General features: G+C 48.0%; 2 protein-coding genes across 2 annotated transcripts; both read right to left on the bottom strand.

Annotated features, from left to right (window-relative positions):
* Window positions 1-51,183: 51,183 nt before the first annotated feature.
* RBM43 (RNA binding motif protein 43) lies at window positions 51,184-55,865 on the bottom strand. Its single transcript, XM_086465412.1, has 4 exons — window positions 55,857-55,865; window positions 53,593-53,791; window positions 52,991-53,085; window positions 51,184-52,909 (listed from the first exon to the last, which is right to left on the bottom strand). The coding sequence occupies exons 1-4, from the start codon at window positions 55,863-55,865 to the stop codon at window positions 52,169-52,171; spliced, it is 1,044 nt and encodes a 347-aa protein (XP_086321538.1). The 3' UTR covers window positions 51,184-52,168.
* A 1,225-nt stretch (window positions 55,866-57,090) lies between these two features.
* On the bottom strand, window positions 57,091-67,605 carry NMI (N-myc and STAT interactor). The gene is made up of 10 exons (XM_086465492.1): window positions 67,595-67,605; window positions 66,205-66,255; window positions 64,643-64,720; window positions 64,202-64,360; window positions 62,944-63,051; window positions 61,199-61,361; window positions 60,144-60,250; window positions 59,834-60,026; window positions 59,079-59,185; window positions 57,091-58,227 (listed from the first exon to the last, which is right to left on the bottom strand). Exons 2-10 carry the CDS (start codon window positions 66,247-66,249, stop codon window positions 58,039-58,041), a joined length of 1,149 nt encoding a protein of 382 aa, XP_086321618.1. The 5' UTR covers window positions 66,250-66,255; window positions 67,595-67,605; the 3' UTR covers window positions 57,091-58,038.
* Window positions 67,606-71,072: the final 3,467 nt, after the last annotated feature.

The raw sequence follows: 71,072 nt of genomic DNA, 5'->3' as shown, positions 1-71,072 counted from the left end.
TCCTGGGGTGACCCAGGGTCCCGCTTCGTGGAAGATTTCTCTCCTTTTTCTCCCACAAATGCAGTCGGTCAGTGAGAATTCTTCCCAGGAAAACGTGTCGTTCTTCCCTGGGTGGGCTTGGGCTTTGTTGAGGCCCCCCCATGCCTGCAGGCAGCCCCTGCTTTGCATCTAACTAGCCACCCAACCCTCTCACCTTAAATAAGCCCACGACTGGACGGCCTTCTCCTTTGTTACTTCGAGCTTGCCTACCTGGGGATGCTCGGAGAACTTAATCTGAATTAATTTCTAAAGTGGATTAGTAAAACTTCATTAAATCCCTGTGTAGACAGCCTTTTTCAGAATTAAGGTGGCCTTAATTTAATTGACTCGGGAGCTTAATTCCCGTCAATCAGCTCCTCGTGCCTCATGCAGGGACAGCCCCACGCAGCGTTGGTGAGAAAGGCAGCGCCAAGCCATCGGCACAGCCCAGCCACCCGGCTCCTCCCCGTGGCACCGCCGCCATCCCATCCCAAAAAAAAAGGACAAAAAGGCACGACAGAAAGCGTTGGAGCACTACGTACTTATTAGGCTCGAAGGTTTTCTGTGAAGGGCTTTGACTCCCTTCAGCCTGCAGCCCCCGACCGAGCCCAGGCGATGAGCAGAAGAACCACAAACCCCATTTCTACCAGGCTGCTAGCAAGCGGCATGAATAACCCAACGACCGCTTTTTAATAACTTTACAGCTTCCTTCATAAAAAATACCAATAAATCCTGCTGAAGAAGCAGCTTCAAGTTGTGGAGTGCAGCCTTTCCTCCTCTGTTTTGGTGACTGTCTACGATCTCACATCACATTGCCTCCGACCCTGGCTGGTTTGGTGAAAGAGAGCCTTAAATCTCAGCTCCTGTGTTTCCAGCGTGCCTATGAACCTGTATGGCAGCATCTGACCATGACAGCACTTCTCTCGCATGGAGCGATGTGACAGTTGCGGTAAATAACGTACAGGCTGGGTCTGACAGGACCCCAGCAGTGATCTCCATTTTCAGGTGTTTCAGGAAGCAGGAGAAACCTCCTTCCAAGCTGCGAGCGGGAGGAGATGTCACGTCAAAGGATTTAGAGAAATTTGGCTCCTAGAATAAACCTGGCTTCTACATTTGGGAGGAATTTGCCCATCTCAGACGTCTACCAGGAAAGGCGCTGAGGTCACACACAAAAATTAAATTCTACCTCATTTACTGCGTTGGGCTACGTGTCGCCGGCAGCAGCTGCTGGAGGAGAGCTGCCCGTGTCCAGGTCCAGCGGATCAATGACGTTTCTGAAGCCAGGGCAGCACCGAGACATCTCGCAGCAGCAGCAGCTCTGCACAGTTTCCCCGGGACTGGCACCCTCTGTAGCAAAAAGCTCAGTTTTGGAGTCGCTGCTTTGCTGGCCCCAGTTAAATGCGATCCAAACCTTGGATGGGCAGTCAGCTGGCGCATCGGATCTGGCCGTCCCTTTGGGAAGAGATATGATCCTCCTCGAGCTGACAGACATCCCCAGTGAGGTGCCAACCCATGGCAAGGAAAATAAGGGCCCAAGCATTAAAGAAATCCTACCTGAATATGCTTCCTAGAAAGCAGTAAAACACGTCGCACCGCTCTCCTCAAGGCCGTAATTTAATTCAGCAGCAAAAGCAGGAAGAAAGACAGCTGCTTCTCACAAATCCTGACCATCAACAACTCCTTCTCTCCTGATACAATATTTGTATGAAGTCGTAAAGCCCCTGATTAAGGGATCCAGGAGCTATGACACCAGCAGAGACGCTGTGCTGAACAGCTCGTACAGAAACACCGTGGAAAAGCAATTACAGGGAAAAGCCCGAGCAGCAGAGATTAGCAGCAGCATTCTGAGCAGCTTTACCTCGTTGTCACTGGGTTCGTTTTTAATGAAAGCTGGAGCCGCACAGATTAAAGAATAATGTCACAGAAGGGGCTGATAAAATTGAAAAGATCCATCAGATTAATTACCAGGCTTAAAGGAGCTTGTCCATTTATTAGAAACAAAAGCCTTGGGCCACTTGCTATTGGAATTATGATATCTTCCCTTCTCCAATTTTTCCACTTGATCTTGTAAAACCAATTCACGGGGCTGGTGTAAAGTCAAACAGAAGTTCGCGTGGAGCCCCTCCCCGCTGCCTGCTGGGGATGCTCGTCGGGTGCGCGCCAGCCTGCGCTGGCGGAGCCCCGGCAAGCTCGTTAGTCAGCGTTCGTCTTCACCCCTTGTAGTGCTCTCGTTGCTTTTTATTGAAGCCTTGCAAGCCAGTCCTGGCTGCTCTCCAGTCCTCGCAGAGACCTGCCTGTGCACGTACTATTTGAAATACTGCATCAATATTTATCATAACTTTTGAGGATAAGGAATATTTTAATCTTAAAACACCTACCTTGGTGGGGCGAGATTAAATAAATGCATAAATAAAAGATCTAGGCAGTGAACCATTTAACCCCACAGCACCATTGATTCAGTAGAGGTAAAGGAAGGCAATATCTTGGCTTCAGACCCTAAACCAGTGATTCTGAATTAAAATCATCTGTCGGCTCACCCGAAGCTTTTGAATTCACACATTGCCATTTCCTTTTTGACCCTAATAACAAGCATGATGTTAACAACACAGGCTAAGCTTTGTCATCCAATCGCTTAAGCTTCCCAACGAACCAAAGGGGTTCAGCTCTCAGTGTCCCCAGAGCATTTTCCACGTCCCAGCTGACTCCTGCGGGAAGCAGGATGGGGTGGCCCCGTGGGCACCTTGCACCAGGTCCCTGGCAACAAGGCCCACCTTAGAGCAGCCTCCGGGTTGCTCTAAGTTATCCCTGACCCAGAGAAGGCCCTGAAAGGCCTTGAAGCAAGGGGAGTCAAAGCCCCCTCCCACCCTGCTGCCTAAACCCAGCAGAGAGGGGCTGAGACTCGGCGGGAGAGGTGGCATGAGCGATGCACCGCGGCCAACGTTTTTGAAACATGAAGGTAGAAACCAGCTGCAAGGAACAGCAAACACACCCCTCCCCCCCAAAAATATATAAATTTTGAATAAAAATACACAGATATTATTTCTGCAGAAGGATGGCATTAGTTGGGGGTGGTATATAAACACCTACAGCAATGGTAACATCCATGGGCGATGAAGAAGAGCACCTTTGCAATCACCTTTTCTAGCCAAGCTCCCCCAGAGCATCACCCCAGCTGATGCTGCCCTGTGACTCCAGCCAGTTATAAATCACAGAAGCAATCAATGACCCTCAAGCTCTTCCCTCAACCTGCAGCCACGGCGGATTATAGAGATCCATAGGTGCTCCTTGCTGTACGGGGCATTTCTAGCTTTATATTTAGTGCTTATGGCGGGCAGAACTGGTTGGCTGTGTATTACTACTCCAGGGGCACCGGGGGAGCAGAGGACTCAGCCTTCACCATTCCCCAGCCCAGCCCGCGTGCAGGCTTGGACATTTCTCCTCAGTAGGAGGGAATTCGCCGTCGGCACTTGGGGTTCACGTAGGTGAGGGAATGAAAACAGACTCTGGGTGTCCTGCGGCTCTTGTGGCTGAGCACAAAGCCATCGCTGTGATACCGGGCTTGCCAATGCTCAAACTCGGGCAGCTCCAGCTTTTTATTGGAGTCCTCCCAAGAAATTCATAGCTTCGTTCTTATTACTTATAGGTTTTTGCAGCTCCCAGAGTCTGAAGATGAATTTGGCCAGGAGCGTGAGCCGCAGGAGGGAGGAGATTGATAAAGCCATCGACACGATGCAGCGACTTGTTTGCAGGAGCAACAATTCACCTGCCTCCGCATGGCTTTTGTTCAGCTTCATCCCTGGCTTTTAACTCCCGCCGACACTGAACCAACCCAATCTGGACGCTGCCAGTGGGGACACCATCCCCGTCCCCCGTGCCCGGCATCCATGGACCAGCCCAGGCAGCCTCAGGACGGCGTGCCGGGCGAAGGGACGCCGCTTTTCCCACGTCCTCCCAGCTCTGGCTCTTCTACAGTTGTTTCAGCAGGACTGATAAAATGGCATTTTTGAAGTTTAAAAAATTGAGTAACGAGAAACTGATAGAGCTCATGTGACCACAGGAGTAAGTTTTCTTAAATTTCCCATGAAACTACCATTCCTCTCTCTGCAGCCGATACCCGGGGACCCGTGTCTGCGCCGCTCTCTTCCTAACGAGTTCATCATCCAGAGCAGTCCTTAGAACAAATTACTGCCTTGTACACAGGAGGTGCTCTGAAACTCTACCCTTTTCTCCATTACATGTCCTTCAGGTTAATTATTTCTCCTTGTAGATCATGGGTCAGGGAAAACAACACTATTTTATTGGGGAGAAAGTGTTTCCCCTTGTAGACAGCATAAATGTGTTTTAAAACATCAGTAAGTTTTCAGCACACTCTGCCTGTGCAAGGTTTCAGTGTAGGCCAGTTACGGGGTTTGTAATTGTGCCGCGTTTCGTGCCTCATTGAAATGGTCTGCAAGACGTAGTGCGCTGGTGAGCCTGGGTGGGTGCTGTACCTGCTGCTTGCTTGAATTCAGCAGCCCCAAACTCAGCTTCTCCGCATTTTCTGCTTCCCAGCAGCTTCCAGACCCGGAGCCGGTAGCCTCTCCAACATGCAGAGGTGCAAAGGAGAGGTACTGAGCTCCTGCAGCCGAATTATTTCCCTAAAGCTGAGGGTGGCTGGGGCTCCTGGCTGCAATAAATAACATAGATGTGTTTCTCGGGACTCTTCATGCTTACATCGATGCAAGTAGTAATCACATTTTTAAGCTCCCACTAAGCAAACCTTCCATATAATTTGCTAAATTTATATCAAATACAATAGCATGTGTATAAAGGGGGATCTAAGTATGGAAGTCACTGTTTTAATATAATTGGCCTTTTAGATTAAAAGGCTCTTGTAATAACCTTTTTCGAAGAAGCAGAAAAAGTCATAATTACAGAGCAGTCGCACATGACAGATAACGTTCCAAATGTAGAAAATTAACTCTTCCCTGCGTTTCCAGGGGAGCAATCCTTGCCCGGCTGCAAAGCCAGGATGAGGCCACTGAGATTGCAAAAAAAAAAAAGCTGTATGAAGAACAAAACAGACGGGGTGACCCGGGGCTCCTTTTTGCCGTGGGGTCCTGTGCATCTCCTACGCCCAACTGCCACTCCAAGCGGGCACAGCAGCCTGTCCGTGACGGCATCCCAGCAAAGCCAGTCCCTCCCAAAGTGGGCTTACTGGTCTCTGGCATCATTGTTAGGCTGCCTGTTGCTAATTCAAATTCCCCCAAGGAAATGAGTGAGAAAATATGGCACAACTTCAAAGACAACGTTTTCACGAATACCTTTTAAATCATTAAGGACGTACTCCTGGGTGTAAAGGGAAGATTTTTCGTAGCTCCGAGGCAGGGATGTATCACCTAGCAAAGCCAAGCTCATAATTAGCTGTAGCACAAGCAAACTCAAGAACCTTAGTGCTCCAGTGCCAGTGAAGTCTATTTACCTTTAAAATACATTGAGTGACCCTTGGGTGGTGGTTTCCCCTTGAATACTGAGGTGCTACCCAGTGACCCTGGAACTCATGCAGTCCTAAACTTAAGGGACTAATTTCAGTGGAAGGCAAAGGACAAAACCCCTCGCTATCCCACAGCTCTTTTTTAGTAACGTAGCTTTTTTTCCCCCTTTTGCCTTGGAAATCAATCCTCTTTTTTTTTTTTTTCTGTTGGATTAAGTAGACTATCAACCTGGCCTGGCTGTGTAAGCATTTATTTTTAATATCCTGCCTCTTGCAATACATATATTATACGTGACAGTAACCACCGTGCTCTAAAGGTGAAACCAGCTCCGTGAAGCCCCAAGGGGCGGTCGGGGCTCCCAGCAGAGCCGGGACAGGGCAGACCGGGGTTGCTGCTTCCCATGCTTCATGCACGGCCCCACACCACGTCCCATGGCAGCCAACCATGGTGGGAAGAAGTGCAGCACGGGCTAGCACGGAGGGAACGCTGCACAGAGAGGTATTGCTCGCTGCTCCCCCCGCCGTGGCTTTTGTTGTAAAACCAATACCGTGAGAGTTCATCGTAATGACTTCAGGCACTGCACGGAGGCACAAACAGGCGCAAGTGCTTTAAAATCGGGGTGAAAAGCTGGCAATGCAGAGAGGTTCTGGGTTTAATCATCCCCGTGTGACAGTGGGTGTCACACCAGCCGGGCGGCCAGCGCGGGGCAGGTGCCGGCCGTGAATTTGCACCTCAGGAGCCCCGGGCAACACCAGCCAAGCAGCACCCATCTCCCACCCGCATGTCCTCAGCTCAGGTTGTCTGCAAGGACCCACAGCCACAAGCCAGCATGTTTCTGCCATGACTGCTGTTTGGCCACTCAAATAAATACCGCGAAGGCGCATCCTTTGCCCTCGGTCTTTTGTCCGTCATTGAAACGCCCGGGATGACTTTCCTGCCTTACCGGTCACCGATGCTGTGCCAGATGCTGTCGCTCCACTGTGGGTTTAGAGTTGTTTTTTCACCATGGCCTCAAACCATTTCTGGCTGCTTAGAGAGAGAATTCTAACGCAAGCTGACTGGCTCACGTCGGTGAATTGCATCCCTCAAAAATTTAGCACCGAGCTGTGTCCACATCAGACAGACACCGCTCACGCTTCCGTTCATTGCCGCGCACAAATGAATCAGAACGTTAGTATTTAAAATTTTTCCATCACAATATCATTTTTTTCTGCTTAGCAATATGATGAAGGCGTTCGAGATAACCATTTCCTCTGCACTCCCTTTAATTTTTTTATATCGCTTTCAGCATTAAAAAAAAATGGAACCAGTAAATCAGACAATTAATCATTTTAGTCTAGGAAAGGTCCAGTAAATCACCCAAGTTTTATAGCTCTATTTTTTTGAACTTATGCCCAAGAGCCTAGAAATCGAGTCCATGTGCTATTAATTCGAAAATAGGCAGTTCGCATATTTGTGCGATGACCTCGGCAGCAATCCCAGCCACGCAGACCCAGGTGCGCCGTGTAAGGAGCGACAGACACGACCGCGCCGCTCAGACACACGAGGAGACGATGCGTCAAAACAAATGTCAAGATTTGGGATGCGTCTTGCCCGGCCCCAGCGATGCCAGGATTTGATTTATCAGCAGCCCGCCGCAGCGCACACTGTTGTGCTGGAGCCTAAACCAAGGGCAGCGCTTCCACGTGATTATTTTATACTAATTAAAGTGGGAAAACACCTCGTCGCACATCCATAGCACCGGCGTTACTGGTGTCTCTGGTTTTCTGCGTACAGCGCTGCCGGGTGCTGACCACCCGCCTCGGGGTGATGTTTTAGGGGCAGGAGCCAGCGTGGCACAGGTGACATTAAAGCAGGACAAGACAGAGCCGTGTCTGCCATCGGCAGCGTAACCATTGACTCCAGCTGAGCCCTGTCTTGCCCTTTTCTCCCCTCCTGCCTAACGATCCACGCGGAGAAAATCTAATGAGGGAGGGGATGAAGACAAGCGATTGCCAGGGAACCGGCTCCAGCCTCTCCCCCCCGCGCTGACCTCCGGAGGCCCTGGAATAATCAAGTGCCCATTTCCAGCTCTCACCGCTCCTCGCCCCGGCACGCCATCGATCGCAGCCTGCTGCCGGTGCTGCCCGCACCGGAGCATCGGCTGGCAGGAGCCAGAAGATGCTCGTTTGAGCCCACGTGGCTTTTTCACGTCCCCAAGCTGTGGCTAGCTGCCGGGAACGGCCGCGGGCCTGGGGGTGCCAGGCCACCATGTAAAATCCACGTGGTTTTGGCTTCACCTGAAATCCCCAAATAGCGTTTGAAGGACCAAAACTAATTAACGGGTAGGGCTTTGCCCTCCTCCTAGCCCCCTTGTTTGTGCATCCCAGTTCTCCAGCGCAGCCAACTGTGCATCTGCATTCGGGCTTCTGTATTTAAAAAGCCTCTCCTGTATTAAAGCACCGCTTTTACTCTATTTTGTCCTCAGATAAAGAATACAGTGTACCATTAGGGCTGGGCTTTGGCTCCTGTGTTTTAAACACAACCCCTGCTCCCCCCTTCAGGGTTTGGGCGAGTCCTGGGGGACGTGCTGGGGCTTTGCTGCTTGCTCTTGCTGGCCGGTCCGTGGCACATGCAATGCAAACCTCCAGCCGCTGTCAGACCAGCCGCGGCCTCAGGAGATGTCAGGCAGATTCCTGCCTGGAAAATCGCGTCTGGCAGCAGAGCTAAAATTGGAGATGCTGGCAGCATCTCGCGGCTGGGACACCGGTGCCATCTGCAGCACAGCTGGCTGGTCAAGGATGTCCCTACCCAAATCAGCACTGCTGCTGCACCGCAGTGCCCTGAAAGGATTAAATCTCCTCGTTTAGGACCTCAAAGCGAAATTTAATGAGTCTGAAGACCTCATTAGTGGTAGGCAGACGGATGCCGGGACCTCGAAAGGAGACTTGTCCAAGCATTTGGAGGGTTTCCATCCCCATCACCCCTGTCAGCCTCCACCCCCAGCACCCGCTCCCCTACCAGCATTCTGGGTTCCTGCCGGGCTGAAGCAGGGAAAACTGGGGGGAGAGGCAGCGCTGGTGGGTTTGGGCAGGGCAAAGCAGCAGCGCTGTGGGCAGATGCACGCCCAGCACCCTTGGCGGGGATTTTTGGAGCTCCTTTTCAAAGCCCCCCCAACCCACAGGCTCAGGGACCAGCTGGCACCACAGGCAGGTATCTCAGAAGATCATTACATTTTATTCTCCATTATAGATTTTCATCGTTTCCCCAGCGTGAATTTGGTGTAAAACAAGAACTGAGGACGAAAGAGATATAAATTGTCTGGGTTTACTTTAAAAATACTCTTTTTCATATTATCCCACCGTGTCCCTGTGCAAGCACAAAGTGGTTTTCAAAGGTGCGTCTTGGGGAGATTTTCTAAAGAGAAAAGAACAAATTATTTATCACACACGCGCACGTTGCACATTGCCATGCCAGCTGGGTCAGGCTTGGGTCAGCAGATAAAGGCTCGTGTCTTGACTCACGAACAAGATGGCACCACCACGAGGCATAAACCCCATTCGCTCTTGCACAGCTACAAAACAAAAGACTCTCAGCCCTTTCCTCCCCCTGAGACGAGCATCTTCAGTACGGGACGAATGATAAATGGAGGCTGAAGCTCAGGAGGAATGCTCTGGCAAATAGTCTGCACGTTCAGCAGAGACACCCTCGCTGGTGAATAGCACCAAAGCATACCAACAGCAACAACAAAACAACAACAAAAAAGGCACCTGGGCCCTCAGCTGCGAGCGACAGCTTCATTTTGGCAGCGGGAAGTAGGTTACCCAGGGATTACACCCAATTATGCGGCAGGGATGGGAACGATTGGGTTTGAAAAGGAATGCCTTAAAAACGAAGCAACGGTCACAGCTTTCCAGGTCGGGTAATTGAAACTAATGGGCTGGAAAGCGGCGTGGTGCGGGTTGGTGGGGATGGAGATGGTGGGGCAAGGCAGGGGGCACCGGCAGGCAGGGCTGCCCGCAGCAAGGCGGCTGGTGAGCCCCGCTGTAATTCTCTTCTGGCTTAAAAAATAAAAAAAAAAAAAACGCCTTTTGCTGGCTGGATTTTAAGCTGCATTCAGGGAGGGAGACGGGTTGCTTTGCAGTCACGGGCAGGCGAGCGCTGCTCCCAAAGCCTGGCAGCGAGCAGGAGCAATTAAGTCAGGCAGCCCCCGGGAAACGGCGTGATGAGCAAAACATTGAGAAATACATTCTTCCCACCCCAGCCCAAGGCTGAAGCAGTGGTTTACAGCCAAGGCAGCAACCAGCAAAGCGTTGGGTGGTTGCCTGATCCCCCGTGCCATGGTGCCCTGCGCGCTGGATGAAGGTTTCTCCCCTAAGGGCATGGGCTGACACCAGGACCCGGGTGCTGTGCACCCCCTTTTCTGGCTGAGACACTGCAGCGGGCACCTCGGCACCCTGGGGCAGTCCCAGGGGTGCCCCAGCCCTCGCAGAGGGGTCCTTACCGCATCTCCCTGGGGGACACCAAGGCTCTGGCAGCAGGAGGAGAAACAGCAACATGAAAACCTGCGCGGCAATTACAGCACACGGCGAGGACCTGCACCGCGCTGTGCTTCTCCCTTCATCTGCTCGATGTCATCTTTGACAAGACGCTCTTGATCACCCGCTCACGCCGAGTTTCCCAGACACGGCTCGGGAATGTGAAACGGCATGTAAAATCCAGGCTGTGTTTTGAACTCCCTTGCAAAGCTCCGGGGATGTAATATAGGAAAAAAAGCATCCAAAGCTGTAAAAAGGGAACAGGCACTTGTGCTGGGGAGCTAACAGTTATTATGAGTAGGAGCTGGGGTTGAAAAAGCCAAGATGACAGTAATTCCGCTCTGCCTATACACTCCTGTCCATGGCAGAGGTAACTGTCATTAAAACCCCTGACATTTACTTGCCAGGCTTTTGCAGCAGGAGGAGCTGGAGGGCAATTTGTCAGGGGAGAGGCTGAGCATCGTGTCTGGCGTGTCTAGGGCTGGCATGGCACACAGGATCCGGCCGTGGTCAGGGTGGGCACCCGCCACCTCCAGAGCTGCTGGTTGAATATTGCTGTAATACCTCACCAAGGCAGGATTTGGAGGCTTACTGAGGCACAGCTTCAACGTGCTGTGCTTTCGCTAGGGAGATGAAGGCTTTGGCACGGGGACAGCTCTGCTACCCCCACCTACACCCCGGGTGATGCAGAGGGTCAGGCATGGCTTCCCTAAAACCAGGCTGGTTTTCCCCGGAGACCCCGCGGAGTCCCAGCCAGGCTGCAGGAAACAGCATTTGTGCACCAGCTCTGCAGGAGCTGCTCCATCTCTGAAAGGTTAAATAGGCTCCGAGCAGCTCAGAACACAGCACGGATCGGTTTGGAGAGGTAAATTATTTATTTACTTCGCAGCCGTCCATGGGAAGCACGAACGGGCCAGGCCAGGGCACGTAGGAAACCTCCCCTCGAAGCATTTACCTGCTCAACACGAAGCCTGTGCTCTGTGGGGATTATTGCCGCTATTACCACGCTTATTTTATTAATGTTAGTTTTCTCTTAAAACCCTAACGAAAGGCCAGGTCCTGAGCTGCAGGGTAGCTCTGGTTTCTGCAGCCAGCCATCGCCACCGGCGCCGGCAGACGGACCAGGGACCTTCCCACGCACTTGCCTGACCCCTCTCAGGGCTCGCTCGGTGGCTGCCCCATCCCTGAGAAGTTTCTTCTTCTCCAGGTTCAAAGCCAGGTCTCCGGGACGCGTCTGCTCCTGAAAGGATGAGTTTATAGGACTTGACAGAGTTGGCTTTTCCCCCTGCAAAGGAAGGAAGTTACTTTAAGCTTAGAAAAGCAGAGCCATCTGGCAGCGCACAGCTGTGGAAATATTATATGTCTAATTATTTATAGAGGTACCTGTGCAGGGACGAGTTCAGTTCTTCAGTGGTCCGTAACTACATCAGGAAAAGAGCTGGCTTGATATGAAAACAACTCTGCAGTTCTTCGCCAAAGTATGTGCCCTGGGGGCTTGGGGTAGGGAGAGCGGCATCGTTTGCTTTGCTATTTGCAACCTCAAAGCTGCAACAAGTTTGTTTTCTGCTGGTGGTCTCTGTATGGGACATGGGCTTATAATAAGACCTCTGGCATCTGAAAGTCATTAGAGTGTACAGTCACAACAGCCCCAGCCATTAGCAGAGACAAAACAAAGCTATGCACGGCCACAAATAATTAACCAACTCTTGTTTCTCCTTAAATCAATAGCAAGAACATTACAGGAACAAACAGCCCAGCCTGTCCCCGGGGACGCGGCTTTGCCAGCCGGCTGCCCCTAAGAGCCAATTTCCAATGGAAATTACACCGTCAGGTCCTGGGCTTTAAGATCAGATTTCCCTTATTTGTCTCTTGGAGCTATTTTAATCCATGGGGAAGACCTCAAATGGAGCTGGTTGTGGTTTAGAACTGCTGGCTTTGGAATGTCGGGATAGGGAGGGATGGCTGAGGGCTGTGGGGTCCGGTCGGGGCTTCCCCGTGCTGAGGGCAAGCACCGTGCACAGGAGTGGGAGAGGAAACCTTCTCCAAGTCTTTGATGGAGAGAAGGCAGGCAATTTCTCCAGGAACCCTCCTGGAGCATAAAAGCATATTTTTGTTTTGGGAAAACACTGGTGATGGAGAGTTTTCTATTACTGCTGAATATCACATCCAAAAAAGTTACCGTAAACAACAACTTCAACCCAACGCAGCTCGGCACGTAGCAGGAAGAGGTGCCGGTGCTCCTCCGGTCCGACATCCGAGCTGCCCCGCTCCCCGCACCTTACGGCTGCAAAACTCCTCCTGGAGCCCTGGTGTGGGATGCCAGGCCTTGCCCGCAGCGGAGGGGGACATCCCTGTCCCCTCAGCAGCAGCATCTGTCCCCAGAGCTCACCAGCACAGGGCATCACACGAAGGTTCACAGGACGTTGAATGAAGTCGGGGAGGGTGGATGAAGCGGTGCCCCACGAGGGGCTGAACCGGAGCCCCCGCACCCCCGAGGCACTGCTCAGCCCTGGGGAAACCCATCCGCCAAGGCCAAATTTCTCCATCACCCAGAGACACAAAACCAGGAGGAGAGACCTCAGGGAGGGACCGTAAATTTAGTAAAAGCTTGATAAATGCTCCCACTACCTTAATTATCCCAGGAGCAGTGATTTAGTGCCTACGAGGGAAGTGTCTGTTTCTGGGTTTTGGCAATAAGTGCTTGTGCATCCCAAATTACCCATTATAAATTAATAAAGGAGATGGAAGTTCAATGATAATCACCCCAGCTATGTATCTTTTCTTCCTGGTAAGCAAACTATATTAGTAGGAATGTAAATATATACATATATTTTTGTGCAGGAACAAATTTTCAAAGGGTTCCCCGGCCAGTCCCACCTGAACTGCATTTTCTTGCAACGCCTGAGATTTCAGCATGGGGTTAGCGCAGGTCTGAGGGCCAGGCTGAGCGTTTGGGGGTTCAGCAGCCCCAGGGAGGGATTATATGTTATGGCAATGCCCTCTCCGGAGCTGAGCCCGGAGGGCAGGGATGGTGGCACCGGTGGCACGCACAGCGCAGGGGCTGTTTGCTGTGGAGAGAGTTTTATCGGTAACACCAAGGCACCCTCCATTCCAAACCAGCATTTGCAAATTATGGGAGTGTGGAGGTGGCAAATTCATCAGCTGAACCCATGCAGGAAGAAATGTTCCCATGTTTTATAGGAAAACGTCTTCGAAATGAAAACAGTCACTTCTACCCCTTCTGCTTTCTCATTTTGTGCGAAGAAGACTTACAGACTTACAGCCAAGCGTATTTTCTAAGAATAAATGTTATCTCTTGGTTTTTAAATTAGAAATTAAAGTCTTGTCAGCTCTGGGAGACTGGGAAGGAAAGTTATATTATAATATCACAGGAGACTGAACGCTGGGAAAAGAAGGAGGCTTAGTCAAGTGGTTTAAAAATGCAGTTTTAGGTTCTGACAATCTCTTACGAACACTGGGCGAACACGACGTCTCATAAAAATTCAGCATCCCACTTAGGCTAATGCATTACAGCCAGCAGCACGGATGTGTTCGATCCCAGCCAGCCTTTCAGCAAAACGAGGAAAAACCAGAAAAGACACTTCTGTTGCCTTTTAACACCCAAGCTTATTTTATTCCGTGACACCGGGACACAGAAGAGAGCTCAGTCCCAAAATGGCCCTTTTATTATTAATTGTGACCCAGCCCTGCTACTTGACGTCGTTTTCTCTTGATTCCTGTGGACCCCGACCCGCAGCCTTTGCTTTTTTAATACCCTCGGGCCCCAGGAATGCTCTGCAGTCCCTAATTTCACGCCGGCGCTATCGCCTCTGCTTCAGCGTCGCCTTGCTGCGAAGGTATGCGTGCAGCAGATGGAGGTTTCTGCTCCGACGCCGCGTCCTACCTGTCACCAGTCCAACAGTTTAAAGGCATTAAATTACTCCATCTGCTCTTGCAGCTTGCACCGAGCCTGTGCTTTATAGACTAACGGGGATTGGGGTTTGGTTGTTTTTTTTTTTTAATAAATGAATGAAAAGTTGCTTTGTAAATTCGAGGCCAGAGCTGACTCATAATCTCTGCTGACAAATTTCTGTCAATATTTACTGACATATCCAGAGATCTGTAATGTTTAAAGTATCAGTTTTTATGAGAAAGCTGCTTTCAAGAAGCGTCTGGAAAAGTGTAACGCACTTTCTCACATTCTCTCATTTATTTCTGCTTTATCCCAACGATGTAGATGTGGAACGTATATGCTAGTAAAAGGGAAAAGTAAGAGGTGCTTGAGTTTCAGCTATGAAAAAATCTATGTCTGTAAACACAGAAGTCAGGCAATTTGTAAGCGGGCTGATTCCAATGAACCTTTTCTGCTGCAAAATGCATCTTTCCTCGCTGGCGTAAAACAGGACACCCCCCCCCTTTCTTTTTTTTTTTTTTTTTGTGGCACCTTTCCGCTTTGTAACCCACGTTTCCCTCAGCAAACCCACCCACAGCATCATTTTCAGCGAGGTTTCCGCCTGCCCTCCGCGGTTTGCGAGCAGAAGTGTGCGTACGGGATGCAGACGGGCAAGATTTCCCCGGATTTACTGCCATCAAACAGGCCAGAATTTAGCATACATTAACAGCATGGGCTTTAAATCAAAGGAGTATTTCTTAATACATTATTTATAATGAATCAATTATTAACAGAGATAGCTTTTTTCTCCCCTAATAAATTATTATAAACCCTGCTATAACACACTGTACCAATATGTACTATATAAATACCGTTACGTGTCTCAGTTTATGAGGACTTTTAAGCAGCTCACTAAGACATTATCTATCACAGATTGTGAAGCGCTGCATTCACTTCAAGCTCAAGCAATCAAACCTCCTTACTGCAAGTACTTTATTTGGTGAGAAACAGATACTTCAATGAATCACTTGATAAATATCTGTATCATTTACACCGGAATGTGAATAAATGCGGGGGGGGGGGGGGGGGGGGCGGGATTTGTACCACTGGAAATACAAAACCTTTTTCTGCTTTCTCTTTTTCAATGCCAAATTTTCTCCTTCTGATTTCTTTGCCATTCTGGGTGTATCTTGTTTTAATTTTTCTCTCTATTTTTAGATCCAGCACTGCCGGCCTGACTTTCTTCTTATTTGCTCTAATACAGCCTTGTGGCTGCTCCCTGCTGAGTGATGGTGGCCTCGCTGTGGCTCTGCTTTTGGGGTCCTCCCCAGAGCCCTGCAGTGACTGGGGGTCTCCTTATGAGGAATAGAAAAATCTCCTGAGCCGTGATGCAGGAGGATAAATAAATACCCGAGCTGCCACGGGGAGACACGAGGTCTGGGGGCTCCTCTCCTTTGGCTCCTTCTCCCTTTGCTTCCCACCGAACTCATATTCCCTTTCCACTCTGTTTAAAAGGGGGCAGGGATGTGTATTTTACTGGTAACGATGCATTGAGTGGGTCCTGCAAAACCGTGCCTGCATGCTAAAATTTCCTTAAGCCACCAGGAAAGTCCCCAGCCAGCTCGCACCCACACCATCTACGTTGGACCTCTTGGCGAAGCAGATTTTCAGCATATCAGCCCTTCGGCCACCCCCAATTTTCCTCCTTCCCCCCACCCACCCAGCACACCCGGCTCTCTGCCAGCCAGGCTGGCTCGTGGATTAGCTCCAGGCTTCACCTTTTCTTTCTTTTTTGCATTTCAGATGTCGAGTCCCTGCAGAATGTCCTCTTTCCTGCTGAGTCCTTGGGATAACCAAATTATATTCGTAGACAAACGCCCACAACACATGCAGCGATTCCCCAGTGGGGTCTGCCGCCATCCCTAGCTCAGCACCAGCGGGCAGAGATTGTTGTGGGTTTTTTTCCTGGTATCTATTACTTTACATTGCTTAACTTTCTAAAGCCCTTTTCCTCCAATTGAGATTTTAGGACCGATGACAGATGAACACACACTACCTCATATTTCATTATTTTCTACTTATGTTCCTCTTGGCCAGCAGATGCTGTGAAACATATGTCTTTAGTTGAGGGAGAGGCTCTTCTTGCAAAATCTAGCACTAGCAGCTGCCAGTCCCGAAAAACCTCAGTGCTGGTTTGCACCAGGAGATAAGAACAGGGTGTCTAATAACCAGCACCTAAAATCCAAGGTGACTATACCTAAATACATCAGGGTTAGACCCACTGCAAAAGGAATGAGGATCATTGCGTCCCTCCTGCGGCCGCCCAAACAGCCCCATGACACCCCAAATACCAGGGGAAAACCCCCCCGAGCAGGTCTGCAGGGTGTAAAATTTACCCTCTCACACATTCTAATTAACTTTCCAGCATAAACATAAAGGCCCAATCTCTGTTTGGCCTAAATCCACATAGCCCCAGCATGCTACAGAGCTGTACAAAAGGCTCCAAAATCCCTGATGTTTCTCTGTGTCAGCGACGATTACCGCTGGGATACAAGAACCGCAATCAAAATTCAGCTTGTATCATCATATCAAAGCAAATTTGAGCGACTTCATTTTCATGTTAATGCCTCTCTTTCCTGACTTTTAGTCACTTTTGGTTTTAATAGCACCATCTGCATTTTAAATGACAACCGAGTTCCCTGCTTTCAGCTTTCCTCCGGTGCGAACCCCGAGTAACGCCGTGTGCCGTTGCGATCCGCGGTGTGCGTTATATGCCTATATCCCACAGCTCCTCCAGGGAGCTGCCGTTACGGGGTCTCTATGACAACGACGCGCGAGCCTGGGGCTGGCCGGTGCTGTATTTCCTCCCTGCACAACGCAGCGTATCGCATCCGAGAGGAGTATTTCCCCTCAACTAATTTATAAATCAATCTCTCCCCGGCGCAAACACGCGTGACCTGGAACGTGGGACTCCCACAAGCGCGGCGGGAGACCCGAAGCAAAGCCTCGTCTCGTCCCGATCACGACAAGCCCACGACTGGGGAGCTGCCCAGGGCCGCCGGAGCTGACTCTGCGGCCGCGCGGGTGACAGCGGTGGTTTTGGCAGGCGGAGGTGGCACGGTTGTCCCCAGGTGCGCGCCAGCGGTGCCCTCCGGCTGGGCACACGCCACAGTGCCCAACCAACCCTCTGGTAGCCCTGCCCAGATGATGTTTTTCTTCTCAGCCTTATTTTTAACCACACTGAGTGCCTTTAGTACAGCTCTAAGGCTGTCTTCCCTGGGCTCGCTCCCCCAGCACGTCCCCTGGGATCCTGACGCTCCCTGGCACCCTGCACAGGCGATGGTTTGAAGACCTGTGTCGCGGTCCACTCAGCGGACTCGTGATGCCGTGACACCGTGCCATGGGACACCAGAGCAGCGCTGCATCACGAACAGCATCCTTCTGGGCTTTTGACAAAGCCACATTCATCCATTTAATCCGTACAGATTTTGCAACACAGTCCTGCTTTTCCTTGATGTGCGCCCACCACGACCTTCCGTCCCCACGCAGTCACACATCGGATTATTCCTCGCTCATACAGGCTGCGCTGGTTTTCAGCTTTTATCTTCCATATTCCTCCACGTGGGTTTTTGCCACGATAGAGGACACAGAGTCAAGGAAACGGGAAACGCCTCAGGATCTTCTGTGGACAACTCCAGGTTACTCCCACAGGGCAATACCCTCCCTGAGAAACAGCGTCCGTCCCGTGCCGCAGCTCAGGGGTTCAACCCGGGGAGCCCCCGCTTGCCCGCAGCCCCCGCGCACGTGGTGGGCATCTCCCGCGGGGCGGTTGAGGGGTCTCTGACCAGGACACACACAGGCACATGTGCAAACCACATGTTTCCCAAGGTCACTGTTTCCAGCCCATCGTATGACACAATTTGCCAGGACAGCACAAAAAAAAAAAGTCTTGCAATAAGAAACTTTCTGCTTCTTTGTTTTCAACGGGAATTACTCCGAACTGATTTTTTCCATAGCCAGGACCCCCCGGCTATGGGAGGTGGAAGGCAGTGTCCACCGGCCATGATGGAAATCGTTAAATTGGAGTAGTTTCAGAGGAGAGCCGCGGGGATGACGGCGGAGCTTGCCTGATAATGAAAGACACCGGGAACTCAATTTGTTTTCCTTAACGAAAAGAAGGTTAAGAGAGGATCCGCTCACAGCCTCTAATTACTTCTGGAATTTAAATGTGATAATAGAGGGCTCCCTGGTCAGGCAGATGAAAGTACGCACAACCTGGTGCCTGCAAGATTAAAATTCAGGTTTGAATTAAAAGCACATTTTTAGTGGTGTAGGTTATTAACCACTGAAACAACCGCTGAGGAATCTTCTGATTTGAAGAGGTATTTTTTTCTTTCTAAACCTAAAGCTTTAGTTCAAATAGAAAAGTCCCCAGGCATGTTTTACACAGGAGTTCAGACTAGATAATCATTATGGCTTTTCCTAACCTTATAAAGTATTAATATGCCATCACCCTTCTGCCCTCCTTTTATACTCTACTCATCAACCAATAATCTTTGTCAGTAAACACACAGAACTTCTCAAACATGGTGTCAGCGAGGAGGTTATTAGCGATAACTTGTTGAGGATCGTGTCCATACAACCTGGCTGAACGCGGTAGGAACCGCCTGCAGCCAAGAGCGACTGTCCACTGCTGCCACGCTTTGCCCAGTCTGTCACCAAATCCCCACACTGGAGTTATTTTTAACCTGGATGTTGAACGGTGACGGTATCGTCAGTTCATCCCGGCTTGGTGGGACAGCGAGGGGGCGGTGGGCGTGGGTGCTCCTCGCTCTGCCAGGAACTGGCTCAGCTGGAGCCATGAGGAGCTGCTGGGAGCACTGGCGGCTCATCAGGCCTGCAGGAAAGACTAGAGAAAATCACATTTATAGCCTTTCCAGCATTAAACCTGAGCTGCCCACATCCAAACCAGTAAATCTGCAGGGAGCCCTGTCATTTGCCATGCTCCACATTCATTTGTACAAAAGCGCTGCACGCTCGAGCGGTGCGCGTTTAGATTCGGCGCATGGGATAGTCTCCTGACCCGTTCCGGTTGGATGCCACAATTCCGAGTTACAATCTCCAAAATCCCTGGGATTTGTACCGCCATTTCACACCGCTGCCTGTGTGATGGTGGAAGCAACCCGGGCAGACATGCATTTTCCTCACCCTGCCCCAACGCTGGTTGCTTGGTGTGGTCAAGGTGGGACTACAGCCCACAGGGCAGGCTCTGACCGTGTCCCTGTGCACCTCCCAGAGGAGAGACTGCAGGACCCACCAGCCAGAAACTAATGTCATTTCTGCACTTGTCCTCATGGGGAAAAAAACCTGCACACGATAAGCAGAGTTTCTGTACACCAAAATGTGGCCCTGGCTGCACAGGCAAACTCTGTCAGGGATTTCAACTTACTCAGTGCTTTTTTTTTTTTTCTTTTTGCCCTGTTTCCTTGTAGTTATTTTGTTGTCATGCTCAGAAGTGATAAAATGCAGACAACGTGTTAGTATGATATTTGTTGCTGCAGGTTCTCCAGGCTGTTGCGACACACGTGACACCATTGACACGTGCACCAGAAAGCATTACCAACGCTTGCCCTTCAGAGCTGCAAAAATAATACATTAAAAAAATCCCATCATGCTACAGGAGAATGGAGAGGTGAAATAAATTCCAGTTATGGATGTTGTATGTTTTCCGCCTCCGGTTGGGAAAAGCACATGGCCTCTGAAATGTGCCCTGTTAATTCAGCAGTTTAAAACATGTATCTCCTTCCCTTGAGCATGGTGGGTTGTTTCTATCTCCTCCAGCATGATCCATCACGCTGAAGCATCAGACGGTTGAAGTCCATAACAAAGAGCCAATTCCACCAAGACTCACCCAGAAAACAACACCGGAGCGTCCAATCTGTGGGTGCACCACCTCCAGCGAGGCCAAAGCCTTACTGGGAAGGCTGGGAGAGGCCAGCCACCCTCTGAGCTGCAGGTCCCTCGCAGCCCCGAGTCGCGCTGCCTGGGCAGGACACCTCGCAGGTGGGTCAAACAGCGGTGCTGGGGATCTGCCACCTCTTTTGCAGGACTGAATTCAAGCAAGCACCCATCCCCGCTGCTGGATTGATTTCACACGGCTGCTTCCAGTGTATTCCACTGCAGCTGTCTCGTGACATCCAAACAAGGAGCCAGCCCATCACCCAGGTGGTTTCCAACGCTTTGCCCTCCGTCACAAGCCTGTATGGATCTTCCCCACAGCTTACACTCCCCTGCTTTAGTAGACCGTGTTGAGCCCATGGGATGGATAATAAAGCAAAGCCCATTTGTGGAAGACACTTGGACATCCAGTGATATACAGATATAGGCACGTAGATACATAGGGACAGATATTCCGAAGCATGGCGCGTGTTATCCATTTTCGGCTGCTTACCAAGGTACGTGATACTCTAGTTATTCACATGAGTTCCAGCTGAACACTTCATAACATCAGATGGCATGCTAGTCCTCAGGTTACCAGATTTCACTCTAAAGAAAACTCCTTTTCCTGCCCGTTTTAATTACTTTGCATCCCAGTTCACCTAATTCTCTCTCATTCTACTACATGACAAAGAAAAAAAAAACCACACAGCTTTTCCTTATCTGTTTTATCCCCTGCTGATATCTAAAACACCACGATTTATCAAACATGTGAAATAAAACTAGCCCCATGTAGTTCAAATGCGTATCATAAATCAATTCATTTAACAAGGTGACAGCAAAAATACCCCAAAGCGTATTTCTCACTTTGTCTTCCCCTTTCCCAAATGTCTCGGGACAGAGACATTACAGTGATCTCTGAAAATCAAGTTGACATGCTCTATGTTATTCGTTGTTTTATGTATTTTTTACATGCGCACTTTATTTTGCCTCTTGTCCTTACCTCCTCGCTGTACTTATTCCCTCAAGGCCATCACAGGCAGTATAAGCACAGAAATAATGTTCAGGTTGAATAAATTATTTCCAAAGTAAAACCCATGTGTGAGAAGCTAAACTCAGAGCAACTTCTCTGTCTGAAAGTGTCTTCCTCCCAACCTTACCTTGCTTCAGGATGGTAAATGTTTGCATTAATGGCCTTGCCTTTGCCCACAGCGCTTGGTGAGGCTGTGCCACCACCATGCAAGGTGCCACCACAACGGAAGGAGCCACCACAGTGCAAGGTGCTACTGCCCTGGAAGGTGCCACCACGATCACAGAATCATAGAATGGTTTAGGTGGGAAGGGACCTTAAAGACCATCCAGTCCCACACCCCTGCCCTGGGCAGGGACACCTCCCACCAGAGCAGGTTGCTCCCAGCCCCATCCAGCCTGGCCTTGAGCCCTGCCAGGGAGGGGGCAGCCACAGCCTCTCTGGGCAGCCTGTGCCAGTGCCTCACCGTCCTCATAGGGAAGAATTTCTTCCTAATATCTCATCTCAATCTCCCCTCTTTCAGTTTGAAACCGTTACCCCTCGTCCTGTCACCGCACTCCCTGATCAAGAGTCCCTCCTCACCTCTCCTGCAGCCCCCTTCAGCACTGAAGGCCGCCCTAAGGTCTCCCCAGAGCCTTCTCTTCTCCAGGCTGAACCACCCCAACTCCCTCAGCCTGTCCTCACAGGGGAGCTGCTCCAGCCCCCTGAGCATCTTGGTGGAAGTTGCTACCACCATGCGGGGTGCTACCATGATGGAAGGTGCCACCACGATGGAAGGTGCCACCACGATGGAAGGTGCCACCACGATGGAAGGTGCTTCCATGACACGAGGTGCTGGGTGAGCAGCTCCAGGCAGGATGGTACTGTGCCTGAGGACCACCCTGTCAGTCAGAGGAACTGATCAGCATCACCACCGGTCCCAGGAAGACCTAGTGCGTCCTTCAGGCCTTCACCCCACTGGGACGCTTGCATCCCTTGCAGCACAGGAACGGCAACGTGGGGCAGGCAGCAGGTTCGGCTCTGTTTTAACAACTCCTCTCTCATGCACCTGCAGTCCTGGCTCCGAAGCATGCTGCTTCTCAGCAGAACATAGTTTCCACAGGGCTGTTTTAAAAATACATGCGTAGAACGTAAATCAACCGCAATTTAAAGAAATTTGTGTTTTATATTTTGCACACGATGCAGCAGGCGGGATGGAGCGGCAGGGATGCTCAGAGGCTGTATTCCCCACCGGTACACACCATTTACCAGAGGTTTAGTGAATTTTCACCCGTGAAGGATGTGGCCGAGGAACTCTTCTGCCTTTGAAGCAATTATATAGAAATGACACCTCTGTGCACAGACCCGTTCTCCTCTCCAAGAAAACGCTGCTACTCCTTTGCATACCCAGCAGCCATCAGAGGCAATACAGCTACGTGAATCCAAACAGCAGGTCTGGCTCCTCTTCCCGTAGACGAGCGATAGGAAAGTGAAGTTTCTCCAAGCTCCACTTAGCTGGGGCTAGCCTGGGAGCACAAAGAAGGCTCAAAAGCTTATTAAACACCAGGATGGTCTAGCTAAAACGGTGCTGTGAGGAGCAATCCGCTCCAACAAACAGATTGCTGCACTGTCTGCAGGTTCTGTTATCCGCAGGTCGCATTTCTCCTTTCTAGAGCTTTGCTTTATTCATTTATTTTCTACACACTTCTTGGGCCTTTTATGTACATTTAATTACAATATTAATCAAAGGACTCAAAAGAAGTTCCTATGGAAATGAAGTTATAAATTTGCTGTCTGGGAAACCTTTATAACCTATTCATCCTATTTATATTGAAATATTTTAATGTATTTTTTAATGCTTTGGCCCTGACAAAACGCATTTTCTTTCAAGCAAGTAACATCCTGAGCAAATATTATTCTCCCACATTTATTCTTTTGTCAGATAATTGATTTTTTAAAAAAACTTCTCCCACCTTATAGAGAACATCACAGAAATTGCAGAGGGCAGATTTGTTCAGTTCACAGGCATTTTTCAGGCAAGCCCCATCACAGTTATAAGCCCTATTTCTACGAAGTGTGTTTCTGCTGCCACTTTGTCTTTTCAATGCTTTTTTCAGAGGATTTTCCATTAATCCATGTTACCCCCTCCTCTTTACTGGAGCAGCTTTATCTGCAAGGAGGCCAACACTCTGGTGGTGCTGGGTGCCCTGCGCCCGCACGAGAAAAATCCTTCCCTCGCCTCTCGCGGCTCATTAGCAGCTTCAGCCCGGTGAATGCGTAGGCAGGACACGTTGCAGACGTTTTCCTGGACAGAGTGTAAGTACTACCCAAGGATCAGTGCTGTGCTGTACGGACAGGGATGCTTGGGAGCTCAGGAGAACGTTCTGCATTGCTTAGAGAGGGCCGTGCAGGTTAAGCACAAGGTACTTGTGGAGCAGCTATTAACCTTCTTAGAAGCAATAGTGGAGGTTGGGAAATGGCTGGTTTTAACCCCTGTAAAGACTGCAGGCATGTGTCGAAACGTTACGAAATCACGTTTAAAATGGCCTCTCACTGTTTCTGGCTAATTACTGCCTGCTCCAAAGAAAAATCTGTTATTATTCAAAAAAAGCAAACCATAACTACCCCCGTAACTTCCTGCTGAACACCCAAAAGCAGAGTTTGTCAAACATGGAAAAATAAATCTTTAAAATGAACAAGAAAAGTTTACGGCGTGTGGACAGCAGCTCATCAGTACTAGGTCTGAGTCTTGGCTCAGCCACGAGATTAAATGCTGAAAGCCACCTACACATGTTGTTCTGGGGAACTGCTGCACACTGAGGAGTAAAGTGACCAGCACATCCCCCGCCATGTCCTGCAGATGAGCTGGTTTTCAGCTCAGGAAAGGGACCGGTGTTGTTCTCAGAAGATGTCACCTCAGGGATAGGACAAATAACAAATGTGTTGCCAGAAAGCAGTTGCGACGAAGCTGGGGATGATGGCAGGGACCTTCTGGTGGTCTTGGTGCAGGACCAGGAAAGGGTGAGGCAAATTCATGGAGAGTAACTTGTCCAAGGGCTGGTCTAGGTACGACTCATGGCGAAGACCTTGCTGCTAGGAGCTGGGAGAGACTGCAAAGGGAAGGAGTATTTATTCTCTGCCCTGACCAGAAGGAACCTGAGCAAGTGCCCTCGGTGTATCTCAGTCCTGCTCCTCTGATCCTGCCTCCACGTGCAGTTCCACAGCTGAGCTAACTAAAAATACTCCTTTGTCTTGTACTTTCTAACTTCCTGTGCAGTTTCTCTTTAGACAAAAGCAGAGATTGCTGCCAAAATCAGATACTCAAGGAACTCTATTACTTATAAAATCAACTGTTACCACGTGACAGCTGCAAACATCTGGAATCCATCTCTCCCTGGTACGCTCTCGCTCCATGTGGGACTCGAGCATGCTCAAATATCAGCCTCGAGCAGAGTTTATGCAGCTTTCTCAGACCTGAAACAACTCCTGCAAAAAGTGTTTTGTGGGTTATTAAAATTTCAGAAAAGAAAAAAAATTGAAAAATGTAACATTGTCAAAACAAACAGGGAACAGAGAGATTTTTAAATGCTTTAGTGATATTTCTGTTAATCTAAGGAAAGCATTTTCCTTCCTTTTTCCTCCCAGGCAGATATGAAATGTTTCTCATCTGCGCATTTGAACGGAAGAGCCATTCCCCAGCCGCACCAGGAGTTAACCCACACTTCGCTTTGCTCCCCTGGGCCATGCACAAGCTGAGCAGGAAACCCTCTCGGCAGGATATGGGATCGGGGAGCTGGTGCGAGCACACCTGGGTCCCACCGAGGTGCACGGCCGCGTCTCTCCCCGAGCAGCGCCGGGAGGAGAGGTCCTCAGGGCAGGACAAGCACCAGCACGCACCGGAGCTGGGGGACAAGGGGCCTGTGCATCGTCCTCGTAGCTACTCGGGTCTCAGACCTCAAAGGGATGCTGGTTCCTCCTGAAGTGTGGGGTTTGGACCGATGGTGATCCTGGATGGGGATTATACGGGGTGCTGAGGCACAGTGCAGAGGGCTGGTGCAGGTGGGACGGGAAATACCTCTGCAGTGGTGCACAGGCTCTTCTGGTCTGCAGTGCTGTCCCACTCGGGTAGTAGCCTATCTGGGTGATAACCCCTTTTCCGAGGGAAATACCAACATGTAATCCACACATCAAGGTCAGATTAATACATTATTTTCATTCAGTATTATGGAGGGTAGAACTTCATCCCCTACCACACACTCACAGAGCATCACCTGGACAGATTAGTCCTAAAACATCCTTATACAACTTTATTGTGCAACACACTGGGGTGGGACCCATCCAGGGAGGTTGGCGAGGATCCTCTGCTTTGATGAAAAGGGTGTAAACAACACTTTTATCTGCTGGGAGCAAACCTTCACACCAAACATTCAGATTACATTGGTGGGCAGCGCATTCCCTGTCATTCCTATTCCCCAGCTCCTAAAATATCCGTTCCTGGGATTAGTCCTTTGTGGTCAGAAAGAGCAGAATTACACAACCAGCTATCGGTGTGCAGTCTCTTCCTCTGACTAGTGGAAGTATAATTTCTTTCTATCGAGGATCAACTCTATTAGATGCAACTACAACACCTCCCTTTTCCCTGCAGTCACCAAGAGCATCCCCAGGGCACAACTCTAACTTTGCAGAGCGGTCAAGAACCAAACTGGACTTCGGAGCAAGGTCTCCCCTTTCCCTAACTTTGGAGTTCTGCTTTAGGCACAGGCACATCTCCTGCAGACCTCCCAGCTGACTATGCACAGCTGAATCACTCTGTATGAAATATTCAGCGCGTCGGAGGAGGAAAGCACAGGAACTGCCAAGCAACCTCATGAGAGAAGCATGGGAAAGAGAGAGGAGGAAGACACCTGCACTGCCGGCCATATCGCAATTAATATTTAAACATTTTATACAGAGCTGGGACCCTCTTAGCAGAGTGCTTCGGAAAAATTCAGCAGTGTTTTAATTTGGAGCCTCCCAAGCTCCCCGAGCAGGTTCTACGTGCCCAGAGGCTTGTGCCCAGCTCTGCTCCCCTCCCCTGGCAGAGCAATGAGTTCTTCCTCTTCAGATTATTCTCATACTAATTAGACTATGGTAAATTAAGAGAAGGATCGATGTGCAGCCCCGGCCTGAGCTGTTTGCAGCCACTTAAGCTGGCAGAAGAAACAGCTCGGACGGAGGCAGAGTTCCCAGGAGGCCACAGGCACGAGGTTTGCAAAGGGTGAGCACAGGGCACGTTTACAAGCTCCATGCGGCACAAGAGCAATTTCAAAATTGTAACCGTTAACTTCACAGAAATGGCAGGGTTTAACCACATGCAAATTGCACTGAAAACCATATGAGAATTACGGGTTTCTTTTTTCCCCAAATCTTCCACCTGTCGATGACAAACGTCTACTGATAAGAGAGCTGCCTGCTCTGCTGGCAAAGCAAATTCTGCATTCAAGCCCATGAAGAGGGGCTACAACTTCAGGGCTTTTTCCCTTCCTCCATACGCTCTGTGCTCCCCAAGCAATTCTTGCACGGGGAGCTGCATGGCTTTGGAGACTTCATCCCATCCAGGAGGCACTGCGGAGCTTCCCTGGGGCACTGCCAGCCAGGACAGGTCACTGCTCAAGACTTACTGCTTGCTACAGCGTCTTCTCCCCATAAATTAAACCAGCAACGCCAAAAAATACCGCCGAACCATCGCCACAATGCACAGCCACCCTGCACCTGCCGTCCTACGAGGACCTGAGGCTCCGGGTTGCACCTAAAATAAGACCCTGCACCACCTCATTTGCAAACCTTTAGCCCCAAACACAGCAAAAACCGTGCCCACGCAAACAGCACTCCCAGATATTCAGAGACCTCACATCTCTATAGCACAAAAGCATCCATATTTTTTTTGTTGTTTGTACAGCACTTTGTTTAATCTTTCTTCTTGTCATATGTCACCAGAGGGGAACCGCTCTTCTCATTGTATCATGTTCACAGGGAGCAGCACCCTTGCGGCAAGCCATGCTCTCAGCAGTCAAAAGCTTTGGTTTCGCTCTGGTTTATATCCCCAAAAGCTATTTAATAGTTCGCACATTCCTTCCCATAAAAGTTTACCCTTTCAGTAATTTACAGCTTGGCTGGAGCAAGGGCTTTCAAAGAGCCAGAGCTGAACTCGTCACCACACAGAGCAGCAGATGGGAGCACACGCCGACCTCCTTACCCGCGTGCCACGTGCACGCACGGCGGGTGCCACCGCCTGCATGGACAACATTATTGCTGCTTCTTGAGAGGAGGAAATTAGGACCTAATCCCCATTCAAGAGATATCATCCCAGAAGGAATTGGGAAGAGCACGGTCAAGCCCTGGGTTGGACTCCCCAACATCCACCCGCGCTACAACGCCCTGTCCTACGTGCTACGCAGCAGGGCGGGCGTTTTTCCGCCTTTCTGTCCGTGTTTCACACAAATCGCAGATTATGTGCCAAAATTGTGCTGTAGGGAGGTTGCCTCGTTGCTCAGCAACTGCATTTGTACTGAACAGAGCTTGGGGTGGCATGCAGCTGCCTGCAAGCCCCTGCTGGAAAGAGAACGAGGTCAAGATTTGGAGAAAGCTATTTAAAGAGAAGAGCAAGCACTGCTTACCGAGACAAAGTAAACTCCGGTTTCTCTTAGTTAATAAAAATCAGCAGTAAAGTGTTGCAGGAGGAGAAAAATACATCAAAGTTTGCCAGCAGCAAAGCTTTGGGTGGAAAAGTATCATTTAGGTATCACGACGGTATTAGGTCAACGGTTGGACTTGATGATCTTAGAGGTCTATTCCAACCTAACGATTCTGTGATTTTGGTTTTCCTGTTCTTCATTGCTCCGGTGAGCTGTGAAGAGGAAGGGAATAAACAGCACGGGACATACTCCGACTGCTGCGGCAGCACAAGTGGCTGTCGTGCGAGTGCTTGGCTCATGCCAGCCAGGGGAGCGTGAAATGTAGCACGGGCCACGCTTTCCCCCCTGAGAGCTGGTGACACCATGAGCAGATCTTCTGCTTCATCCTACAAGTAACAGTGGCACATTCAAGAGAGAAAATTTGCTGTGTTAAAAACGCCTTTGACTGCAGGAAGATCCTGGCCGGAATTTGTTGTTTCGCTTTCCCCTTGCGAGACTTGCTGCTGGTGGCCCCTGCAATCCACGTCTCCTGCTCACCAAGCTTACCCTTCCAGGTTACTGCTCTCGAAGCAGCAATTAGGCTGATCCTGGCATCACTTTCCAGTTTACAGAATGTTCCTCTTAATTATTAAATGCAGTATTTACAACCCGTCACTCCAGATTCCCTTTAAAGCTCTTGCTGAGCGTCTTCGGCAGCCGCCTGATCCCAGTCCGACCTCCCGCTACCTCCATCTGCAAGAGCAGTTCCCACTGACCAACGCCCGCAGGAACATGATCTGTGCACCCACCAGATCCAAGATAAATTCTTGTCTTTCCCACCTGTTCTTAGCTTTCCAACCCAACCCTGGTCATTTTATGGTTCCCATTTCTTGCTTTTAAGTAGAAACTACGTGCGGTGACTGGTGCTATTCGTTAGGTAGTGATGGATGTGTGAAAACACGAAGGAAGCACTCCTGATACTGTGGGATTTTTACTTTTAAAATGCACTTTTTGAAGTCATAATATTTCAAAGCACATTTATAATATGTTTGCAATATGGGTAAAAAGATTACTTTAGTCTCCTGGAAAATGTAATTTTCCAGTAATTGGTGTTCTCCTACAGTCTCTCATATACATGCACTAATCCCTCTCCTCCAGCCTCACATATTTTTATCCTATGTTATACTAAAGTAGGCTGCTGAACTTCCCCAGTAGCTCTGATTTTTTAAAATCCCAGTAACTCCTTGTAAAATCAGATATCCACAAGGGCAGAGAGTTTCTAATTATCTATTCACGCTCTGAGATTCGGGTCTATGCCCACAGCACAATTTTCAGCTTTCCTACGATGTGCAAAACTGCCAGCTCCCCACTCCTCAGTTGCAGCAGATTCCTGAAAACAAACTAATGTTTTCCTAAAAGGTTTCACCTTTGGGCCAACAATTGTTTTAGTGGTATTACGTGCCTATTCTTGAAAGTGAATCCATTTGTATTGTAACCATTATACGTCTATTATCTGCAAGGGCAGAAAGTCAGAGTAATGTTGTACGAACCGATGAGACTTTGCTTGTACTTACAGAGTGGACACTTGTGACTAATGCATCTCTGCCCTCTCCGTGCTGAGGCAGAGACCTTTCTTCTGCTACCTGGGCAAATAGAGGAAGTTTTGGTGGGTTTTGTGCAATTCCCTGTTCAAACTTCAGTCCTGCTGAAGCTTTTTTCTCCCAGGTTGTACCTGCTCCAAGTCTGCAGCAGAAAATGGTAAGTATCTGCTGAAAATGTAATCAGTTCAGCAAAATTTTGGGGGTATTGTATTAGCAATTAATTCTACATCAGCAACGTAACTCAATGTAGTCTTGTTTCATGGAATAATAAAATACAAAGGCGGCAAAAAATTGTTAGTATACCTATATCCTCCTGCTGTCTGTGCAGGATATATACAGGGTATATTTTTCTCCACTGCACATTTAATACCCATTTTCCAGTACAATGGCTGATTATTATTCTTTGTATGCTTTTTTTGATGTAAATGAGCAATTTAATTTCTCTCACACAAACAAATCTCAGGCGTCCTGTATTGTAATATCCGTGGTTTCCCCAGTAGTAAAAAACTTTAGCATTAAACTGGGTTTATTCTCCCCTCAGCACGGAGCTGGCACACAGCACACTCACCTCCACCTGGCAGTACGTACCGCAACACGTTAACATGCTCTGGCAAGAAACTTGAAGACGAAAGAAAAAAAAAAAAAAAGGAAAAAGACAACCCAAGGAAATTAGAAGGTTCTACATCCTATCATGATGGAAAATCATGTCAGAAAATATTCCAAAACTCACTGGTGCATCTTCACCCATAGATGAGCTGCCCATCCGCCTCGATACTTTAATTTCATACACCACCAGTTTCTGAGTGAACAAATATGAGGATGTTCTGGAGTCCAAATATCCAAGTATATTTTCTTCTACTCGCTTCACCCCAGCATCACTATAATATACTGCCGTGACAAGAGTCAGGGCTGAAAGAGTTTCCTTTTGTTTAAAAGAAACCGTAAGTCATCCCTGCTCCTCGCTGCCTGCTGCCCCTCCTGGGGTGCTGGGCAGCCAGCAGAGGTGGAGGAATCCCATCCTTACACATCACCCAGCTACTGCTCCAAAGCAAAGTTTGCAAAGGCAATTATCTTTTGCTTTAACCTCCAGCAACCTCAGTTCAAAGGTCAGTGCCCAATAAATGAGATTTCTGCTCAATTGTCTAATCACTGTTAATCTTGTTAGAGCGATCCTCAGCTCCATCTGTTCTTCGATGCCTCTTACTTGCACTTTTCCCATTCCTTCCATCTTTCTTTCTCGTTTCCATTTCCTTGGACTTCTCCAAGCACATTGACATTAGCTTTTCCTTTTGCTGTATTTGGAATTCTCAACAATTGTGGGTTTGTTTTTTTTTTTTAAACAAAACTACATTTCACGTACTGCCAATTTCTGAATCTCTTATTTAAGGTCCAACAGAATCATACTGAAAACGCGACTTGTTTCAAGTTGACTTCCTATATGCCCTAAATCTCTGCTAACTTTGCAAGAGCTATCTTTTCCTGTATCCTTTGAATAGCTCATTCTTTAAGCTCTGACCCAACAGAGCCTAGATACAGAAACATTTCCACTCTCTCCAGACCCTTCCTCTCCATTACGTTTCCCTCACATTACGTTTTTCTCTTGTTTTGGCCACTGTTTTGATCTTAGATTCAGAGTCTCTATTTATGCTCTTTTTTTTTTTTACCTCTCGTGATTCTATGCTAGCATAGGCGTTTGTGAACGTCTCCATAACAAAAACATGAAAATGTTCTCCAAAAAAAAGAAAAGCGAGCAGAATTTTTCTGTGTGCTCTCTTTCGGTTTCAATAGTGTTGATTCAATCAATTGTCTGCTGGGATTTTCTCAACTGCAGGAGAAAGAGATGCTTAAAAGGTAAAAAAAGAAACCTTGAAAGCAGCGTGTAGAACAAAACTGGAACTTTTGAATCCTCAGATATGTCATTTCTGTGTCAAATCGTAAAAATCCCAGGCATTATCCATCTGACAGTACACATGCATATATTTCTATTTTTAGCAGCTAGGAGATAAGCTTAATAGCTAGCTTGCCTTTGCCATCAATAGGTCACGTGGCAGGTGTATGCATGGGACAATGCTCTGCTTCTACACCGTCAACTTCTGTTTCCTACTTCATTCGTTTTAAGAAAGAAAAACCAAACATAACTCAGATCTTAACTCATTTCTTTGAATGCCTACCCTGCAAGTGTTCAAATTAAAGATTTTTGGGGTTTTCTGCTGTCAGCTTCAGGGTTATTCTGTAGGAAAGAGAAACAATCTTAGTTACCCTGAAACAACATAAAATATTAACAACTAGCAATATCCTTCTATCACAAAGACACTGGTACCTGGTTCCTTATTATTACCTTCACTTCAAAGGATTTCTGGTGAGATCAAAATTGAAATCCCTGCAATGCCTTTTCCCCCTGCCCCTGCTTCTTATGTGGGCAGGAGCCTCGGTCCCTGTGTGTGAGCCTCTCCCCTCGAGGTCAGACCTTTCTGAGTAGCTCTTCCACTACCTGCTCCATCACTCGCTGTGAAGACTCCATTAGATAATAAAGCACGATCCTAGCGACTTTTCCCTTCCCATCCTTTCCCTTCTCTCTTTTTTTCTTGCTTGAATACTCGTTTTCCTCAAAATTGTAAAGCTACATTATTTGTGTCTCTCTAGTTTTCTCACATAACGATTTTCTTGGGAAAAAGAACATATTAGTTCAGCCTCAACTGAGCACTCCTGAGACACACTGATCTGACTTCCAGGCAAAGAGCACACCTACGCTTCCTGCACTGTTTCGTTTCTCACCCAGCCTGTTTCCATACAATGCAACAATTAGATGTGCCATCAAGCCAGGCAGGCTTGGGCAGTGGTTGGCTCAGTGGTGTACTGGGAAGATGAGAAGTGGGGTTTGCTGCTTAAAAGCCCTCCTCTTACAAAGAGCTGAGCTGGAGCTGTGGGACCAGAATGCCCAGGAGAGCTCAGAGATGAGGGGCCTGATTGCTTCTCAGCAGGTAGGAGGGACGACCCGTATGTTAACAGAAACCCGAAGAGTGCCAAAAGCCTGTCTTTTGGGTTTGTGCAAGCAGAATACCAACCACAACCAGATACAGCCTTGGGGAGCTGCTGAAGCCGCTGCATACATCAGCCCCGACCTGCATCCATGTCAGGGTTTGCGCGTGCAGGGACAGGAGACTGCTCTGCTCTCCATCCTTCCTCCATCCTCTTTCCCCTTTCCCAACCCTTGTTAAAGAGAGAAGAAAAGCTGCTAACCTCCACGTTCGCAAAGTAGCATTGCATCCTCTAGACCTACTGCTCTGCACGACACAGATGTGCCGGCTGGCTCATTGCTCTCATTAGAAAGAGCACGCTGTTAATGCCCCCAGAGCTCCCAGGGACAGGATTTCACCCGTAACGCTTCTTGCATTGAATTCAAGCCATTCGGCAGTGACATATACCACCTTGTGATACAAATTCCTTTTCGTTAACTAGGAAGTGGAAGAAAGCTTAATTAGAATCTCAAATTTCAGGAAAATGCAGTAAAGCCATTCAGCCTTGAGGTCTGAGCCTCTGTATGCCCAAACGCTGACAGCACAAAGTCGATGAGCCAGGCATCACGCCCTGTGGACGGCAGACACGACGGGCTGCGACTGTCACATCCTTTATGAGCTGAAGCACAATTACAGAGGGGTCTTTGGGTGATCAGCTGTGGAGCAGAGGCTGCCTTCCCCGAGGAAGTGTAAGACAGTTGAACAAAATAAAGCACCAAGGTCATTAAAAAAAAAAAAAAAAAATCCAAAACCATGTTTCTAACATTATTTCAAGGAGCATTATTGGAGAGGGGTTTTAGTAGGATACTCCAGAATCGGCAAACAGTATCTGCATGGGCACAGAGAAGGGAAGGGTGACCCACCGTGGGTCCCACCATTGGACCTGTCACTGGATCTGCAGCAGGGGTGCACAGTTGGGCTGATGATGGAACCCATGATGTGACCTGCTGGAGGACCCTCTATGGGACTCACAGTGGGAACCTCCGAGAGGGCAAGCCAAATGGCATGCCCTGGAACCCATCACTGGACCTGCTGTGGGACCTGACTGGCTCAGGGAGTGGAGGCCCACGGAGAATGAGACCCAGAAAGGCATGAGACTGAGGAAAACCAGGAGGCCCAGAGTGTGGGAGGTCAAAGTTTGGCAGATGCATGGAGAGGGAGAAGATCAAGAAGAGTTGGAGGCCCAAGGACTAGAGGTAGCAAAAAACATGTGAGAGGATGAGATTGAGTTGGAGGCTAAAAAAAGCAAAGGAAGCACAAAGACTGGAGAACAAGAGCAGAGGCCCAAAGAGACCTTCCATGGGATGCAATGCAGCACCTACCGAGGGACCAGTCTCAGGGCTTGACACACAACCAGACATGACACAAGAAGTAGGAGGCCCAAAGAGTGTCATCCCAAGGAGTGGTGGCCCAGAAACTGCTAGACGAGGAGCGTGATAGAGGCCAAGAGACAGTTGGCAGCCAAAAAAGTATGGAAGGCAAAGAGTTAAAGGAAGGCATAGAGAGTTTGACAGATCCAGAGATTTTAGAAGATCAAAATATTTTGTCAGAATAAGGACAAGGGGAGGCAAAAAGAAAAGACAAGTCCAAGAGAGAATAGGGAATACACAGACAAAATTGGAGGGGGAAACACTATCAAAGGAATAGACACCTGGTGAATGAAAAAGTCTTGGAGGCTCAGACAAAGGTGTGCCAGGGGAAGAGGTGTGGAGGCCCAAACAAAGGTGGAGGCTAAAAAGTTGTGGGAGGCCAAAAAGATTATAGAGGTCCTGCCAGAGATGGAGGCCAAAAAGGTGTGGGAGTCGCAGACAGAGGGGTGGGGGCCAGTCTGAGGTCAAGGTGTAAAGGTGTGGGAGGCCCAAGAACTGTGGGAAACACAGGAAGTTAGTTGGGAATCACAAAATAGCATGAAAGGCACAGAAAGTGGCGCAAGAGAGTATAGGCCCAGAGGGACCTCTCATGGGTCACTGCTGTGGGACCCACCATACAACCTGACATGGGACCAGCAGTAGAGGGCCCAGAGAACGTTGGTGCAAATAGCGGAGGTCCAGGGATAGATGGAGGCCAAAAAGCGTTGAAGGCCAAGAGAGGATGAGCACAGATTTTGCAAGGCCCAGGGAATGCAGGAGGCCAAAGTTTTTGGCAGTCCCATGGAGAGGGAGAGGTCTGTGGAGATATGGTGGCCCAGAGGGAGTGAGAGGCACACAGAATGTGCAAGGCCAAGACATGAGAGGCCAAGACCAGGCCCGCCATCCAAAACAGTTTCTTTTCAAAAATCTCATGTTTTCCTCCTTTCCTTCAGGGAGGAACAGCAGGGCCTCAAGCCCCCACCCTGCCCACATGACGTCTCCTGGCCTCTCCCTGGAGACCACCAAAGCCCACAAGTATTTGTCTGTCCCAGAGCACATCCACAGCTGAACACCACCCATCTTCTCATCCTCGTGATGAGAAAGTGATGGATTTCATTGAGCAAGGGTTGTAAAAAGGGAATAATCTTAGTTCAGCAGTCTTGGCTTTTCGAAAATCAAACCACAGCTGAAGCGGAGAAGGTTACAGTCTTGGTCTTCTACAACTTCCTACTATGTGCAAGTGCTGGAAGGCAACAGCAATGAAGAACAGAAGAGGCAGCAAGGAAGAAAACAAATGTCATGGGGGAATGACCTCCATCACAAGACGGCTGTATAACACAAGCTCCAAGAGAGCTGGGAAGACACTGCCCTGGGCTGCAGGCTCATCCAGCAGGGAATGGCTGCCCCTCAGGAAGGCATGTGCCCAACAGGGCCTTGCTGTGACAACAGCTTCCACACAATTTTTCTATCTCCTGCAAATGCTGGATTTAACAAAACTTTATCAAATGTACCTCTGCTTTTCTTGTGAAGTCCCTTTTGGCAAGAAAACCAAGGAAAATCTATTTGGAAAGCTCTGTGGGTACCTTGTGCAGTTAGAGCTGGAAGCACACCAGAGCCCTCAGATGGCAGAAAACAAGAACAACCAGGGCTGGTGAGAAAAGCCAGACTGGCACACCTGGGTCCCGTTACGCACTCCTTGGGCCAAACCATACAGGAAAACGCTGTTTGCTGTGATTAAGTTTTTTCTCTTTTTTTCCTCTGTCTCCAAACTGTAGGTCAGAGCATACCCAGGGTTTTACTTTCTTGTTCCCAATGGTGCACAAACAGTGTATTTTGAGGAGTTTTCTGGTTTACCCTTTTTGTTCAGGGGCCTCATAAAGGGAACAAGGTGCAGCACTGGGGTAGGACCTTTCCTGCAGTGGGGACAAAGGCCTGGGTTTGTGCTTTTTCACTCTTCTCTCTTGCTTTTAAAGTGCATTCCACTAATGTTTACAACTATTTAGAGTAAAAGACTCCATTTGCCCTAAGAGCTGGTTATGGGCTTGTAATGATGAAATAAAAAGCAGAATGATTTCAACCTGGCTATTGGTGATGGGCTCAGCCAGGCAGTAAAAAGGTCCCTGTGGTGCATGCGGGTTGTGCTGAGCTGCAAGCCCACAACGTTTCTGCTGCAGGAGTGGAGACAAAGGTTAAGGCAGCCCTGGAAGAGAAAAGGACCATTTAAACAAGTGATAGACGCAAAAGCTTTTGGAGAAGGGGGAGACAAGAGCCCTTCCTCCAGACCCTGGCTCAGGTCAAGGGTTTAGAAACTGCAGGTGCAAGCTGGGCCTGAGCAGAGGAACAGCACCCAAACGCTCTCCCGTGCCGCTGAGAAAGGACAATTCGCATCGCTGCCAGTCCCAGGAGCAGGGCAGGGAAAATGAGATACAACGCGATGAAAGATGTGATTACAGAGACTGCTGAGTTCCCTGACAAACTGGGAAAACCACATGATTACTGTTTGGAAAAAAAAAAAAAAAAAGATGAATGCAAGCATCAATGCTTTGGAAGGAATTAGAAGATGTGTGGATGAGTGTCTTATCAAATCTTAAGCAAATACTTTGCCGATTAGAGCAATACATCTATGTCACAACTGAGCTGGAATACAAGTTCTTGGGATACATCCCTGCAGAAACCTTCAATGACAGCCAAGCAGAGGGACCGGCCGGTTCTGGAAAGCTGCAAAACACCAAGTGGCCTGTAAAGATGCTGTGTCCTGACTCCTCACTTCGATGGCTCCCATGGGCTACAGAATGCCCTAAATGGGCCTACTGAGGGTTCAGCCCTTGAAGGAGCGGCTGTCCCTTCTCCCTACGGCTCCCTCATGGACAACATGTGCATTATTTACCCATTAAATCCACAGCCTCCGGATACCAGGTGTCACACTGCGGGGTGGTTTCTCACAGCACACAAAGACACTGACAACCTGGCAAGGGGGCCTGGGGCACATGCATCACCCTGAGCACAAACGCAGGGACCCCCGGAACAATGGTCCCTCATTCCCCCTCTTCCATTCCTGGCTCAGCTTATGCTGAGGAGAGGAAAGAGCCTTGCCCCAAAACCTCCTGCAAGGCTTTGGGGGCTCAAAGCCTTTCCTGCCTCACCCTCCCCAGCAGTGCGCCAGCTCTCCCCAATGCTCGCCCTTCAGCCCCCGGATCCCTGTCCGCTCCAAGGACAAGGCAGTCCAAAACTACTCCCAAAAAACAAGTTTCGCCACGTCCCTTCCTTAAAACAGCAAGATAAAAACACGTGGAGATGATGAAGCATCTATTATTATGTTTGAGATGGAATTTGGGGCTCAGAGGAACCCTTGCACAGCCTGTAACAACAGCAGATTTTAAGAGACCATCAGCTTCTCAGAAAGAAAGGCCTTTTGGAAGGGCATCACGGCAGCCCAATGGCTCTCAGATTGGCTCATCACCTGGTTTAAAAGTCAATACTGATAAGGCCCCAATCCAGCAAAGTACTTAAGCAAAGTACTTCGGGTTAAGCACCTGTTTTGTCAGGGCTGAGTGAGCATTACAAGGCTCAACTGCAGCCTGTTAGCATGGAAATGACATTTTTCTGTTATCCTAAACCAAGCACTGATAACTTTTTCCCATGCCTGACTCTGCAAGCCATAATAATGAAGCGCTGAAAGCACTGAAATTTTGAGCTTTGCTTCTTTTCTCCTGCAGATGCAAAGGGGTTCAGCCCGTCCTCCAGAACACTCCATGGCAAACCTGAGCGGGTTTGAGGGTTTACAGCACAAGTCCCACTGAGAACTCATTTGCCTTCCAAAGGCAGCTTTGGGAGTCCGCCATGCCCCCTGTCTGGGACCATTTCAGGCAGGGATTTCATCTCCTTGCTGTCACACCTCTGCAGGGGAAAAAAAGAAAAAAAAAAAAATCTTCCAGCATTTAACAGAATTTATGGGTTTCAGCATCCCCCAAGTGGCCCCACGCATTCAGACTTGGATATCAGTCTCAAATTTACGCCAATCTGAAGTGAGGGGACCACCTCCAGCAGCATACTGCTAAGGACAACCAGAGAAATACCTTCTCAGCAAAATGTCAAGCTTCACCTCTCTCCGATAATACCTGCATACAAAGAAATTACATAAGAAATTACTTTCCCCAATCTCAGTAAAAGCACATTAGGAAAAACTTCCATTTCTAGGAAAAAGACTTGACAGCTGTGTTGAAATTACCTCTGGTAATTTTAACTGAGTGGAAGCTTTTATATTCGATTGCACCAAAAATGTAAAGCGCGTCACTTATTAAGCTTTTATGTCTGACATTCAGTCTGGTACCTGACGACATCTTTCGAGCAATCTGGAGATCATGCAGCTAATGTACTTGGAAATGGTAGAATTAGGTATGGTGGAAAGTCATTAAATTTGAAATTAAATGGGGTCTCTTGGTTCTTAAAGGTAATCTTAAAAAAAAAATAAAAGGGCCTCTGCAGAAGTAAGAAAGCATCTCCCATATCAGCTGTCTGAGCTTTCTTGTTCTTCCTTTAAGAGCGACAATCAGTTGACTCGAGTATCACACCAGCTTCGCTGTGATTAAGGAGGGGAACCTGCAGGCTCCCACAAAAATGAAGCATCAAGCCCTTGCCGTTGGCACCAGACAGGGCCCCTGCCCTAGTTTGAGCTTTTTTAGCCCAATTTAAAAGGTTAAAAAAAAAAAAATGCCATGCAAGTGGTCTGATGCTCTGGCAAGCCAAGCTACTTTCTACCCAAGGCTTTTTAAGTGAACAGCGTCTGACAGTACATCATAAGGCTGCCTTTAAGGGGAAATTGCAGCGAGGGACAAAATCTCGCTTAGACCCGTCTATTAAAATCCACATAAAAATACACAAAAATAGCTGAAGGAAAAATGTCTGCAAAAGGTTTAGGCCAAATCAAACAGCCTAGAAATGCTTAAAACAGTGTTGCCATGGTTTCGTACACCAGCAGGATGCTATGCCACCTGTACTCTGCGCTTCTTCCCTGGGATCTGGGAATCCCAGCCCCATACAGGGCGATGGGCGTGACGGGGCGAGGCTGGCTCCTCACCCCATGGCTCAGCAGAGCGCTGCCCTCGCACACCCGGGCACGTTTCTCTGCGTGGGCGGCATCGAGCTACCTGTGCAACCTCACATGGCATCCACCCCTCTGCGGGCATCTGATGGGCGACTGTAGGGTGTTACAGGCGTAGGAGCAACAAGCTGAAACCCCTCAGACGCTGCCACTGGCCACGTGCGCTGGGATCAGCCGTGCTCTGGCACGAGCAGCGCAGGTGACTCGTCAAGCTCTATGGAAAATCTTGGTTCCCAACCTACGGCTGAGCTGAGGAGGTGCTTACCCGAGCACACATACCCTGCGATTCATTAAGGTGGTAACGATCTCTGGGTGAACATTAACGGGCTTCGTGCAAGTCTAAAACGAGGCATCGCTGCCAAGTGTCTGGCTGCGGTTAACAGCTTCAACTCCAAGCACCGCAGAGGAAAATAAAAGTGTTATTAAAAAGAAAAAAAAACCTCTCAAAATAAAACTTAAAGAACAATAAAAACAAACCGGTTACAATATAAGCACGCCCTTTTGTGCCTCTCTGCTGCAGCACGTACCGCAGAACACACGGCGTATAAGATCACCCACGGACCAGCGCTTCCTGTAGATTCCTCGAGCTGGGGAATAGCACCAACTTAAATTCCTGCAAATACATCAGATTCTCAGTGGTCATTATTGTCACGATTTTCAATTATTTTAATTTTCAGGCTTTCTAATCCACGTTTCAGTTAAAGGGCTGGAAATAGACACCTTCAAAACGTGCTTTCCTTTACTGCCACTACCAGGGACCCCTTCTGCATTTCACGTGGCTCTCGCTCCAAGAGGGAAGGCTCCTGCAAACCACTAACCACTCTCTTTGGCGGTGCAGGCAATCAAAACAAGTATACCCTGACAAAGCGAGGGAAAACAGGCGAGTTGGTTGTACCTGAGCACAACCACGGGACCCGCTGGAAACCCCGCTCCCGAAGTTATTCAGCCGAAAGTGCCTATTCACAGGCACAAAGCCTGCGGTCCCGTTCCCCGTGCCAGCCCTGTTGTCTGCAGGGGATCCGCAGTGCCTCGGCGGGGACATGCCACATGCCCATCTGGGTGAAGTGCGGCTGACAGGATGAAGGCAGTCTCACAAAACCTGCTTTGATTTGTTTAATGAGCTGCTTATTGCCAAAGATGAAAGAAAGGAGCGTGGCAGCTAACAAACCCGTGAAGTGCTATTAATGTTGTTTTCTAGCACTTCTGGATGGAAAAAAAAAAAAAAAAAAAGACGTGTTTCTTGGCTTTATGCATGAGCTCACTATCTCCAGGCTCTATAAAGCTGCGTATAGGGGGTCCCGAAGTCCTGGGATATCATGGCAGGAAGGGCACCAGGAATGATACCCGGAGGACACGGTGTCCCAGGGGTGTCTGTCCATCCTCCTGCTTCCCACCTGCAAAGTCCTATAGCACCTCCATCCCCAGCGGATGAGTGAGAGCCTGTTGGTTACATCATTAGCTGCCATCTAATTAATCAAACTAATAGTTTTAACAATGAAGTTACAGAGCTGAGATGGGCCACCCCCAATTTCCCCACTACCGCTACAGACCCTACGATGCAGTTCAAACGTAAATATCCGGACAAATATACAACTCCTCACTCCCGCCGACGGCAAGTCCCCTTTATAACCTCCACAACTGTCCCATTCACAGGGTGAGCAAGGGCTGAAACCTGGACTCAAAAAAAGGGACCTGTACCAGAGTTGTGGTGCTCAGGGACCCCCAGGCTCCAGCTGCTCGCCCCCCAAAATGCCAGGGGATCTCATCAGCACGTGGGCCAGCCCTGTTCTGCGCTGTCTAGAAGATGAACAATCCCCCGGATTCCACGGTACGAGAGGCCCGAGCTCCGCGCAGCTTCCACGGGCACGAGGCACCACAAAACTGCCGACAGCTACAGAGGTAATTTAAACGGTGTACGTTTGAAGTGCAGTTCACGTTAAATACCAGTGGGTAGTAAAATACATCTAGTTATTCCCATGTCCCGAAGTTCTCACACCTCCTTTTGTTTGTGTTCAATTCTCCTGTTTTCTTTTTTTGGAGTTAATTCTTTTTTTTCATGCAAAGAAGAGCACAAATACGGTTTGTTACACAAAATAAACGGACGTGCTCTGTGATTTGGCTACAAGATACGCAGGTTTTGGGAACGCCATATACAGCACACTGCATAAAAACACATTTTTCACAAGGGACCGTGTCACACACGGCAGTTCCTTTCCCTAAACAAAAAGAAATCTAGTTTGCCCAGCCAGTTTTATTTCTTTGGCTAGGGAGAAGTTTTCAAAATTCTTCATTTCTTTTCAATGTATACAGTTTTCACAAAGTATTTTCCAGCTCCGTGCACTGCCCAAAGCACAAGCTGCACAAGCAGAGGGCTGACCACGGACAGAGGACCAGGAGAAGTCTGAATGTGAACGTGCGAGTTCAGCACCTGGTGCACTTGTCCCCAAGCGTCCCTGCTCACACTCAGCCAGTTTCTACACCAGCATGAGACAGTTTTCTGGCTCTCACAACATTCTCGTGAGCCACAGTGTATCCTCTGCTCTTTCTTAAGGCACCAACTTAAATTCCTGCAAATACATCAGATTCTCAGTGGTCATTATTGTCACGATTTTCAATTATTTTAATTTTCAGGCTTTCTAATCCGCTTTTCAGTTAAAGGGCTGGAAAATGGCACCTTCAAAAGGCAGAAAGCTTGAAATGGAGGGCTTTAGGAATACAAACATGGCGCGGGGTCTCATGTCCCAGCTTGAGGCTGACAAAGTATTAATATTTCTCCGGCCTGACCTTAGTGTGTTATTGTCAATTTTTATTCTGCTATTGAGTAAGTAGCCTCAGGCAAGTATTTGCCCTCTTTGCCTCAATTTTTCAATCCATAAAATAACAAAAGAAATTACGATACTTCGACAGTTATGAAAACACATGGCTTTTATACTCATTTCACACAATGCTTACTTTTCAGAAAATGGATGCACTGCCTCAAATTTCATGTTAATGCCCTGGACTATCATGGAAAATATCTCCAGAGGCAAACAGAAACAGTATAAAGTTCATGGCAGGTGGAACCAAAACTTCACAGCATGAGGCTGTAGCAAACCCCTTGCATCTGAGGAAAACCAAATCATATTATACCAGGAGCCCAAATGAACCGAAGAACATTATCGCTTCATCTATTCAAAATTTCCTAAGCCTAAGGTGCCACAAACACATTTATATGAACGATTTTAGACTAGATAGATGTCTTAATATTTAAGACGTCAGACGGAGTAATATGTACATAATTATGTTTTGCCTTTCATTCAGTCTTTGTCAGGGCTACAGACTGATGGCCCTGGAGATTGAAGGCGTCTGTCTAGATAGTGAAAATACTCATTTTTAACACAACGAGCACAAGCTCTCCCTGCCACACTTTTCCCAAGGGGGCCAAAAGCAGGACAGACTTATTCAGCTGTGACTGAATCTTGTCCAGAAGAAGAGAGCCCTCCCTTTGGTAGACTACGGAAACACATTAATATACGGAGCACGTACAGCTGGTTTCCTGAGCGGCACTGAACTGGTACTGGTATGGAGCACAGCCTCGGTGCGTGCCTTATGAGCGCTGCCCATACCAAGAGTAGTTAATATAAAAACTGCCATCGCTGGGTGCCTCTGCCTTTGCAGATCTACCACGAACAGGCAGTCCTGGGTCATACCTCCCCACCCACCCTGGGACATGCAGGGCAGGAAAACTCAGCCTCTCCTGAACCTCCTGTAGGCAACAGATTTGCTCGAGCCAAGGGGGTTTGGCTCCTCCAGCGTGAAGGCGGTGGGAAATTACTGATAAATGGACTGAGAAACAGAGGTGATGAAGATGATTTTGAGAGAGGTGTCGCAGGGAGCAAGGGAGGTACTGGTAGAGGTGCCAAGTCAATCCACATCAGAGGAAAAGGAAAGCACAAGAGTCCTCCTGCTTGCCTGAACACGACCGAGCCCTGAGGATTCACTGAAGGCCACCTCGGTTTCGCCAAGCCGGCTGCATCCCTGGCGATCTGCACCCTGCCATTGCACAGCCTGGGCTGGCACAAGCCGGCAGCAAGTCGCTGGCCCGTGAGACGGGGACACCTTTTTTCAAACCAATCCACTGGTTTTCCCTGTGTGGCTTTGGATGCCCATGGCAAGCCACGCATCCCAAGACAGGGGATAAAGTCCCAGCTCGAGGTGATGGGAAACTCGGGCTGACCTCAGCAGCAGTCTAGAGTTAGGAAGGAGGGATTTTTGCTCCTAATCCGCTGCTGTTACCATGCCCCAGCCATGCCTATATTTATTGCCTTTTCATACAACAGCACAAACTCAAGTATCAACTCCGTGCAGAACACAGTGCCTCACCTAGCCGTTGGCACTGTCACATACGGACGTACAAGCCAGGTTTACAGAGCCCAACAGCAGGACGACTAACACCTCCTCACCGACGCAGCCATTAAGATGAATTGAACATCACAATTCTATCTCTTCACTTTTAGCTGTTGCCAGCCTTGTACTGTTGTGAAGAATCTGCAAAGGCCACGTAGCAGCTGTGTTTGACAATTCTGCTTTATTTTGCCCAGCTTCCATATTAAAGAACGCCCGTTATTTGCAAAGTAATTTGTGAAAATGTGAATACGCCACGTGAAGGGAATGAAGCCATTTCTTAAGCTCCCATGTCTGCTCTGGACTCGCAAAAATTAACTCATCCTGTGAAAAAATATATGTTTCATTGAGCTGCACGATATAAAAATGTATTTCTTCCAGCAACTCAGAAACACAGTGGCCTGTGCTTTTCCCTCCCCTGCTTTGGTTAATTCCACACGTCACCATTACCTGACTGAATCAGCAACAGCCCACAGTAAATATTTGAAAGGAAAAACTTGACAGCGCAACGAGCAGACTTTTGCAAGTTGGCACAATAACAGCCGGAGAAACAAAATCCGCTAAGAAATACCAGTAAGAATTATCAAAGGGTCTTCGGGTCTCACGTGCCAGAGCTGCAGCTACAACTGCGCACAGGCATCGCGTTTTGCTGATCTTGAGGCTCATTAGCAGAAACACAGCTGTTTTCTCCAGGAAATTGTCAGCCTCTTGATGTAATCCTGACTTGGTGGGGGGAAGCTGCTTTAATTACCACCTGGAAATAGACAGCAAGTGTTTACAAGTTGCAATAGACTCTTCCCTGGGGAAGAATACGGAGCTTTCTTAACTCTTTTAGTCCCATGGCCCAGGTATTTATTTATTTCTGTTTGTGTCTGCACAAAGCCTGGGAGCGGTGATGGACGTGCCTTGGGACTGGCTGGTACAGAAGCAGCCTAAATGTCAGTTGACATGATGATAAGACCTCAAGAGCTGATCGGCTCAGGCTGAGGTGCCGAGCAAACCGAGCGCGGCTCACTCGCGAGGCCTCTGGCATGCTCATTTCTAACACTGGGAACTTTTAACATTCTCAGCACGCACTATTTATCCCTGAGCAAAAGAGGTCAGGAGCACGGACACCTGATTGGGAAGGTCTGTATCAGATAGCAGGGCAAATGCAGGCTCCAGGCACCCAAAGTGCTCAGGAAACCAAACCATGGCTCACCTACGGTTGTACACCTGGGATCCAAGAGCTGGAAGAGATCTGCTAGGCATGCAAGGGCTTTGCTTTATGTCTAAGTAGTGGGAAACAGGGGAATGCTAAGCAAGCACACGTGTTAACCAGTCCATGATCCCAGCAAAAACACTGTATGGAAACTGGAAACATGAGGACAGTTTTACACGCTGACCGCGGTGACACTGGATGAACATCACAAGCAAGGCTGAGCAAGGGCTCTTGCAGGAGCGGCACCGCCAGCCCTTTGGTGCCACCCTCCACGTTCCCAACTGGACAACAAAGCAGGCGGGTAAGCAGAGACAAAAGACTTAGCAAGAAATAAGCAGCAAGAATCCCAGACTCTCTAAGATTTGTCATCTAGACACCCCATACAGTGAGGAGGGCTGTGGATGCTGCCTATAGAGAGCGCTGCATATCACTCGCTCCAAAGTGGGATCAATCATCCTTCAGAGGAGGCTGGCCATCCCCAACAACTATATAGTTAGTTCAGGCCGCTGACTTACTACTGGGTATCTAAGTTCTGGTAGGATAAATATCATTCTTGAGATCTTTTGTTAGATTAGGTATTCCATCTGTGATCTCTATGGCAGCACTGCAAGTCTGGAGGCTTTTCAAGGTTACTCACATTAAAAAATTGAGAACATAACACACACACCCCCAAAAAAAAGCTAAAAATGTAACACCAGTCCCAAATCAGCAAGACTTTAAATACCTTCTGCAGCTCTGAGGCTGACACCATCGCACACCGAGTTCACCGCTCTGACTGTCTGGTACCCAAACAGCTACAGCCCACAAAGAGGAGGGGCGGTGTGAAAGGTGGCCTTGTTTCTGCAGCATCCCTGCCACGCACTCCGAAAAACCAAGCTACAGCTCTGGGGCGGTGTGTGTGTGTGTGTGCTTGAAGAGGAATGCAAAGCGGTGTGGGAAGGAGGAGAGGGAGCCAAGCAGCTGGCTTCAATTAATCATCAGCTCTCTTGGAGGCTGGGAGGATGACTCTGGGGTGGTGAAGACCAGACCTCATTGGTTATGGAGAGGGATGGAGGGGAGGTGGGTGGCGGGGGCAGGCTGCAATGTGGCCGGGCAGCCTCAGAGCACGGGGGGGGGGGGGGGGGATAGCTCTGCAGATAGCATCGAGCCAACAACTAGATAAAGACAGTTATTTTGGTTTTGACTTCGGGAGAGGTTGGGGGGGGAGGGTTGATAACCGTAGTTGTTATAAATACTGTTATTTCGTGGATTTTCTTAATCTTTCCATCTTCAGATTCTCTTATCTGTTTCCCTTGTAGCTGATTCACTCTCGTGTGCTCTCGGTGGCTCTGCTAGCAGTGGGACAGCTGATGAGGCTGACCTCTAACAGCTCCGCGTGTGGGAAAAACACTCCAGCTGCTACCAAGAACAGCATTTATGACCGTGTTTTCAAAGGCTTTTGGAAGCACAGGTAAAACCGCATCTATGTAAGACTGTGCTCCCAGTTCCTGTTCCTTTTGCATCTCAATGAGACCCCACCCCTGAAGGCACATCTCTCCTCTATGCAAATAACACCCCACTTCCCTAAAGGCCTGTCTCTAGCCTATGTAAATAAAATTACAGCCCCTCCAGGCCTGTCAGTGCTAGGCATTAATGAGCCTGCAAAATCGTTTCTTCTCTCATTTGGTTTGGCAGTGCAGATGCTTAAGTCTCCCAACGCGTTATTCAGAAAGTTTGGAAAATGCAAAGCACGCCTGAGAGAAATGCCAAATCCCGTAACTCATGGGGGAAGCGCTCGTATAACTTAGAGGGGGGAAAAAAGCACACTCAGCGGTGTTTACTGTGTGCATTAAAACTCTCCAGTTGTTAAGAACTGGCTGTAAGTGCACAAGAGCTATCTGCTAAAAAACAGAAGCACCCAAACAATGGTAAAAATGGCAAGTTTCTGCAAAGTAAGTTCCCGTGTGCAGCCAGGCAGAGCACGGCTATTTGCAACACCAAGAAGAGATGTTGCTTTTATTGTAATAGCAGGAAAAATTTGTCAGAATCCATGCCAAAATGGAAAGGAAGATTATAAATTTTTTTTAAGGGTGTCTTAACTGAAAAGCAAACCCATGGTTGTATACCAGCACTGCCCACTGACTTCAGCGCCAGCCACACCAAGAGGAGATGGGATGGGTTATTCTCATGTGCAGGAAGGTTTGGTGGCTGAGAGCTGGTGGTGTCTTTCCTCCAAAGCCCTTGTACTTGGTGAGATGTGGAGCAGACCAGGAGCCAAAGAGCAGCATAGATAAGCCGGAATCCAAGCGCAGCTTTCCACAGCAGGTCCTCACCTCCGAGGGCTGGGGGTTAGCAGGGAGCATCACCCCCAAAGAGCAGAACCGCCAGCTTTCACCAGCTCTTCCTTCTGGTAACTCCCTTCTGTCTCAACGTAGTGCTAACAGGGCGGTCGTCCCCCACAGCTCACGTGCACACCGAGGTGATCTGCCCTGCGTGGTGCCCCATTGGGCTCGCCTGATCCAGGGCTCTGCTGGCTGAAGTGATGGTGTTTAAAAAGGGATTAACTACAGCAGTGCTCAGGATTTTGGTCATCTCAGCCATCCGTAATTTCAGCGTGAAATCAGTAAGTGCTTGATTTCCTTACCTGTTTTCATAGAACCTTGAAAGAAGGTGCTCTAAGAGCACCCCATGAGCGATGAAAGACTGGAAGGGACCGCTCCCAGCATCTGCTCCAGGCAAACGCGACCTGAGCTCCACTTGCAGCAGCTAAGAGATAGAGCAGGACCTGCTTCTGCCATCTCCTCCTTCCGCCAGGTGCAGCCGGGCAGGACCCCAGCAGAGACTTTGGGATTTCAGCTCCAAAGCATCTGGCTCCCTCTTGTGCTCCCCGTGTTTATGGCAGGAGAAGTCGGACGGGACAAAGTCCGGCTGGTGGAACCTGCTGGGCAAGGTGACCCCTGCTCATCTCCTCATGTCCAGCCCAAGAAGCAGATCCCATCAGTAGCTGTTAGTCAAGACTTGACCTGATACAGACCGTCTCCGTATTCCGGTGGTCTTGAGCTTGCCAGGAAATATCAAGCTGTTCCTGGAGCACGGCTAGGGAATAGGGTGTGCAGCTCCATATGCACCGCACACAGCCGGCTGCTTGCAGCTTGATCGGGATGAGTTGTGACTGTCAGCCGTGGCTTCTACCTTGGAGAAAATCCACCCTTCCTCTGCGCGATTCGGGCCAAGCGACAGCACTGCCATCTGCACGTACCACGCTCAGCAGGCGACGTGCTTCCTCCTCCGCAGTGTCAGTGAATTTAAGGAGTATGAAACGATTTCAGCTGTACAAAGATAATAGAACTTTGGTTTTCCGATATTTTATACAGCTTTTTTTTTTTTTTTTGGTAAAGTACACTCTGTAGCTCGTCCTGATCCATACTACTCCTGTTACAAAGGTAGTAGCAGTAACAAGTGGGGAAATCCACCTGAAAAATGGCTTTAACACAATGCTCCAGCAGCAGGGGCTGCTGCCATTAGAGGCAGCGTTTCTTCTTAACGGAGTTACTTTTAGGACATTTCTTTAAAGGTCATTAATGGGTGTCAGGAGACAAAGGAAAGCGTTAGGCGAAGCAGAAAAAGGGACTTGTTTTCCAGCAGATGTTCTGCAACTCTCTATAGCTACGGAAAAAAGTAAGTACAACCAGACCAGGCTCTGTCAATTCTGAATTCTTGGAGTTTTGACTCGATTTTTCTGTTTTGTTTTGTTAAATCATAACTAAAATTAATCACGAATTATTTTTTTTTTTCTCTTAGCCAAGTTGTCTGGTTATCTTCAGGCAGCCTGCTGCAGAAATCAGGGAAGGCTCCCACCCTCCAGTGGCAGGTGAAAATGGTAAAGTATCTACACGTGATTTCACTGCGCTCTTAGGTTAAAAGAGAGGGATGGAACAGGTCCTTGCATCAGTAACTGCAGCAGATTGAGGGGCAGAAGTCCAAAGGACAAGAAATGAGTTATTTTGAATTAAATTGGATAGAAGCCACACATCCCGTAAACACCCACCAGCCACACTAAATGCGAGGGAAAAGTCGCCACAGAAATGTTGTGCAACGGAGAAGGAATTTCCCCAGCGTCAGCTTGGCCCTGCTCTCCAGCTGCTTTTCTCTTGCACAAGATGTGCAACAACACAGGAACGTGTTTGTTTATGGGAGCCTCCTGAGAGCCGAACCAGAGCCAAGCGAAAGCCTCGGCTCCTCCGGATACACAGCGTGCTAAATTCATCTCCTCTCTCCTGGTGGGAGTACGTCCCCATCCGACCCCAGGTACTGACTCACCGACCACCCTGAGCTCACCCTCAGCTGATGACTATCGTCTGTTTTCATCTGGGTTTTATCCTTCCGAGTTCTCCAGAGTGGCCAGATGAAGACATAAGCCTAAAAGTTGTCTTAAAGAATGAGCTGTTTGCTAGTAACCCCATTTATTTTCCCCACACTTCGCTTTGTGTTTGTTTTGTTTCTTTTTTTTTAAATAAGACACGTGGCTCCCGAAAGCAGCAAGTGCTTCTTCCTTAAGAAAATGTGACTCCGGCACCGCAGTCTTTCAGGAGACGTGACAGGTCTTTTGTAGCATCTGCTTTTTTAACAAACGCACAGAGAAAGTTTCAATGCCACTCGAAGGGGGCAGAGGCAGTTTTGATGACAACAATTAAACCTGCAGGAAGGTGTTTTTTTTTTTTTCCCAAGGGAACAACCTCCTTCCTGCAGGAACTGAAGACATCTTTTACATCGCGTAATAAGACGCACAGGTACAATGGGGAGCGAAGGAGGCTTTGTCCTCCCTTTGCCGCGCCAGAGCAGCGCTTTGTGTGTGTCAGCGACGGCGAGAGGACTCCAATAAACCCTTCTTCCTCCAACCACCTCCCCCATCCCCTCCGGTCAACAAGGAGATTGCTTTTGCCTCCAGATTGTATAGTATTTTCCTGCTAAGGGATGTCGAATTGTCTCTCGAATCCTCAGGTTTTCAGGTGACAGAAAATGGCATTCAGCCCACTGACCATAGTGGGGTACTGCCAGGAACGGGGCTCAGATCCTGCTGCTCTTTGTGGCCTTTTTTATTATTTTATTTTTTCGGCTTTGGCAGTAGGAGTTGCACCTCGAGTCAAAATCAAGCTGTGGATTTTTACAACGTGAGCTGTTACATATCCCCTGCTGGCGAAGGGCAGCAAGCATCAGCACAGCAATAAGGACAAATATTTTGTTGAGGTCCCATGGGCAAATTCTCTATTCGAATTAAAAGTGCAAACCTGACGCTGAGAATACTGAAATCAGCAGCGACGGTTTAGATCTAGGGCCAACACCCGACACTGTTTCCCAGGTATTTTCCAAGAGACACAAACACAAAATGCCTTTGTCACATGGAAATTAATAGATACAGCAGTGCTTTGCTTGCCATAGAAATAACTGTAAGGATGAGAGCCGGCAAGTCTCTTACCAGCCCTAATACTGATTTGTTTTGTTGTATTTTTAAGTTTTCATGGTAATTACAAAATTTGACTTTCTTTTTTTGCTAGACATCTATTGTTTTCCATGGTACCTGCACCATGAAGGAAGGCACAAATACGTGCTTCACGTATGAGGTTATTCTCCTGAAATGCTGTTTATATTTTTACAGCAAACACCAGTTTATCCTGGCGGATCGCAGCTTTTTTCCTCCTACAGAAAGCAGCTTCCTCTGTGGGGTGAAATCCTTGAGTAGCTCACACGCCACAGCCTCTCTACTATCACTAGTAAAGAGCCTCTGCTGCCCTGCCCTTGCACAGCTACAGGGAACCACCAGAGGTGACAAAGGTGGGGTGTTTCTGGCCAATGCCGCTGAAAATCCAGGACAAAGTATCCCCAGCAAGCCTGGAGCATAATGATGGCTACTCTTTACTAATCCACCCCGGCCTCAGATCCTTATTTACTCCATAAACCACCCAACCAACGCAAAGCTCTTTTAGTCGAAAGAAATGACATCCTCAGCACGCGAGCAGGGACAGCAGATGGGAGAGCACCAGGAAACAATGAGACAATCCTGGCTGGCGGGTGTGAGAAAGGCCCCGGCGCTCGGCAGCCGAGTGGTGCCAAGGACGTGGTGGCAAAGGGGATTTCAGCGAGTGAATCAGAAGAGGAGCTGTTCCAACCGAACCGGGATTCAACAATAAAATTTTACTCAACTGGGATGTTTTTAAGATTTTAAGTTTTTGACTGAATATTGTTTAGTGAAAACAACTTGCTTGCCCAGGCAGTGAGACCTGAGGGACACCTGTACCAGCGCTGCAAACCGTTCTGTTGTCAAACTTGTCCCAAAAATCAAAGCTCAGCCAGTAGCAACCAGTCAGCATTCAAACTACCACCAGTGCCACTGGTTTACCAGCCCTAAATGTTTATTGAAGCTGTCAAGGGTTGAGGCTGGGCCGGCCACCAACACAGAAGCGAACGGGAAATACTAACGCTGTGAATCAGAAAAACCTGAGGCTTTTCAGAAAAGAGAAGGGAAGAGCAATCCGCACACTGGAAAAGAGCACTAATTTCATTAAAGGATTATCCTTCATAGAGGATTTTCTCTTTTACAAGGTTGAAAAACTTCCCATCTTCGCTTAAGCTCTATGGGAAGTACCAAAAGCAGCCCAGCGCTGGAGACCTGCCTGCGCTCCGTGGGGAGCAGAAGAGGGGCTCTTGCAGGGCCTGGCTCTGGGCACCTGTCTTCAACCCCTTCTCCAAACCCCCTGGTGAACCTCCCGGCTACAGGGGAACTTGGGAGAGATTAAGCCTTGACATACCACTGCCCCCCCTTCCAGTTCAGCAAAGTACTTAAGCTCATCATCTTCCCACTCTGACAGTGTATTTTAATACACAGCATGGCCCCTAGTTGAACAACTTTCTCTTTCATCAGCATAATTGCAAGGAATAATCAGTCATGACCAGAAGCTGCCTAAAGCATTTCCTAGGCTTTAGGTTTGGGCTTCCAACCAAAAGTCTGGGGGTTGGTTAAAAGACCATGGACACGGTATTTTGTATAACTGATTTCTTTAATGGCATAAAAACTTCAAACTTTTCCTGCAGGTAAGACAAAAGAGCCGGTGCTCTGTATGTTTTGACAAAATATTCTGAACATACCGATACCACAAAATAGAAGTTATTTTCTATTGGTTTTAGAAAAAGCCTAAATTAGGATGAGCATACAGACCCTTGTAATGGATATACAAACGGATTTGCATAAACAGAATCTGATTCAAAAGTCTAAGCGCCCCAAGGTTTTCACGTCAAAACTCTGGATATACTTTCACGTCTAACTAAACGCTGTCAAGGGCTGCTGCAAGATGCCATTACACTGGGGAAAAAAAAATCACATTATTGCTCCCGTGAAAATAAACTCGCTTATTTTCTACTGACAAGAACTTCCGACGCCATCTTCTAAGGTCCTTCTCGGGACATGACAAGCCTGAAAGTTTAATAAGCATTCCGTCCCCTCAAGTGTCAAAGCTCTATCTTCCTCGTGCATCTCAAGGATGAGAACTTCCTTCTGCAGATAAAGGCAACAGAAAAAGGCCACCACTCCGGTTCCCAGCGGTCACCACCTTGCACAAAGAAACGTAACTCTGCTTCAAGGCAGTATTTCACATCAGGTTGGCTCGCCCAGCTTTGTCAGTCTGACTTCTTAACGCTAATAAGAACTCTTTAACAAAATTCTCTTTTCTCATCATGTGCTCCCTGACAGCAAGACAGAAGGAGTGTGCACGTGCCCAAAGCGCAGCTAACGACAGGAAAAAGGTGGCTGGAACTGTACAGGAGAGGCCTCGTTTCTTCAGTCTCTAAGCTCATGAGAGACACAGAGATCCCTTGTTTCCTGTTCTGAACTTAATTGGGTATTGGGGGGGAATGGGGTTGTTCCCCCTAACACGTGCAGACTTCCCAGCCTGCGAGTCGGAGAAAGGTGACAGTTCTGCAGGGGCTGCACCAGCACAGTCTGTACGAGAAGCACAACGTGTAAACAACGTGACCACTGACTTTCTACCGGGTTTGGAACAGGCTCTGAATCTTATCGTTCACTTCCTTTGTAAACTGAAGAATCTCAGAAGACTTTCCTATAATATCAATGTGAGTATCATAAGGAATGATCAAAACATAAGGGTAATGGGGTTTTAGGCGTCCACACACCCGTTTGTATCTCTCCTTTTCATCTCTGGTGCGCTCCTCAAAGCAGATCCTTTCTTTACGTAAAGTGTTATAGAGTTCTATAGACTGATGTTCAATTTTCTCTTTGACTCTTAATACCTGTCCAGCATCAGATCTCCTTCCAGCACTCTCGATACACAATGTAGTTGTATCACCATCAGTGATGTCAGAAATCACAACGTCATCATTTACCTGGAACGTCCTGCGCAAAAAGCACTTCATGTACTGATATATATCCGTGTCAAGAACAACCACTTGTTTTACCCCATCTGCATCATGAACGAAATGACTCGTCTCCGGGGTAAGTCTGTGTTGCTGTAGCATCCTCCTTGGTCTCTGATGGGACTGACTTTCTCCTCTTTTGTCCTCCGAAAGGGATTTTGCTTTTAGCAAGAGAAAGTCTCTCAGCAGTTTGATGGCTGGAAACGGCCCCTGAACAGAAATAAGCCCATTGGATCGCAGAGGACCAAAGCTCAAAGCTGTGCTCTTCTTTTTAATTTCTTGTATCAGATCTTCTAAAACAAACCGATCTTTGAAAACAGACATATCAAGGACAGACGTCACGGAGCTGAAGACCTAGAATTTTGAATTAGAGCAGTTAAGCAACGGTTAACACATCAATGCAAGCACAACGAGATGAACTGTGAGCGAGCTTACGTTTTCCCAGTAACGGGTGACTTTCAGCGGATAGTACCCGGCCAGCCTCTTGTCTTCTAGCAGATGTTCACCCTTCTTCAGAACGCTCTCTACAACTAAAGAGAAACCCAGATTCACTCGTTGCGCAGCACGGTAACGCGTCATCGCCGCTCTGATGGCGGAACGCTTCACGGGTGGTTTTCTTTTGATGCTTTCCCTAACAATTCCCCACGCGTACGTGCAGGTGATTCAACGCTCTTGCCTAATACTTTATGTATTAGTCACAATCGCGCAGAGAGAGACAGAAGCCCGTCTTCGTGGAACATGAATTGGCAGAGATTTCTTCTCAAAGGCCCGACTACAAAAAACATTCTGTTATGCGCAGTATCAATGTATTCCTAAAAACACACAAACCAAATGCTTTGCACTGTCAGAGTCATGACTTCCCTGAACAGAAATAAAACCCTAAAGCTTCGACTGACTAAAAGAGAAGTGTTAGTCTCCCAGTTCTACAAAAGCCCAGTACCAGGAAACAATTTAAAAGCGTTAGGTTTAGGGTTAACATTCCAGGGCTAGTTCTTTGGGGGACGGCTGTAGTTCCTATGGCACAATAATCTAAATACCTTCCTGATCTTCAAAAGTTACATATGCAACTCCTTCTTTCCTTGTTGGGTACATCACGTCTTCCACGTCTCCACCGTTATTCTTCGCCATTTGGAAATGAATCACCAGTATGTCAGTCATGACGTCGTTGTGCAGGAGGCCATCTGGAACACCAGCGACGACGACTGTCCTCGCTGATCTAGCGGCTCGTCCTGGTGCCTGCGCACAGAGACATGGCACACCGTAAACGCAAGGAGCACCCGTGACCTCCCGCAGAGGTTACCCAGAGTCCCCCTGACCGCTGCAGCGACTCCCCTTCCTTTTGCACAGACACCACGCGCCTTTAGGAGGTAATTGAGACGTCCACTGAACCAGATTTCAGTGAGCACCAGGCTCCCTCCAGCATCTTTACATTACTGTGCAGTAAAAAAGGGCCTGACTCTTAGTATAATTGACACCCTCTCAGTGTCTTCTTTTCTTAGAGCAGTAAAAAACAGAGCTAAGCTCAACAGCTTCTCAAAGGAAAGGTCCAGTGTCGCACTGATAATGTTGTTTCCTCTGATCCTAATATTCAAAATTTGAAGAGAATGAAAAATCTTAATTGCACGTACTGTTCAGTAAGGATTGTTTTTTCAGAGTGGAAGGGTCAAGTTCGGACTGTCCTGTCCTTGTTAAATTCGTGGAGCTGGGATCTAGGGTTGTGCCCTGACTCATCTCTCGCCACTTATTAAATGGACAACCTTGTTAAATGGGAAGAACACAATCCCAGTCATCTGAGACTCGCGGTGCGCAGAACAACTAACTACACACATGATTTTCATCAGAGCCAAACCTCCCCATGCTGCAAACATGAAACCCACCCTAAATAGGATTTGCATCCATGTCTTGTTAAGAAAAGCGTATTTTCTTCCCATTCTTATTACACAGACATAAACAGCAATATTTCACTGGGAATATCACGGCAAAATTACTGTAAACGGAGGAACACTGAGTCAATTTTGTAACAGTTCATTGACTTTTTTGGAAGAAAGAAAATAATTTCGTATGCTTGCACGGCAGCGTTCACGGGAATGAACTGTCAATAACTTCAGAGCGACTGTACTCAAGGTCAGTCACTCTAAATTCTTTAGACTCCTCTTACCAAGTTTATTCTGGACCTGGGCTGCATAAAACATTGGGGCCAGCACAGCAGTTACAAAGCCTGCAGAATGTGCCGCTGGGGGCGAACGCTTTGCTGACGCGCGTCAAAAGCCTTGTGGACCACCACTGCAGCGTTCCCAAAGGGAGAGAGGAGACAGATTCAATGAGACTGTGCAACCATGCAAGCTTTAAACTCATAAAGACATGAGGCCATTTTTTATCACTCAGCAACTTTAAAAAGCCAGGAGCTTTAATTATATTAGGCCATTATTTTGGTAGTAACATGCGTGTGAAAGCCAGCTTCTGCACTAATGAGACAACACGAAGAGAATATAAAACCAGGGTGCTTCCATGATTGACGGAGCTTTACACGGGGCTTTCTCACGCTTCCCACAGCCGATGCAGCCCGTGTGCGAGCGCTCAGCTGCCAGCCAGCACCTCGCACCTTGCTGGTATTTCGGAACAACGCTCCTGCCCGTTTTGGGGACAGAAAAAAAAAAAAAAACAACCATGAACATGCAGTTCGTTCGTGCTGAATCACTTCTAAGACATGTCTGCGCTCAGCGGCCGTGGCTGGACAGAAGTGGGGAGGTGTGGAAGGCGCTGGGTGGGCGGGTATGGGAGAGGAGGCCTGCAATGCTGGTCACGGCTGGCCGCAGGGCCCCGCGTTTGCCCTTTCTTGGCAAATCTGCTACGCGGCTCAACGCCGACGAGAGAGCCGATGACCCACAGAGCTCACTTGTGATGAAAAAACCTGCAGTATTGGTACGAGCGAGAGGGAAACCGGACCTGTCGCTACCACCAGCCCACCGGAGGCCAGCCCAGCAGGCCGCGGCGGCGGTCACATCCGAGCAGACGGCCGCGACCCGCTCCCTTCCTTCATGCCGCCACTTTTAACCCCCCTGAGGCTAAAAAGCGCTGCTGAAGGCCGCACTGCCCGCCCCGCCCGGCGGGACCAACCCGCGGGCCCGGGGAGCGCCGCTGTGAGGGGGCTCCGGAGGCGGGAAAGCCCGCGCTCTGGCCCCCCCCCCTCCCCGCACCCTCCCGGCGGGCCCCGGCCCTTCCCCTCGGAGGGACGCCGCCTCCCGCGGCCCCGGCGACTTTCCCTTCACGGCCTTGCCCTCCCCCCGCCGCCGGGACTTGCCGTGGCCATCGCTCCCGCCGAGGTGGGGCTTCCGCCGGCGTCCCGGGGTGGGGCGGGGGGGGGGGAGCGGGCGGCGGGCGGCCGCCTCCCGAGCACGGCCTGGCCCGGCGGGGGCTGCTCGGCGAGGAACGGGAGGGCTCAGCCTGGCCCGGCCCGGAGGCGAAACCGAAAGACAAACGGCGGGACCTGCCTCCCCGGAGCCCCGCGGCGGGGGGGAGGCTCCCCCCGCGCCTGGGCGGGCTGCCTGGGCCTGCGGCTCTCGGCGGGGCGGGGGGGGGGGGACGGACGGACGGACGGAAAGCGATTGCACTGAGCGCGGGTAGAAAAAAAGTCACAACTCTTCTTCAGACTTCCAGTCAAAGGGGACTGCACTCCAGCAGGTAGAAAATGGGATATTGCCATTCATAGAAACGCCACCTAAATTCTGTATTCTTGTTTTTCATCATTAAAACTGTCTTCCAGCTTTTACGTGGCACCACTGTTGTTTTAAAATTTATACAATCAGTCCACCAGAGAGGAAAGCAAGGCGTTTACAAGTGCTGATTGTCTTAAAGTGTTGCTTAGAATCTCATCTTGATTGACGTACATAAAACGTGCAATGTCTCGCTACTCCCACACGCTGTGATACCTTACGAGAACTTTAAAATTTTCCCTTTTTCTACGGATTTACTTCTCAACATAGAGCAGTGAGGTACAGTTAAAATTCATGGCGATTTTTACCTTCATTGGGATTTCCCCCCCTTTCTTTTTAAGGCATCTGATCTTACCAACATTTTAACACTGTTACATCCAAAAATACACCATCTCCACAAAATCTCCAGTACTACTGCCTTTTTTTTTTTTTAATCATTGCACAACTGTCAGGCAATCAATCCCTGCCTTTGCATGCACTAAACAGTAAGAGGTGCTACAGCCCCACATATCTCACCCAGCAGTCAATTCAAAGCCCGCTGTGGTGCTAGCAGCCTTCATGTTTCCCATATTCAACTGGATCTATTGCCTACTAGCAGTTGCTGTAGAATAGTAATACCTGAGGTGTGTTTGTAGCGCTCTTCTTGCACCAGTCTGGTGCATTGTCCTCTTCCTGCATACGACGTCCAACACCATGAAAATAAGTTATTTTCAGTGTTAGACCCATGCTACTTCCAAGTTACCGTTATTGTTGCCAAACCATTTCAGCCCTCAAGGGTAGCAAATTAAAAGGATGACAGCAGAACAAGAAAAACATTCCTCCTTGGAAAATAAATCCTTCTCTGGCTTTCCGTTTTATTTCAAGATATTTTAGAATGAGAACTGGAAGGATGAACTGGAAACAAAAGCAGGACTTTACAGGCTGAAATATTAATTTGCTCTGAACTCTATATGCCGACATTGTTACAAAGCAATCTGGTTTAGATACAGAATCACTTCAGTTCTTAACTGTAGTAAAGTAAGCGAAATCATGAACAAAAATGAGGAAAAATGTAATTGTAGAAACAAATATTAAAACCAAACAATAAGCCAGGCTATTAGCTTATCAGCTCAGCAGAATTTGCATCAGTAACAGCGTTTCGACAGCTAAAAGCAGTATTACCACTACGGCACTTCTTATAAGGTGCAATTTCCTGGGTCAATCCGTGGAGGTTTTGCACTCTCCCTTTCCCTTTTTCTATTTTAATTTTATCACTAATTTGATAATGTGGATTTTATGAAATTCCGGGATAACTGCTTTCAGGTATTTGAGTTATGGTGGCTCGCAGCAGCCTCAGCAGGACTGGAGTTCTGCCAGAGCCGCCTTCTGAAGCTACGGCACCTTAAAAAAGCAGGTCTGTGAAGATGCTTTTGATTGGGATTACATGCGGCTTGTGTAACCAAGAAGGAACAGATTTATCCCACTTTGGAGTACGTGACCTGCCTAAAATTCACAAGACCCAAATATGCAGAAGGCAATCTTAGATTAAGTTTCCCGTGCTGGTAAAGGCTTTCTCTAGGACGTCGATCAGGAAGCTCTGGAACACCGAGTTTTACTGAATTTCTATGCGAAGTCTGTGCTGTTACACAAATCAGAAAGACAGGTAGTTCCTCCTTCTCAAGTATAAATTTCAGAACATTAGAGCACCATGTCTGCGTAACTTCCTATGCCTCTGATGAAGCAGAAACTCAGACCTTCAGGAGTTCCATCTACAGTTTCCTATATGGCACTTTAAGTATCCTCCTCGAAACAAACCCACGCTGCTCCTTTGGATACATACTTGACTTTCTCTATTTCCCCACCCCTATTACTAGGCTTCTGAAAATGAATTTCAATCATGTCCTGGACACTTTCCTCATCGTCTTCCATCTCTTCAATTCCTTTCAATAGAATGGTCTTCTTTGAAACCCCACCATAGAGCTATTGAGGAGAGAAAAACAAACTTGTATTACACGTCAGCTGTAGCCCGTCCATCTGAAGGAGCTGGCAGGTACAGGAAATAAACACATCCTGGCTCAGACAGGACTGGGACCTGGGATCACACTTGAAGCCTTTGGAGAGCGTGGTGTATTCTGTCACTGGGAACAGGAGGAGCTCCGAGCTCTCACACGCTGCCGAGTTCAAGGGGCCGTGCTCCCAGCCTCCTCAGCCGGCGTGTCCTACGCTCCTCAACGCACACACACGCTGGATTCGGGGATCTCTGACGGCTCTAGCCAGCATCCCTCCATAAAAACCCGCGCCAATCCACGGTGCGCACCTGCAAAGCATGCTGGGGCGTCTCACAAACGCGCAGGCTCTAGCCAACGCTTTCATGATAAAGGCCTGATTACAGCCGCCCCACTGACTTGGTGACAATCCAGTCACACAAAGCAGAGGGCAATTTCAGTGACAATATGATGAGCCAGCAGACCAGTGCTACGGGAGGAGTCGTCAGTATTCAGGTTGAATGAACGAATGAAAAAAATGAGACCCAGAACGAGGGTCTCTGCTGAGACTATCCACAAGGCCCCTCATCAGGGATGAATATGACAGTGCCTTGTGACTCGGGAAAACGTCGTCGTGTCTGCTATTGACCTGCTCCACAAACAACTCAGTATGTGCCTCCTGTCTACACAGACATTATGGGAAGTGCTGATATAATTTGACCAAGCAGAGACATGCACACCCTTTTAAAACAAACTACAGCTTTCACACCGCAAAGCACTAGATTATCAGCAGAGCAGCATACTGCAGACTCACACTCACTATTCAGCTTCACAAAGCGCTTTTACCTGAAACTTTTCCAAGCATACGTCGGTGTCTGGGGAAACAGAAAGCCTGTGGCACCTTCCGTTCATAAAGAAAGGATATTTAGTACATCTCACAAAGCTGTTAGTTGCTGTCATGGAAAACAAGAAGAGTGAGAGTAAGATCATCCAAAATGCATTTTTGGTAAGCATATCAAAGAACAGACTAATCTTTCTTATATGGATTTAGGAACTAACGTATGATAGCACACTTGTAGATACTTCATGTGCATTTTGCCAAAAGTTGATTTGGCATTTCCAAGAAAGCAAAACCATTAAAGACCCACAAAAGCTTCTGAAATAAATCTAAAGCAGCTGCTCTAAATAGACGTGGCTCCACCAATCTTCATAGGATTTCGTACAGTTGGGCAATCTGAATGCCTGTCCCACTTCACTGTGATGAAACACGAGCTAAAATCAAACACATTTTCCCAGTTTTCTTTTTGCAATACGAGTGTCTAGCAACGCAAAAAAAAAAAGATAGTTTTGACGAAGTTAAGAAATGAAGCTCATAAACTACCTATCGGGCCACGTTTGATCAAAAAGGAACACGATGAAATACCGCTTGATTTACAGATGTGTGGGTGAACCCCCATCTTTTCCTGATCTACTTAACTCTCCGTGGGAAGAACGTGCTCCGTTCAGTGGTGAAGTTAACACAGAGTGGGGTGTGGAACAGCATGTAACGCGGCACGGCAGCACGGCCTGTACGCCAGCTAACACCGCACTGCCCACTGTACCTCCAGGTCTGAGGAACGTAATAACGGCTGTCCTGGACTCCTTGTCATACTTCACGTTCTCTACTTCTCCTCCTCCTCCCTGTTCAGACTTGTAGAAATTCAGCTCTAATTTGTCCCTCATCCAGTCTTCAGGAATGGACAGCTCGGGTATTTCTGAAACGTTGATCTTCTTTCCAGAAATAGTGACGTGGAGCTAAAAAGATACGTTTTTTGTGCACTTTGTGACTGAAAACACCCAAAAAAACTGACTCTAAAGCTTTTTAAGTGCTGCAAATTCGTGTATGTATAATTTCTTATTTCAGTTAATTACCTCAAATTTGATTCCCATTTCAAGTGTAAAAGGCACCACTTTCACATCTGCCACTTTGTTGTCCAGGTTCACAGTGTGTTTACCCATTTTTAGCAGCCTCTGGGCAACTAGGGAAAACCACAAGTTTTCAGATACAAAAAGCATTGTTTAATCATTATAAAACCAAAACTATCCCTCAGTCTCTTCAGCAAAATCTCCTTTTGCATCAATAAAGGAGAAACAGGTAACAGTTAGGCAACCAGATCCCACTATCCATGTCTTCAGGCACGGCTATTTCCATAAAATCTCACCAGTTACAGGCAACAGGCAAAATATTATTCTGTCTTTACAGCAATACAGTAGAATCTTTGTGCTGTCTAAAGATGCTCTCGCTGTATCAAATAGCAACACTAGACTTCTCATCTTTCATTTAAAATATCCTTGGATGAAAACCACATCACCACCAGGTGCGGGGAATGCCTACGTGAGATTTTAGCTGAAAGACATGAATCAGGCGCTAGTTTTGTGCCTGGAATAAACTTGTGTAACCAAGTTACTCCCCAGGCAGGCCCAGCCAGAGCGCCTGCAGGCTCCTGGCAGGCAGGCACCAGGCCGTGCCGACAGCAAGCACCCCTCTCGGTGGGAAGCAGGCGAGTTACAGACTGCACCATCCCTCTGTCGTCTCAGATCTACCACCACCTGACGTGCACACTTAACCCACACAACCGCTGTCAGAACAAGGTGCTGCCCAGGGTAAAGAAAAGAATCGAATTCTGCTGTCGAAACACTTTGAATAACTCTTGACAATACTCTGTGAGGTAGAAACATATTCCCAGTTTCAAACAGCACATACTGTTTGTATTAGCTGAGAGCAGAAATCTGGTAATGCAACAAAACCAGAGTGCCTGCAAGATTTTTTTTCCTACTGATTGGTATCACAACAGTGAAAGGGTCCCTGTGTGTTCTTCCTTTGGCTGTTGTTGATTCTTTTTTCCAAAATATTTACGTAAATCTTTTCCCTTTGGCAACGAAATGCACCAGAGACATTCATTTTATATTTAAAACATGCATCGTACCTTCTTCGTCTTCAAAAGTAAGCAGTGCCTGGTTTTGATTCAGTCTGAATGGGATTTTTGTAGTTACACCAAAAACACAGTGAGTATCCACATCTGGGTAACCATCCTTCACGATTTTCATGTCGGTGAACTTCATTTTTATTTCTGCTACCTTTTTTTTGATCTAGTATTTTAGAATCAAGACAGGGAAAAAAATCATTTCTGTAATTTATTGCAGAACAGAAAAATTAACGGTACTCTACCTATGTTCTGCTTTTTAAAGTTTAACAGTCAAGCAGACTGAAGTCACAGCTGGTAAAACAGGTAGAGCTCTTCTCATAAAACTGACCAGTTGTACTTGTCTATTCCTGGGATTTTTGTCCATGAGGGTTTTTTTTTTTCCTCTTGATTAACTTTGAACTTAAACTTGACCTTACACAATAAAAATTCAATTGAAGTCCAGAGGGATTTCCACCTGCAGGAGCCGAATACTTCTAGTATCTAAAATTTGAAAAATGCAAGGATCAGAGTCACTCATGTCGCCATTTGGTTTTGCCTAATCGCATCACTGCTCTACAGCAATGGGAAGTCTGCTAATAAACAGCCTTGTACGTTGCCAACTCAGTACAGCTGATAAGAATATCCAAGTGTTGTATAACTAGGATAAATCAAAACTGTTGATGAAAAGGTTGGTTAGGAAAGGTTGCTTTGATGGAGTTTCTGATAACTTTTTCTTCCCCTTTAGGTAATTATTTCAAACACAGAACCCTGTGTAGAAGAAAACCACCGTTTGTGTCAAGGTAAAATAACCAGAGTCATTAAAGGATTCCTGCCACCTATCTTCAAACCCACCACCTTATCTAGGAGCCTGCTTTCTTTCCATTCCCCCTGCTGCCAACGGAAGGAGTCACTCTTCCTAACGGCATTTCAGTCACTGGGTGTCGGCCCCGTTCACACCGAATCTCTTCTAGAGGAGCCTCGCCCCGTCCAATGACTGCGCAGGCAATTTCGGTGGCTGGACTTAGCTGACATCTCCTAAACTTAGAAATGACAATTAGAAAGCTAAAGCTAATACTGTCATCATGTTAACATTCAACAACGTAACACTTGGACAGAGGTTCAACCTCTGTACGAACAAAAAATCATCGCAGTTTTCATTTTGCTGTAAATTCCCCAAAAGATTTGGGTTTGTTCCAATTTGGAATGAAAACAGGGGTTTAAAAGCTGAAATTTCCACAAGAGAAGTTCCAATTTCTGAACACCTCAGAATCTGCAGCAGTTTCGCCAGAAGACTCTTTTGATCCCAAGTTCAAATCTATTTAGTATCACTAATATTTATCTGGCTGCAAATTGCGTTATTTCTGATTTGGAGCAACATGAGAGAGACTATGATCCAGTCAAGCTCAATATAGGCTAAAATAAACGCTACATTTGCAATATAATGGACTTATTCCCTTTATTTCATCCTCTGAGTACTTGAAAATTACCAATGCTATGTGTATTTTTTAATTTCAGTGCCTTCCATTTAATAACTTTCTGCTTGTCTTCATTCCTCTCATGTTTTCAGTATCTCACATACTTGTATTCGTTTCCTTATCCTTAGCCTGCTTCACAGTATCTTGCCCGGTAAAATAAGAAGATAAAACTTCAAGCTACTGAAACCAGTAGAGGTTCAAATGCTGAACAACTGGCCCAAACGGTCTAGAACTGACAAAACAAAAATGTGCCCTTCCGAAAGACAAATTGCAAAATATTTCAAACTTCACCTGACCGTTCCATGACGGCGCTGAACTACATTCTGCAACGTCTTCTGTCAGCTTTTCGATCTCTCTCTTCAGCTCAGCGTTTTCTTGGGTTAGCACACAGAGTTCTCTCTACAGCCCAAAAAGCATTCAAGGCCAAATTGAACGCATACAAGACAAAAATGTATTTCAGCAAAATCTGTAGACATTAGAAACAGTTTCAGCTCTAAATCACCCTACACGCCAGCCACGCATGATAGGCTTTTTGCATTGCTTTAACTATCCGCAAGGTAAATTCACTCACCAAGGAGCAATTCCCGTCAATTTAAATTACAGTAAGAGGGGAATTCTGGCAGGAGGCAGGAGTGTTCCCAAGCACATGCAGCGTACACAAATCGCCCCGCGCCTCCCCCAGTTATGTCAGTTCCTTATACGTGCAAGGTCAGAGCCTATGTCAACACACAAACATTTCATTTTTTGTACCACGTGTGAGCTTAGTAACTGTTATTCACTGTCCTGAAAAGTTTCCCAGGTGAGGACAGTTTCTGACATGCTGCTACTCTTCCCTCTTTACACTTCTTCGGCAAGGAAACACAGAATCACAGAGCACCAGGTTGGAAGGGACCTCAAGGATCATCTGGTCCAACCTTTATCGGCAAAACACGGTCCAGACAAGATGGCCCAGCACCCTGTCCAGCTGGATCTTAGAATCATCCAATGCTGGAGAGTCCACCACTTCCCTGGGGAGATTACTCCAGTGTGAAAAACTTTCCTCTTGTGTCCAATCGGAATCTCCCCAGGAGTGACTCGTACCCACTGCCCCTCATCTTTTCCATGTGACTCCTTGTAAAATGGGCGTCTCCATCTTCTTTGTGGCCACCCTTTAAACACTGGCACACGGTGACAAGGCCTCCCCTGAGCCTTTTTTCCCCAAGGCTGAACAAACTCTGTGCTCTCAGCCTTTCCCCACAGGACAGCCTGCCCAGGCCTTTCCAGGAAGAGGGAGCACCTCTTCTACCTCCTACCTGCTACATACTTCCTCCTCACCAGTGAATCCTAAAGCCCACGTCACTAAATCCAGCATTTCCTGGACAGGGAACACAACAGCATGAGATGGGAACAGAGCAGACGTAGTCAGTCCCAGCCATCCACAATTAGAAGGTGGCTCTTCCCTTGATTCAGTTCAGGCACTGCGGCGAGTAGTTTGGATGGGACTTGCCCTGGGACTTCTCTGATCACAACTCCCCGAATGCTAGCAGCTGTAAGTGAGCTTTCTCCATACCTCAGAGGTGTCCCTAGACATCATGATGTCCTTAAGCTGTTTCTCTTGAAAGTCCTGTAGCTCCATCAGCTCCTTCTGTGCTTTAATGTACTCCTCATCGGCACTTGATTGACAGCGAAGAAGGTCAGCTTGTGCTTTTTCAGCTTTTTCAACTCTTTCCTGGATAGTAAAAAGATTTCAAAATTTTTTTTCTTCCATGGGAACAAACAAAACCTTAAGAAAGCTCTTTATATTTAGTTATTTTTAACACTTTGGATAAATATTTTTCAGTGTAGTTACCACTGAGATCAACACAAACATGTGCCATTGAAGAACAGAGAGAAGTTAGACAAACATGTAATAACTGGGGGAGAGTTGATTTGGTTTCAGAAGGATGGAACAAAGGTCTTCCAAGTATCTCTCAGCTGATTTCCACGATTCTACATGCTTTAGAGAACTTGCCTTCCATTCCTTCAGTTCTTGTCTAAGTGTTTCCATCTCATCTTTTGACGTGCCAAAAGGGTCAGGCGTTGTTATATTCTGGAGAGAAAAGAAAAGGCAAGCACAGGATTTCCCCTCCATTAGGCAGTAACTGAGACACACCAAACCATTCAAATGAGTCTTCAAAATAAAAAAAATAAACCCTCTGCAGCTGGACGAAGCATTTTGAATGAAAGTCCAATGTATTCTGAGAGACCGATTATATTTCGTAATTAAATCTTCCTAGAATCTGCATGCCAGAGGATAGCACACACCACATAGTTTTTTAAAAATGCATTCCGACACTTAGGCCAAATCATTGAACTATTTTAATGGCTGAATAGGATCAAAATCTAAGAAAACAGATCCTGGTCAGTTATTTGCTAACTATCCAACTGAAGATATTCCCAGGCTAATATTTTGATAAACAAGAAAAGCAAGTTGTCTCTATGTTCTTCCCCAAGGAAGTAAGCCCTTCAAACCCACAAATGTTTATCTACATGCTTTCTCGGCATATAGAGAGACTGTAAAAAGATAATACAGGCCTAATGAGGAAAAAAAAAATCAAAATGGGATGCTTCCAGGCTCAGGGAGATGGGACAATAAAAGGTAACATCAAGCAGGAGGAAGGTGATAAAAGAAGCATTTCAGAATTTAAGTACTTCAGGGCAGAAGTTCATAAGCACGTGAAAGCTAAAACTGGATAAAGCCCAAGAAGAGAGAAAATCTTCTCTGTTCTGTTTTGTTTCTATGGCTGCAATATTCTGCAGAAAAGAAAAAAAAAATCCAAAGAGACCTGTTGAAACAATCCCTCCCTTTTACTTAAGATTACATAAAACTTGAACGTGAACCATGAAATTTAGGCATGAAAAAGGTCTAAATTAGATAATCTTGTCAATTCTCTTGGTAATGCTGGGTATCTCCTACAAACAATACAATAAAAAATAATTTTTTCCACTCCTTTGTCCAGTTTCAAATGCCTATTAAGCAACAGGGAAATCCCCATCTGCATATAACTTAAAACTGGAAAAAAAAATTGCTTCGCTCAAGGCACTGAGTGCAGGAAAGCAGAAGGATGCACATGCCACAGCTGGAAGCTGATAACAAAGGATTACTTTTTTTCTACTGAAAAATGGCCTAAGACAACAGTTTTCAACCTGAAAGAAGGAAAAAAATAACAAGGAAAACACGACAAATCCCAGGGAAAGCCCCATCCAGACTACTTGCTGCACTGCAGTGTAGGAATCAAGGGAGGCACTAGGAAAAAGGAAATCCCCCTAAGAAATGCCCCAGAGCCAGATGGGCGAGCGAGGTAGGACAGGAAAATTGTAACAGAATCTGTAACACAGACACTTGGGAACGGGGCTCCCCCTCCAGAAACAGGAGGCAGGAATGAGGAATGTCCAAAGTATTAAAGGATGGAAGAAGGTGAGACAAGAAGTTTCAGAAGCACTGTCCTCGCAGTCCCAGCGCAAACCTTCATTCAGAGAGACTACTGCCAAATACAGACTTTTTTTCCAGGCAGCACATCAGGAGATACTTACAAAACCATTATCTTTTAAAGATAGAAAGGAACTTGTTAAATCCATTGAAACCTGAAAAAACAGGGAAAAAAATTTACAACAGTGTGTGTATTGGCTTTTTTTTTGCAGCAGAGTAGAACACCAGAAAGGAATACCAGAAGCTGTGTTGAGCTAAAAGAATCTTTAAATGTAAATGTTGTCTCGTTTTATAGGCAAAAGTGATATATATTGGGTCTCTGAAGCCTCCTTCCTTACTAAGCATAAAACCCAAAGATGTGAGGAATTCTGCATTGCACAACTTAAATCTTTCTGTCGTTAAATTTGTGTACTTACCTTTACGCTACTTTTGTCATGTTACACACATGCTTAACATCCTGTATGCTCCGTGCTTAAGAGATATAACCCTTAAATCTGCTTAACACAAATGAAAACCCTTCCTTTACACAGCAGATAATGTAAAATGTGGGATCTGTTGCCACAACATTTTGTGGAGGCAGACAAAAAGGAACTTAGACAACTTCACGGGCCACTGATTCAGGACGAGATGCTAAGGCGCCCACGCTCCCAAGCAAATCTAGCCTGTGGAGGCCAGGGCAGCACAAGGGCTTTGCACCACAGGTTAAGACACTCTCTGAGTGTCGTCGAGCCGCTGTGAAGACCTGCGAGAGGGAGCCCAGCACCCTGACCCGGCTGGACATCTCTGACGCTCTCACCTGGAAATTCCGAGCTTGGCTTTTACCAGACACCACCGTACCTGCTGCCTTCCACGAGGCCTGAAACCGAGGCCGTCTGTGGTTAATGATCCAGGAAACCCTTTCTGGCTTGTGTTAAGTAACCAAAACTGACCGATACGTACCGATACCTGATTTAAGAGTGGCAAAACTGAAAAACACCTTCACTCGGCTTCTCCACGGGGCAGCCCAGCCCGCAGTGGAGAGGCCCGTCCCGCTTTCCCCTGTGGGCCGTGGGACCGAAACGGCGGCTCAGGGCCACCCTCGAAGCGCCAGCAGCCCAACCGCCCGCGCTGGCCCCTCGCCTCCCCGGGTGAGCCCAGGGCAGGCCTCTCCCACCCCGGGGAAGGCCGCCCCGGCCCAAACGCCACGCAGATCCCGGGGCTCGCTGCCCCGACGGTCGGCGGCCGGGAAGCAGGCGGCCTCTCCGGGCTGAGGCGGCGAGCCGCGGGGCTCGCACAACCTACCGCAGCCGCGGGTCCCTGCGGAGGCACCCCGCACGGCAACACGTCCTGCGCGGCCCCGCGGCCCTCAGCTCGGAGCCGGGCTCTCCACAATCCCTCCGGTTCTCGCCGAGACACCTCCCCGCCGCGACCGGGGCCGCCTCCTTTCGCTTTCGCTTTCCCGCTGGCGGAGAAGCGGCTGGCGGCCCTCCCCGCCCCGGCCCCTGTCATACTAACGGGGAGGCGGCGTGTCCGGTCCCTGGTCCCCGCGGGCGACGCCGCTCTTCTTCCTCGAAACGATGTGGAGGAAGGTGGCGCCGTCCCCCGCCGCCTCCTCAGCGGAGGGCAGCGCGGCCGGACACCCCCCCCCCCCCCCCCCCCCCGCCTCCCCGCGGCGCTGAGGCGCCTTCCCGCCCTCCCGTCACCCCGGCGGGGCAGGGTCGTGCGTCCCTGCACCCCTCAGCGAAGGGGGCCGGGGCTGCGGAGCCCTGAGGCACCCCCGGTGGGCAGCACCCGCGCGTAGCCACCTGCAGAAAATGGGGAAAATCCCCGAAAAGGGTGGGAGCGAGTGGGCTGGGAGAGGCCGCTGGTTGCTGCGCCTTCAGGGAGGGCACGAAGGCTTCGGAGTCGGCCATCGCCTCCCTGCCATTTCTGTCTTTCACCCATCTCTTAACTTGGCCGTGATAGGATTTTGAGACTGTCTTTACAAAAATATAGTACCATTTACCCAGGTTGGTACAAGATACCACAGATCTAAACAGTGAATCGATGAGGAGAGGGTTTTTGCAAGTACGTGGCACTGTTCATCCAGAGGAGCCATGTGTTTAGTAAGTACCAAGACTAAGACAAGGAGGTCTTGACAGAAATACAGCACTCTTCACCAGGCCTTGTAAAACAGCAGGTGCCATAATATATCTCAGCGGTGAGAGAATTTCAACAGGAACCAAGGACAAAGCTCTGTTAGATAAGACGACTTGCAAGAGACAATCAGGAGAACTCACCAGACTACAAAGCTCTGCTAGATAAGATAAATCATTAAAAAATGTTTCCTTGAAAATTTCAAGGGAAGTCTGAACTTTTCAACTTTAGGAAGCAGTGTGCAGGCTTAATAGACTTGCTAACTTCTCTGCCCAGAGGTGCATAATGACATGATAACGAAACATACGACGCATGATGCAAAGGGGGGGTACATGTTAAGGTGTAAAAATGTAGTATATGTAGCAGGTGGATGGGGAAGTCTGTGCCTTCCTAGTACCTTAGCCAATGGGGAACGGGAGAGGGTCCTATGCGGCCGGGAAATTAGGATAAATACGGGGCTGCGACCCCATCTACTTCGAGAGACCCCAGATATGCCCAGTGGACTCTCCCTTAATTCGAATTTTACAGGACTCCTCTGTCTCCTTTGTGAAGACTGAGCGCTGGTGCCAGGATTTTCTGCACAGCTGGAAGCTTCTGGTTTGGCCTCTGGATTTTTCTGGGAAGTAAAGTGACTGAGACTTGGCATCCTCAAGCTAATGCTGGTGAATTTGTTTTATTTATTTATTTGTCTCGTTGTTTTAAACTACATTCTCTGGGCTTATTATGTGTTTGTCTTCTTTCTTTGCTGGGCTGTGGCAAAAGGTGTAAAAGGTTCAGTGACAGAAAGACCCTTTGCCGATGGAGATGCCACATTAAACAAAATAGTTTCTGGAAAACCAAGCGGCAGGTGGTGGCCACATAGAGCTTTCCCTGGGATGGCAGCAGCCCACCATCCTGGAGGAAGCCCACCATCTCGGAGGGAGCTCACCATCTTGGGTCAGGGGGTGAGGTGGGGTCCTGGGGCAGGGGGTGGCAGCCATCTCTCATCAAGCAGAGGGCTTCCTCCTCCTTCCTAGAGGAGCGTGGTTGACATATAAACCCTTCAGTACCACACAGATTCATGGCAGATGTACCTACAATTGGGCAACGAAGCCATCGATGGGCAATCTATAGGCAGCACCAACTTCATTCTGCAATAAGTCTTTGAGGTCTCTTGGGTTTTTTTCAAGGCCTTTGTCTGACCATAGCGTGTGCTTGGTGAGTTGGATTGGAGCAGCCGTCTGACAACTACCTCTTATCCCCTCCTCACAAAAAAAAAGCCCCATCTTTGGCCAGATCAGTTCCCAGATCTGTCACTACAGACACTAGTGCCAGCACAGGGAGAGAAGGGGAGGAAAGCGTTAGCGTGCCTGTGAGTCAGCTTAGAGAAGTCATGAAATGTGGACTGGTGAGAAGTGATTTATGGTTGCTGTGTTAGCTGGTGGGAACTCCTTTTCTAAAGAGATTTCAGGGAAGAGCTGCTTCAGGGAAAAAAATGCTTTAATTTCTATGATCATCAGTTTGAGGAAGAGAAAGGACTGGGAGGGGAGGGTAAACGGCTTTGGTTAATTACCTTCATGTAGGTAACTAAAGGAAAGAGTCTCATGGATCCCGAGAGAGCTGGTATAACCCACTGCGTCCTGCACATTAAGCTGCTAGGACAGACGGGACTGCGTGTCATGGGAGCTGTCAGATGGCAGGTACAAAGTGTGTGTGCCTCAGCATGGGCGGGCGAAGGGAAGGTACCACACACATCTTTCACTAACAGCTCTTGGGTTCAGGACAACGCATCCGAGATTGTAGCCAAGCAGTCGGACGCAGCTGGTTGAATTCAGGACTTACTGTCTATTTAGATAGTCAGATGCATTGCAGTCACAAAGAAAATTTGGGCAATGTCTAGGTCCTAGGCCAAGAAAAAAAGCATAATGCTTTCAGGTTTCCTTTAAGACTAAGCTGACTAATCTTTCAAATGTTACCCTCAAAACTGCAATGAGACTTGTACTCGTTGGCCAAAGTGTTTTGTATGGTTAGCAGCCAGTCTGTTAACTGACTGTTAAAGAAATCAATCCTCAAAATACGCCAAATAGTTGGAGAAAGAGTAGAAAGCTGACTTTGTTGCCGAGCAGACATGGACTTCTACTCTCAGAGAAAAGCAGGAGGAGCTGTATAGCAGCAATGCATTGCAGTGAAGCTGGTTGGGCTCTGCGTGCACAAGAACATCCAGATCAAGGTTTTCAGAACTTTTTTGTTCATTGGCTGTACAAACAGAATCGTGGATTGCACCCTGCTGGGACAGCGATCACCTTGTGCTGCTGAACTGAGTGGGAGTTTTACCCACAGGGTAATTGTTATGGCAGTTTTAAATGTCCTTATCTGTTTTTTGAGATAAGTGGATGAAACTATGACCCTGTATTTGAGATTTTTTTTATTATTATTATTTTCTGCCTTGACAATGGATAACTGTGTTTACTATTGCTTTATAAACACAAAGTTGGTTACTAATGAGATGAGTAAAAGGGAGAGGTTTAGCTGAAGTAGCCAGGGAGGAGGAGGTGATTACGTTATGACCTAAGTACATCAGATTTCAGATTTAAATGTCAGTGGTAGGCTGTTCCCCGGTAACTGTGGTCATGTTGGGAAGTCACTGCTGGTCTGAAAGAGCCTTATTTCTCTAAACTCCAGGGAATGCAGCAGCAGCGCCGATCTGTTTACATGGCCTGCTTTGGGATTTGGGCTGAACTGTGTGTTTGTGCTTGTTTGGTGCAGGAAATTTATTGGAGATGCTGAACTAGGCCAAGTTCCTTAACTGACTTGGAGCTGATATGTTAATTGATTTCTATGTGTTGTGAATTTATAGTGTTAACCACATAGGAATCAG

The sequence above is a fragment of the Leptosomus discolor genome, chromosome 5 (genome assembly GCF_034619465.1).
Source record: "Leptosomus discolor isolate bLepDis1 chromosome 5, bLepDis1.hap2, whole genome shotgun sequence".
Lineage (NCBI taxonomy): Eukaryota > Metazoa > Chordata > Aves > Leptosomiformes > Leptosomidae > Leptosomus > Leptosomus discolor.
This window is presented reverse-complemented; position numbering and strand designations above follow the sequence as displayed.

Excerpts from the sequence above, each read along its gene's own strand:
- RBM43 (XM_086465412.1), bottom strand. Across the intron at positions 53,086-53,592 it reads AACTTTTGAAGATCAGGAAG|TTGTAGAGAGCGTTCTGAAG; the intron begins GTATTTAGATTA and ends GTTTCTCTTTAG. Across the intron at positions 52,910-52,990 it reads TCACCCGTTACTGGGAAAAC|GTCTTCAGCTCCGTGACGTC; the intron begins GTAAGCTCGCTC and ends TCAAAATTCTAG.
- NMI (XM_086465492.1), bottom strand. The coding sequence starts at position 66,249 with ATGGATTTAACAAGTTCCTTTCTATCTTTAAAAGATAATGGTTTT. Across the intron at positions 63,052-64,201 it reads TGTCTAGGGACACCTCTGAG|AGAGAACTCTGTGTGCTAAC; the intron begins GTATGGAGAAAG and ends TTTGGGCTGTAG. Across the intron at positions 58,228-59,078 it reads TATGCTTGGAAAAGTTTCAG|CTCTATGGTGGGGTTTCAAA; the intron begins GTAAAAGCGCTT and ends TCTCCTCAATAG.